Source organism: Eschrichtius robustus, chromosome 11, assembly GCF_028021215.1.
Source record: "Eschrichtius robustus isolate mEscRob2 chromosome 11, mEscRob2.pri, whole genome shotgun sequence".
NCBI lineage: Eukaryota > Metazoa > Chordata > Mammalia > Artiodactyla > Eschrichtiidae > Eschrichtius > Eschrichtius robustus.
The window spans coordinates 18,137,619-18,209,707 of NC_090834.1; the positions used below are offsets into that span (position 1 = coordinate 18,137,619).

At 41.9% G+C, this 72,089-nt stretch overlaps 1 protein-coding gene across 1 annotated transcript; it reads right to left on the reverse strand.

The window, feature by feature from the left end:
• Positions 1–37,940: 37,940 nt before the first annotated feature.
• LOC137771581 (nicotinamide N-methyltransferase) lies at positions 37,941–53,235 on the reverse strand. Its single transcript, XM_068555088.1, has 3 exons — positions 52,998–53,235; positions 51,789–51,996; positions 37,941–38,404 (listed from the first exon to the last, which is right to left on the reverse strand). The coding sequence occupies exons 1-3, from the start codon at positions 53,149–53,151 to the stop codon at positions 37,972–37,974; spliced, it is 795 nt and encodes a 264-aa protein (XP_068411189.1). The 5' UTR covers positions 53,152–53,235; the 3' UTR covers positions 37,941–37,971.
• Positions 53,236–72,089: the final 18,854 nt, after the last annotated feature.

Here is a 72,089-nt window from a genome sequence, read left to right on the forward strand (position 1 = left end):
CAATGATTTTTAATAGTAAATTTTCCAACAATAATACCCATCAGGGAAAAGAAAAGAGAGAAAAATCTGTGCACTGTAATATAAATATACATAATTCTGATGAGTTTAAAAGAGTAACCATGAATCCTCTCTTATTTTTTGTATTTATTTATTTTTTCAGATTCCAGACATTCTCTTTATTACGTGTTTGATCCAGAGGAGAAACTATGTGCAGGAAGCGGGGCTGAGCGGGGCGGGGCCCCCTTGTCTGGGAGCCCCCTGATCACCACCCTCTTTGGGAGCCAAGTCTTGCCCTCCCAGCCCCTCAGAGCACCCTGGCTGTAATCCTCTCTAATTTAGTTTTAAAACACATCTGCAGGGCTTCCCTGGTGGCGCAGTGGTTGAGAATCTGCCTGCCAATGCAGGGGACACGGGTTCGAGCCCTGGTCTGGGAAGATCCCACATGCCGCGGAGCGACTAGGCCCGTGAGCCACAGCTACTGAGCCTGCGCGTCTGGAGCCTGTGCTCCGCAGCAAGAGAGGCCGTGATAGTGAGAGGCCCGCGCACTGCGATGAAGAGTGGCCCCCGCTCGCCACAACTAGAGAAAGCCCTCGCACAGAAATGAAGACCCAACACAGCCAAAAAATAATAATAATAATAATAAATTAATTAATTAATTAAATTAAAAAAACAAAAACAAAAAAAACACATCTGCAATCTGAAAGACTTTATCATTAGTGTCAAATTTCTGGGGAACTCTCACTGAAAGAAAAGAACAAAAATGAGAGGAAAGACATAGCCTATCAACAGTATTTGAATCCACATTTCTAGTTCCTACGGTGTCTAGCATATCCTTGAATCCAAAGATTGTTCCTTGATTCTGTGAACTACCTCAGTATCCTTCCAATATATTCCATTTTGGGCTTCAGCTAGTTTTCATTGGGTTTCTTTTCTTTCTTTCAAATAAAAAATCCTGAATAACAACACATCTTTATAGATAAGCCTCTTAATTCTGGGCTGGGAGTTAAGACACTCTAATTCTAGTTCTCCTTCCAGTTGCAGATTATTGCAAGTCACCCAACCTCTCTGCCAAAGACTATTGGCTGAGGAGAAGTCCACTTGGTTTCTTACAGATCTATAATCCTGTCATCTGGGAAACCTTATCAACATACTCAGTTAAGAAATTCTGACATTCTAGGATGGACAATTTAGAGGCCTGTTTGCATAAGGACCTAATGTAGGAGCTTATAAATCTACATTATACTGGGAGAAATTATCAAGAGGACTTTGAGACAGATGGTTAGGCCTTAGAGCACCTGGATTAAGTCTTTAAACTATTGAGTTTCTGCTCCATGAACATGCTATATCTCTCCACTTGTTTGGGTCTTCTTTAATTTCTCATTCATGTTTTATAGTTTTCAACAGAGATATTTTGCATGCCTTTTACTACATTTATCCCTGAATATTTTATTTCTTTTTGACACTATTGTATATGAATTAAAAATTTTCTCAATTATTTGCTGCTAGTACATAGAAATATAATTCATTTTATGTGTTGACCTTGTTATCTTGAGACCTTGTTCAACTTAATGTTTTAGGTCTAGCAATTTTTAAATTTTGAATCCTTAGGACTTCCTACATAAACAATCACGTTGTCTGCAAATAGAGAATGTTTCACTTCTTCTTTTCCAATGTTTGTGTCATTTCTTTCTTCTTCTTGATTTTTTGCACTGGTTAGAACCTCTGGTACAACGTCAAATGGAAGTGGTGAGAGCAGCCATCCTTGCCTTGTTCCCAGTCTTAGTGGGAAAGCTCAGAATTCAGCTAATTTGATGTTAGCTGTAAGTTTTTCATAGATGCCTTTCATCAGATTGATGAATTTTCTTTCATTCCCAGTTTTCTAGGAATTTTTTAAATCATAAATGAATGTTGAATTTTGCTAATTGCTTTTTCCTCCATCTACTGAGATGATCATAGCATGTGTCTACTTTATTCTGTTATCATATTAACAGATTACACTGGATTACACTGATTGATTTCAAATGTTAAACTAACATCAGTATTCCTAGACTGAACCCCACTTTGTCATTATGTATTATCTTTTACATTTATTTCCAGATCTGATTTGTTAATATTTTTGAGGATTTTTGTAAGAGGAATTTTAGTCTTTAGTTTTCTTTTCTTGTAATAAGGGCTACATTTTTGTGAATAAGTAATACAGAAGTGCCTGGGCCTGTGGGGAGGTATATTGAGGTTGGTGTACTTTTTGGTGATTCTCAAATTATACCAGTAGACAATTAATCAGCCCCTCTACTCTGAGACACATTTTATTTGCTTAAACATTGCTATAAAAATACAGCTGGTGGGGGCTTCCCTGGTGGCACGGCACAGTGGTTGAGAATCTGCCTGCCCATGCAGGGAACACGGGTTCGAGCCCTGGTCTGGGAAGATCCCACATGCCTCGGAGCGATTAGGCCCGTGAGCCACAATTACTGAGCCTGCGCGTCCGGAGCCTGTGCTCCACAACAAGAGGCCGCGATAGTGAGAGGCCCGCGCACTGCGATGAAGAGAGGCCCCCACTTGCCGCAACTAGAGAAAGCCCTCGCACAGAAACGAAGACCCAACACAGCCATAAATAAAATTAATTAACTAATTAATTTTTTTAAAAAAATAGGGAAATTTTTAAAAAGTAAAAAAAAAAAAAAATATATATATATATAGCTGGTGAAGTGTCTTAGGTGATTTCAATGACTCAACCCAACTGACTGCACAGCAGTTTGATAAATCAGGCATACAAATGTCACTAAATTGGCAAAACAAAAGATTCAGCCAGATGGAAAGATGGATGGATAGATAGATAAATAGATAGATAAATGACCCCCCCCCCCATTTTATTATCATTTTCTTGCATTTAGATTTCTAAATGTCAAAATGAGGAAATTCAACTTATTGGGATGGGAAGAGAAAGTTTTTGGGTCATCTCAGTAATCCTTATGCAGAGAAGTATCTAAACCATTGGCAAATTCTGGCTGGCAGGTCCTTATTAGTGACAATTCTCGATGGGTTTTTTTGACAGTTCTTGGTTTAGTTTTCATTTGAGGACCTCCTTTTAAAGGCCACTATCCCACATCACTGTCTTAACTGGGAGGAAAAAAGATACTTACATCTGGCTAAGAACTATCAGTAGGATAAAAACAAATTGATGGAAAAGAGACAAGGTAAGTGTCTCACATTGTTTTCAGATGTGAAGACAGTGGGCAGAATATGGCACTAATGTGTTAAAAACACATATATTTTGACAAAACTGACACAAAGTCTTTGAAGAGGTCTGCCTCCTAAGACAAAAAGCGACCTCGTCCTTACTTAAGAGGAACAATTTTGAAATCAGAAATATGGACAGAGACATATGTACAAGGCTGGGCTTTGAGAATACCGTTATGATAGCAAATTTTCTAACAGTAGCAGAATTGTTAAATAAATAATTGTAGAGCCATATGATAGGATATAATGCAACCACTGAAATTCATATTCCTGAAGTATATGCAATGTTATAGGAAGCACCCATAACAAAATGTAACCAAATAATCCAGATACACATACATTCAAATATGGTGGCTCAATGAAAAATAATTAATTAAAAGTAGTCGAATGAACAACCCTCAGATACCAGATATATGCATAGAATAAATGCTGGAAGGGAATTACTAAACTGGTTATGGAGGTTATCTCCGTGTAGTAAGAAGAATATATGTGATTTGTTTTTCTTCTTAGAGTTTTCTGTACTTTTAAATTCCTTTTTAAAACCTATATTATTTTTCTAATAAGAGAAAATATTTTAAAATAGATTTTTTTAGACTTGGTTTGAGACATGTGTCACATGTCATATATACTACAAGAGAATAATTTTCCACTCAGATTTCGAGATATACTTGTGAAACAGCCAGGGATGTAAGATCAAGGGATAGCTGTGTTTCAGTACAGACAACTTACTTGGTCTCTTAGTATTTCGGTGGTAGTTCCCATGAACTAAGTTTGGTTTTTGAAGGAAGGTTCAAGTAGCCACATCCTAACAGCTTGACCACTCTCATTGCTGGCATGTAGGGCTGCCAACTTCCCCACTCCCAGGCCTCTGAACACTACACAGTTCCCCAGTAGCTCTGCACTGTTGGTAGGTTTGTAAGCAGGAAGCTGTGCATGAGACCTGCGCCCCTGATAAATACTGGATACTGTTTTGCACACAGGCCAGGCGTACTCTAGATAATCAGCTCATTTTGAAGCCAGTATATACACATGTTTGATCCTGCTATCTAGACAGTATCTATAAACAGTATCTATACAGGGGTGAGAAAAACACTGGGGGCTCGGCAGTGGAAGACCTGGATGTGAGCATCTGCATGACAATGGGCAAATTCCTAACCGCCCAGGGCCTCACCCAGCTCATCTAGGAGTGAGTAAATTAAATGATCTTTTCCATACCTCAGTGGCAGAATTGTTGTGAATTTCAAGTCTATGTGTGATATTGACAAACAGAGTCTAAATTTTATATGGAAAAGCAAAAAATCCAGAATAGCCAACACAACACTGAAGAAGAGCACAGTCAGAGGACTGACACTATGTAATTTCACAACTTACTATAAAGGTTAGTAATCAACACAGCGTGTATTGGAGAAAGAATAGACAAGTAGGTCAATGAAACAGAATAGACAGCCCAGAAATAGACTTGCACAAATAAAGGCAACTGATCTTTGACAAAGGAACAAAGTAAATGCCATGGAGAATGGATATCTTTTCAACAAACAGCCCTGGGACAAAATGGGTGTCCACATGCAAAAAAAAAAAAAAAAAAAAAAAGAATCCTCACACAGACCTCACACCCTACACAAAAATTAACTCAAAATGGACATAGACCTAAATGTAAAATGAAAAGTTATGAAACTACTAGAAAACAACATAGGAGATGGATTTCCCTGGCGGTCCAGTGGTTAAGGCTCCACGCTTCCACTGCAGGGGGCATGGGTTCGATCCCTCGTCAGGGAACTAAAATCCCATATGCTGTGTGGCCTAGCCAAAAAGAAAAAAATAAAGAAAACAACATAGGAGAAAACTTTAGTGACCTTGAGTTTGGCAACAACTTTTTAGGTACAACAACAGAAGCAGGATCCATAAAACAAAAAAAATGGATAATTTGGATTTCATTAAAACTAAAACTTCTGCTCTGTGAAAGGCACTGTTAAGAAAATGAAAGCCTCAAACTAGGATAAAGTATTTGCAAAATGCAGATCTGATAAAAGACTGTTATCCAAATTATACAAATAATTCTTAAAATACAACAATAAGAAAACAACTCAATTAAAAATGTGCAAAAGATCTGAATAGACATGTCACCAAAGAATACATACAAGTGGCAAATGGCATATGAAAAGATGCTCAACATCATATGTTATTAGGAAATGGCAAATTAAAAAGAACAATTTGATATCACTACACACTTATTAAGATGGCAGAAATCCAAAACACTGACAACAAATGCTGGAGCAGAAGTGGAGCAACAGGAACTTTCATTCATTGCTGGTGGGAGTACAAAATGGTACAGTCACTTTGGAAGACAGTTTGGCAGTTTTCTACAAAGCTAAACATACTCTTACCATACTATCCCACAGTCATGCTCCTTGGTATTTACCGAAAGGCGTTGAAAACTTACGTCCACATAAAAACCTGCACACAAATGTTTATAGCAACTTTATTCGTAATTGCCAAAACTTAGAGGCAACCAAGATGTCTTCCAACAGGTGTATAGATAAACAAATTTGTACATCAATAGACAATAGAATATTAGATAATAGAATATTATTATTAATATTATTAGACAATAGAATATTATGATATATAGACAATAGAATATTATTCAGCGATGAAAAGAAATGAGATATCAAGCCACAAAAAGACAGGGAGAGACTTAAATGCGTATTGCTAAGTGAAAGAAGACAATCTGAAAAGGCTACATACCTTGAGATTCCAACTGCATGATATCCTGGTTCAGGCAAAACTATGGAGACAGTACAAAGATCAGTGGTTGCCAGTGATTAGGAGGGAGGGATGAGTAGGTAGAACACAGGAGAACTTTAGGGCAGTGAAACTATTCTGTATGGTACTATAATGAACACATGCCATACATTGGTCAAAATCCATAGACTGTACAACACAAAAAGTGATGCTTAATGTAAACTTTGGACTTTAGTTAACAATAGTGTATCAATATTGGCTCATCAGTTGTAACAAATATATCACAATAATGCAAGATGTAATAATAAGGAAAACTGTGTGGGGTGGGGGACATAGGGTGCTGTATGGGAACTCTCTGTACTTTCTGCTCAATCTTTTGTAATTGTAGAACTGTTCTCAAAAGTAAAGTCTATTAATTTTTAAAAAGTGTATGTGAAAGCCATTTCGAAGTAAAGCACTATATGAGGATATTTTGGCTGCAAGTAACAGAAGACGTAATTAAAAGTAGCTTAAATCAGTGGTGGTTTATATATCTTTTGATTGTCCATTCCTAACGGTAAAAAAAGTATGAGAATGTACTCAATTTATACAATGAATATGTATTTATTTGTATATGAAGTATATACATTACCCATACCAATGTATTCTGCACATTTTATAAATGTATGCAAAGGTGGAAATTTTAACAATATAAGTAAAGATATAATAAATAATTTTTTTAAATAATTATATTTTATTACTAGTATTTTTAGCAGGAACACTGTGCTTTATTATTTTTGAAACTTGAAAATATTATTTTGAAATTTGTGAAAACTCAATTTGGATGTCTCATTTTAAGTTGTTTTTTTAATAATTTTTTAAAAATTTATTTATTTAATTTATTTATTTTTGGCTGCGTTGGGTCTTCGTTGCTTCGTGCAGGCTTTCTCTAGTTGCAGTGAGTGGGGGCTACTCTTCTTTGTGGCGTGCGGGTTTCTCATTGCGGTGGATTCTCTTGTTGTGGACCATGGGCTCTAGGCACGTGGACTTCAGTAGTTGTGGCTCGTGGGCTCTAGAGCACAGGTTCAGTAGTTGTGGCACACGAGCTTAGTTGCTCTGCGGCATGTGGGATCTTCCCAGACCAGGGCTCAAACCCGTGTCCCCTGCATTGGCAGGTGGATTCTTAACCACTGAGCCACCAGGGAAGCCCAAGTTGTTTGTTTTTATACTAGATTTTGGTGGCTATCAGTATAGAAAAAGATCCCTCACAGATGTTCATAGACGTTCATAACTGGCTGTGCTTTCTAAAGCATGATACCCTATGCCAGTCCGAGACCCAAACTGTGGAACTGGGCAATACATTACCAACTTCCCTAATGAAAGCTATTGTTCTTCTAAACCCACTGGAATTTTAGTTTTAATTTTTAACAAATGGGTTCAAAACCTATTGAAATGCTCCATTAAAGAAGTTTTTTTTTTTAAGATGGTTAACTATGTTCTTATTGGTGATAACACACTGACATAATTTTTATCAACAAAATACATAATAATTTAAACACTTCCAAACATCAATTTTAGAAAATTCTCTCCCAAGGTTTTGTAAAAGTTCTATTATTTAGGGTAATACAATCCTTGAATCCACTTAACAGGGTATGTATAAATTATAGTATGTCACAATATGCTGGAAGTAAACAAGCAAACAAAGAAAAAATGGGGAAATCACCGTTCTGTTTTGTCTAACTCCCACTCCTGTCTCCAGGGTCGGTCTGCAGACACAGCATCTGACAAATGATGGACTGAATAAAGCAACTGATTTCAAACTGTCTATTTTAAATACGTTTTTTAAAATGTGTGTGCCAAGATGTAAATAGAAATAGATGTCCTATTATTTTCTTCCTTCCATTTTGGAGATGACTAGCTCAAATTATAGGGGATTTATTAACTCCAGTAAGGTTAGAGAGATTCCAAGACGGTTAATTCAATGGCCAAAGGATATCACAAAGACTCAAATTCTTTTCATTTTAAGGCTCTGCCATTCTCTGTATGGTTTTATTTTTTGTCCTTAATCTGTCCTCTCACGTCTGCAGTATAGAAACTCGAAGCATCCCATCCTCATCCCATAATATTCAAAGGCAGGAAGAAAACGGGTTTCTCCTTGTCTACCTCATTTATGAATGAGAAAACCCTACCCAGAAGCCCCTACCCAGATTTCTCCTCATCTCTCATTGGCCAGATTACATCAAATATTCACGCCTAAACCAATCTCCGGCAAGGAGGATGAGATTATAGACTAATCACGATTCACCTTCTGGGTTCAGAAGAAACCACCCAAAGGAAATAACGATTCTGGTATCAAGAAAGAAAGGGATGCTGTTGAGTAGGGAACCAACAATGGCTGCCACAATGATGCAAATATGATATTATTACAAAGGGAATGCACGTGTTAACAAAGGTGAATAGCACTCAGGTATTGAAGGGAGACTCTTGCTGTATCTTCCATGAAATCATGGAATCATTCTTTTCTTTATTTTTTCTTTCCTTCCTTCCTTCCTTCCTTCCTTTCTTCCTTTCTTTCTGTGTGTTCATAAAATACATATACCATGTGAGATGTATGGCTATTTCAAGATAAGCATTTTCAAGGAAGACTCTCCAAACCCTGTCAAATTGCATTTAAAAACTCAAAATATTCTCTTGAAATTAAGTACTATGCTTCCTACATGTCACCAAAAAAACAAAACAAAACCCTAGCCTACTCATGAATTCTGCCGTATTTGTTTATGTGTTGTTGATAATCTCATTTATTGATTGCTGTTTGCTGCCAAAGAAAAAAATGTTTAACTAGAAAATACTCTTGTCAGATATTACCAAAGGAAACTGCATTTCTTTTCAACAAATGTGGTCCATGTATAGGTGACCTCAAACTGGGGAAAGTCACCCTCAAAAAGTGATCTCTAACATCATTCTGAAATGTCCTGACAAAAACCCAGATCCAAGGAGAGCCAACAGTATGTTTCCTGAATAATATAGAACACAAAATATAAGCTCCTTGAGTACAGGAATCTTTCTTATCTTTTCCAAAACCATATCAGCAGTGCCTAGAATAGTATCTGATACAAAGAAGCGGCTCAATAAATACTTGCTAAATGAATGGATGCATGAATATAAATGGAATGCAATTGTTAATAATATAAGCACGATTAATCCAATCAATTAATATTTCATAATTATTGGAATTGTTCTATCATTATCAGAAAAATGTAGTTAGTTTTTATAAGAAAGGCAGCTGAATAGTAAGAATGTGTTAGTGTTCATGTAGTACATTTCAAAGGAGAATGACCATACCCGGTGGGCACAAATTTTCCTACCACTCTTCTTCCTGCAGAGTGGGAATGGCTTCAGTAGGCCTTCGTGGCCTGAATGAAATCCCTCAAGACCATGCAAGCTGTAAACTCTGATTGACCATTGATATGGGTGTCCAGGTATTCAGTACTGTGAATGGGTTCCTTGGAATTTAGTCATTTTCAGTCACTAGAAAAGTATAGCCACCACTGTAAGTTAATAAATCAGTATTCTGTGGTAGATAAGAAAGAGTGTATGAATGCCTAAATCTCTCATTTTCAGGGGAGGGCCAGAAAAGTCCTTCCTGAGGTGCCAGTTAAGAAGGGGAAGGGAGCTATCATGCTCAGGGTTCTGAACTTGTTCACCTCTCAGAATCCTCTTGTGTCTGTCTCAGAACTATACTGTGCAGGTGAGATTTCCAGGACAGCTTCTAAGGCAGCATCCTCAAACTGGTGGCTCCGGTTACCTGGTCCCATCTCTGAGTGAGCTTCTGGGTGACAGTTCTCCTATGTAGGGCCCTCAGGCCAGATGAAGTCCAGAAGTCCTAAGTAACCCATAGACAGGGCATTGCTATATCCCAAGCACGAAATAACCCATTTCTTCACTTCCCTCCAAAATCATAGACCCTGGCTACAAATATTATGATCTGTAGCTGTATGAGGAAGATAGGGAATTGTTCTAAACTATCTTAAAGTGGTTTGGGAGTAACGATTACCCTGAAGTTTCCACAAATGATGTGAGGAGCAGAACCTGTGAGTGCAGAGGCCAGGTCCTCACTTCCACTAATTATCTAGTTATGGTGGCACCTGCCCACAGAGCTGGCTTTCTCTGCTGCACCCTGTTTATCAGGTACTGGGACTGCAGCACACCTAAATCTTTTACTGCTTCCATGTAGGAGTGGCTCTGGAATGGATATGTGTGATAAATATCTGCAACCTCCCAGAACTCTCCTGGGAAGACACCCAAGGCTTCTTCCTGTGTGCACTGCATCCCGAGGGACCATATGAACGTGAAATTCTGCCTGCGAAGGTGTAGAATGGGAAAGTCTGGGGTAGAGTCTGAGCCATTGTCTTTGAGGGGATTACAATAGCAGCAAGTTGGGAAAAGTGATGAGAAGCCTGAACCATTGCTTTGAAAAGCACTGAGATGTTCACAACTTAACTTCATCAGTTGCCTGAGGCATGGAATATGGATGTGCTTGTCCCACTTATGGATCCAAGTCTGGTTAAACATTCTCAAACACCCTCTGCCTGGCAAGGTTTTGAAACATCCCCAGGCTCTCCCAGTCAATGCTTGTGATGCACTGTGAGGTATCCTGAAGGCAGTTGCTGGTTCCCAGGATCACTCTTTGGATAAAGCCCTCTCCACTGCATGAGGTGATGGGGCTGGTGTTGGCTCTGGTAGGAATACAGTTCCTATTCCACTGAATCCATCTCAGACTGGAGGTCAGTTGAGTTATGAAGAGTGGCATCTGCTTAGGCCAAGTATAGCAGGAATGGTTGACTAATTAAGGCAAGTCTTCATAGATGGGGATAATTAGCAATGAAATACATCAGGAAAAGGAGGGTCCTAGAGACCGTCTCAAATAGTGTTGGTGGTTGGACACTCACTCTTATTGGCCAGCTTCTTGGGAGCCTGATCAACTCCAGATAAATTGATTGAATGTATTTTGTGAATATCTAGAACTAGGACCATACCTGAATTACTTCTTATGACACCATCAACATCCTGTCCTTTGAAAGTCCTCCTGTGCACCTAATGGCATTCCTGGTTAACAACATTGATATTTCCTATTTTCTTCCTGAAAAATTCTGAAATTTCCTTTGACATCTTAGAACAATATTTTAAGAATGTTATCTTTTGCCAATCTTACATTTATTATTGAAGGGTGCTTGAAAACTGACCTTGGGAGAAGGAAGAAGATCAGCAGTAAAGCCACTAGGCATGGACCCAGCAGAGCAGGAAATAATCAGAAAGCACAGCTGAGAAATTCTCCGTGAGCAAAGATAAAAATGCACATAGTATCTCAAAGCTAATAACCCAGGAGGGTAGCTGAGAGAACAGCTTCATGCAACCTTAAAAAGTATAAAGTAGTGATGGGGGTGTTGAGTGGAGGAGAGTTACAAGCAAAACCACAATGTGAAGGTTTGGGCATATAATTGGCTGTACTAATAAAGGGGGGAAGGTGGAGGGGACATTGTAGTTAGACATTTTGATAACCTGGAGACATGATGCTCTGCGGACTTCAAGAGAATTGACTAGCAAAGGCAGATGGTTTCCACTATCAATTAATTAAAAGTTAGAAGTGAGTGTAACTGGCTGCGCTGAGTTTGTACCCGACTTTTGTACCTAATGTAAAAATGCGTTAGGATTGAGTTAGAATAGAGAATAAGCAACACGTGGAGGACTTAGTAAAACACAGATTACCCCCAGAGTTTCTATTCAGTAGGTCGGGTTGGGGCCTGAGAATTTACATTTCTAACAAGTTCCTAGGTGATGTGATGCTGCTGGTCTGGGACCACTCGTTGAGAATGACTGATTTAGAAGAACAGCAAAAAGACTTATTATAACAACTCTGTTCTTGACTTACACCCTCACGTTCCACAAAAGTGAGGGATTTTTCATTTTGCGCATGTACAACAGAATTGAAAATCATATTACAAGAAAATGAAAACAGAATGCTTTTTCTAACTATTAGATTATTTCTTTTTATGATTTCAAACATGGAAGAAATTCAAAGTAAAAAATAATGATGGATAGAATTATGTATCTAAAAATGTAGAACTGCGAAGTAAGGGAATTTTTCAAAATTAAAGCAAAAAGAGGTGTAACAGAATAAGAAAAATGTTTGCTGTCAATGTTTCCCATAAATATGGCAGCATATGTAAAGTTTAAAATGTATCGAGTCATTCAAACGAGGTTCCCAGCGGAGACAAAGTCTGGGACACACACAGGAAGTACATACATCAGGAACACCAACATAAACCAGCACTGAAACACTAAACCTCAAAAGTAATTAAGGAAATCCAAATGAAAACAATTATAAGGGACAGTTTAACACATATTAGATTACAGTATAAGGATGAATGATAACATTTAGTACCTGGGAGACTAGTGGGAGATGGTTGTTGGCAGAAGTGTAAATTGGTTGTTTTTTTTTCAGTAAGAGCCATAAAAATGGTCATACCAGAAAATGTATCCCATATAAGTAATTCATAAGAAGAACAAACCTATAATTATAAAAATATTTATAGCAGAATTATTTATGATAGCTAACAAATGAAATTACCAAAATACTCAATAGTAGGGAAATAGTAAAACAAAGTTATATTAACCTAATATTAAGTCATTAGAAATGAAAATGCATGAAGATTCTGTAGACCAAGGGAGCTGTATGCTGTGTTGACAGGTAAGGGGGAAAAAGTACTGGATTTGGAGTCAGGAGGCCTGAAACCAAGTGACCTTCCGCTAAGGATTCAGACTTTCTAAACTTTGTTAGTTTTTTATCAGCGCAGTTTTCAAATGTTTTGACCACTATCAAACTTAAGAAATTTTACATTCTGATCTACTGTACTTCCCTCCCGACCCCCCCACTGTGATTAAAACACGGTGGTCTATTCTATTCCATGCTATTCTATACTTCATTCCTTTCCACCCCATTTTAAAATGCTGGTCACCAATTGTTTGAAAACCTACTAATCTATCACAACCAGCAGTTCATAAAACACCAGGCTGATTTATAGGTGTGCTCAAAGGTTACCGCCTCCCTTTCTCCCACCCTTCCCTCCAACATCCCCACTCTCCCCCAAGCACACACACACACAATATACCCAAAGGAAGCTCCAGTAAAGGTCATGGCCAGAATGCAACCATGCATGGCAGTAATTGTAGTAGGCATGCAACTCTTATACCCCATTAGGTATTGGACATACATGTCAGGAAGCAGAGTGATTTTTAATGCAACTGTACTGGGTAAATTGCTTCTCAGATGGTGTTAACAGCTATCTTGAACCGCTCTTAGGCCATTTCTTCCTTCCCTCTTCTCCCTTCTATAGCTCAAAACCCAGGAACCATACGACATACTTATACAAAGTCACATGGAACAAATGCATCTGTTTCTGCTGGGTTGGTTGCAGTTGGACAGGCCTGACAGATACTGATCAGACAAGGATCTGGCCGCTCATTCAGCCTCAAGTCAGGGCAAAATCTGTGCTTGTCTAGCCCAGCCCAGAAGCTCCAGTTGGGAGTGCTGAAATTTGTCTATGGGTCTTCTATGACTTAAGCTTTCCAAAACAGTGGTTCTCAAATTTTAATATACTTAAGAATCACCTAGGTATTTGCTACAGTTGCAAATGCTGTGTCCCATTGATGGAGAGTCTGATTCAGGGATGTGATAGGGGGACTTCCCCGGTGGTCCAGTGGTTAAGACTCCGTGCTTCCACTGCAGGGGGCACGAGTTAGATCCCTGCTCGGGGAACTAAAATCCTGCAGGCTGCGCAGCCAAAAAAAAAAAAAAAAATGTGGTAGGGTCCTGGAAATTACATTTTTTTAAAATAATTTATTTTATTTATTTATTTTTGGCTGTGTTGGGTCTTCCTTGCTGTGCGCGAGCTTTCTCTAGTTGTGGCGAGCAGGGGCTACTCTTCTTTGCGGTGCGTGGGCTTCTTATTGTGGTGGCTTGTTGCGGAGCACAGGGTCTAGGCACGCAGGCTTCGGTAGTTGTGGCACGTGGGCTCGGTAGTTGTGGCTCGCGGGCTCTAGAGCGCAGGCCCAGTAGTTGTGGTGCACGGGCTTGGTTGCTCTGCGGCACGTGGGATCTTCCCGGATCAGGGCTTGAACCCGTGTCCCCTGCATTGGCAGGTGGATTCTAAACCACTGTGCCACCAGGGAAGCCCCAGAAATTACATTTTTAACAAACACCCCCAGGTGCTTTCTCCATATTTGGAGAAGCCCTTCTGTGGGTCCTATTGCCAAGGTGGAGGGCTGACTGGGATCTGGGTACGGGTGCTCCTGGCCACAGCTTTCCATCAGGCATGCCCAAAGAACCTTAGTTTTCTCATCTGTGAAACATAGGGAATATGCCCTCTCTGTAGGCTTTTTCCAGCTTTCCTCTTGTATGATATGTCTATAAATAATATTAAATGAAAGAACAAATAATTCTTTGTATATGGTTTCCAACATTGTTTAGCAAACTATAAATATGGTTAAAGACTAGAAGAGATAAAAAATATATAAGTAGTTGCATTATGGTAAAATTGGGGATATGCTTTTAAAAATAAGTTATTGGAATATTAAATAATTTTGAAAGAAATGGTGAACAACAATGAAGGGATGTCAAGGAGGGTGAGAACTAAGAAAAAACTTATGAATTTTAAAAAATTTTTATTTTATACTGGAGCATAGTTGATTAACAATGTCATGTTAGTTTCAGGTGTACAGCAAAGTGGTTCAGTTATACATATACATGTATCTATTCTTTTTCAAATTCTTTTCCCATTTAGGTTATTACAGAATCTTGAGCAGTGTTCCCTGTGCTATACAGTATAGACTTTTGAATTTGAATGTGGTGATTGTGACATCATTGGTGACTTTAGACAGAGCAACTTAGCATAGCCATGGTCATGAAAATCATCCTTGGATGAAAGAATATGTGGGTGGGCAGTAAAGGGGAGTGAAAAGAAAAAGGGTGAGCAGTAACTCAAGGGAAAGGCAGAGTGAAGACAAAATATCTTTCAAGATGGAAGAGTTCTTTGTAGAGAAACCAAAGTCCCAGGAGACTCTAAAATTCAAAGCACATTGTAAGGAAATAGACTTAGCAAGAAGATGTGTTTTCTCATAGAGAAGGAAGAAGAAAAGATCTACTATGCATTGTTCATCCAAGTTGGGGACATCAGTCAACTTCTGAGCAGTGCCTATATCTTATGCCACAACGGTATATGCCCCCTTTCTATTTCCGTGGTTTCAATTACCCGTGTTCAACCGTGGTCCGAAAATATTACATGGACAGTTCCAGAAATAAACAATCCATAAGTTTTAAATTGAGCGCTGTTTTGAGTTGCATGATAATATCTCTCACTGTCCAGCTCTGTCCCACCCAGGAGGTGAATCCTCCCTTTGTCCAGCGTATTCCACCCATTAGTCACTTAGTAGCTGTCTAGTTGTCAGATCCACTGTCATGGTATTGCAGTGCTTGTGTTTAGGTACCCTTATTTTACTTAATAATGGCCCCAAAGTATAAGAGTAGTGATGCTGGTAATTCCAGTATTCTCTCTGTGCCTAATTTATACATAAACTTTATCATAAGTATGTATGTAGAAGAAAAACATAGTATATCTAGGATTTGGTACTATCCACAGTTTCAGGCAGCCACTGGGGGTCTTGGAACATATCCCCTGCAGATAAGAGGGGAGTACTATTATACATTTTTATTCAAGCACATCTGGAGGAGAAAAATCTCCCAGCTAACAATCAAGGTTCTGGTGCTTGGAGTAGAAATGTTTCTTACAGAACTGACATCTGTATAAGGCCAATTCCCAGGAGAGAGCATCATTCCTGACATTATCAACTGGGGCCTAGTGCTACCTTACATTTGTGCTTGGTTTAACTTCTCAGATACTTTCAAATATAGAATTTCATGTCATTGGTACGACTCCCCTAATAGGGCATTAGAGGAATAGGCTAGGCCTTGATACCTACTTCTATCTTCTCTCTTCCCTTCCCCATTATCCTCAAGTCTTCACCTGGGTTCCTGCCAAAGGAACCCATGCACAAAGGTCAATAGCCAACTGGGAAAGAGCACTAGTTTTTACAGTTGGCAGGACAAGAATCTAATATTCTAATGCAAAGGTCTGGTAAGTGCTGAATGGGGGGCCATGAGCTCACGTCAAAGTGGGGTCTCCTCTCTCCAAACTCATATCCAAATGCAAGAGCTGCACCCTCAGGGCACCTGAGGCTAGAGAGCTGACTGGATTCCCCCAAGGGCTCTGCTTACCAATTTCACTACAAGAAGTGATGGGGAAGGATGTCTGGGTGTGCCAGGACAGGTCCTGACTGGTCCACTCACCCACAGCAAGGGGCTGCACCAAGTATGCGAGCGGACCTTCACCACCTTCATACATAACCCCGCCCTCCAGTGTAACTTATGAGTGATAGATGGCTGACCAATCAAACGTGTGACTCCGCCTTCCTTTGGGAAGGGCTAGCACGGAGGAAGAAAGAGAAGCCAGCGGAGGTGGGTGTGGGGTGGAAGTTCCCACCGTTATGGGCCAAGACTAAAACATGGGACAAAGAGCAGAAACGTTCCCTCTTGAAATCCTCAACATAAAATACACAAGGCGGTTACCAGGATCCCATTATCCTCATTTTACAGATGAAGAAATGAAGGAACAGGGAAGTTCACTGATTGGGTTATTATCATAAAACTGGTGAATATTCGTATTGATCTGCTGATGCTTCTTTCACGGTTAGTGGTGATAAATGCGAGAAGGTGGCCGACATCCTGAATCTCCACACCCCCTGCCTACCAGCTGCCTACTGGGCTAATCCACATGACGCCCCATGGACGAGGAATCCTGGCCGATGCACACTGTTACTAGGGAGGGTCTTAACCAGGTGAGCTGGGAGGACACAGGTGAGCCTTTTTGTCTCTCCAACCCCGGGGCTAGACTAGAGGCTGGCCTACTCCGGGCTTCCTTTCCTGGGGCCTCATTCCTGTTCTGACTGAGCCCCCAGTTCTTTACCCTCCGAGCCCAGAGAAGGGAACGTGAAGACACTTCTCTCCTGAAGAAATATGCTGTTTGGGAGCACCTGCCATCCGGTCCCTCTGACTCAGTGCCTTGATTTCCATTTGAATGTCCGTCCCTCCCTCACGCACCTCATGTGCTTGAGGGGAAGCTGACCACACACTGATTCAAGGGATGGACCCTTACTGACTTAAAGCAATCCGTAGGTTCCACCCCTCCCCCACCACCGTGACTGGTTCAGGGATGAACATCTGACCTAATTAGGGTCAATCAAAACAAAGACACATTTTCTGAAGGATTCCGGGGGAAAATGGCTTCACTCTTCCTTTGAAACGTCCCTAAGATCCTTCTTTTTCTTTTGGATTTGAACAAGTCCTTAGTGCTCAAAGCTACTTACAGCCATCTTGTGGCCATTTAGGGAAGTACAAGTTGAGGAAGGCAAAGAGGAGGAAAAAAAAGCAACTGGGTCCTCAGTGTTAACCTGAGTTGCTGGGTAAAGCCTTGACTGAAGCCTGGTGTTTCCAGCCCTTTCAGCATGTGAACCAGTACCTTCCCTTTCATGTTTAAGCCAATTTGAGTTGCATTTTCAGCAACTGCAGATTTATAATTAATATGAACCGCAACACACAAGTCTATAAAGGGATCCTATTCCACTGTTTCCCCTAATCCTGCTAAAGTTTTCCAAGGGCAAGGTGATCGCCAGAGTAGAAAGTCAGATTTTCCTACATCGGTCAGGTGGGAGGGAAGAGAGAACCAAGCTTAAGAAAACAGAAAGATCTTTAATAACATTCTTCCAACACACACATGTCCAAATGAAATAGGATAAGTAAAGGGCCTGGTATATAAACTCATGATCAAAGCTAAATACTATTATTATTGTTAGTAGTAGTACGCTTGTAACACCCCTCACTGAATGTTCCATCCCCTAATATGGTGGCTCCATTGTGTGTCTTTGCAAATTCCATTTTAAACTAGTTATGGTGCTTGGGGGGAAAGGACAAACCTTCAACTACCTTCATAAGTTAGAAAACATGAACAGTAGACCCCCACTGATATTTTAGTTTCTTCATGGACAGGGCCAGTCACAAAAGATACAGAGCTTTGCCACGTAGGATCTTGTGTCATCCAAGAAACTGTTCATTTTCTGAATCTTTGAAAATGAAGCCGATGTGGAAAGCCTTATACTAGGAACCTCCAAATTCCAAAACCAATGAGGATGCCTCTTCAAGTTGCTTGGAAACAGAAGTAGCCACCCCAAGCCTGCTGGACAAGGGAAGGAGGTGATAGGAATAGATAAACATCCCGGTGATCCTTTGAAACATAGGTCTGGGGCCTCTCCCCTTGTAATCAGTGATTTTTCTTACTCTAATGAAACCCAGATGCTTCCAATAAAGAGAATGGCTGGTGTTGAAGCCATTTGCTAATTCTGCCTAGAGGTAGAGAGAGAGAGAGAGAAAAAAAAAGCTGTGCTCCACATCATTAATTTTAAATATCCTATTTTGTTTTATTTTTCAGAATGAAATGGTATGGAACAGTGTAATGAGCAATAGAAATATGGAACCAAGAAGCAATTATATCTTCAAAGGAGCAAAATGAGAGCAAATAAAAAGCCTTGCCCAAGTTAGCACACCAACAGGCAGATCAGAACATCATTTTCAGAGTCCAGATGCATGCCTTTTGGTTATGTCTGTAAATTGTCTTCCACAAACATCGTGTTATATCAATGGAGACTCATTTCTGGGTTACAGTAAAACATTGGGTTTCTTAAGAGGCCCTAAAACCCCTCAAATTCAGTTTCACTAATCTACAGCTGTTGTGCTAGACACTGGGGCAGCAAGACAAATAGGGCATAATTTCTACCTTCAATGTGCCTACGGTCTAGTTAAGGTGACAGGGCTATACATAAATAATCATAATATAATGTGTGCTGGGTAACACAGAAGAGGGCACATTTAATTCTGTTTGAGAAGATAGAGAAAGCCTTTATTAAAAAGTAGGCAGGAGCTGAAGCCATGCAGTACAAGCAAAACTGGGCCAGCTAGAAGGTGTGGAGGCCAGGGCTTCAGTCGTTCAGTGAGAAAGGTGCCAAGAGCATCCTGGGAGTGGAAGGGAGTCAGAATCCAGCTCCTGCCTGAATCCTGGGGCCAAGCCAAAGGTATCTACCAGTGAAATGGGACTAAGATAGTACAACTAAATTTTTAGAACCTTTCTGTTTGGAGTGACAGGAATGGGGCCTATGTATGGCATCCAAAAATGGTGCTATATATAATGGATCAAATATTGGATCAAGCTGATATACTATACATAATGGGTCAAAATGCTTAAATCTTTATACAAAAACTCAGGTCAGAGCTGTGCATCTCAGAGGATCAGGCTGAGGCTACAATGAAATCATTCAATAGGGAAGAGCAAGCGTGGGAAAAAATTCCCATGCACAATCAGCTTTCATACAAAAATTACAAAGCACATAATGACATCAATCGTAATAAGAGCTGGTTGGCAGATCCAACAAATAGGACAAATCACACCTAAGGAAATTAAAAAAAAAAAAAAGGAGTGACTAGCCCAGGTATTTAAAACAAGTTTGTTTAGAATCCTCAAAGAAATAAGTGAAGAAATAGCATACTTAAAATGACAACAGGTTATTAAATTGGAAAAGTTATATATAAAAATGAACCAAAAACTATTGAAAATTTAAAAATTGAGTCAAAAAATAGTAGTGTGATAATAATAGACTAGATAAGGTAAAAGAGAATCAGTATATTGGAAAGAGAACTAAATGAATGTGGCAGAGACTGGCTACATGCTCACCCATTCCATTTCCTCTTCCTGAGCACATAGGAAAACCGTATTTCCTGGATGCCCTTGCAGTGAGATCAGGGCCATGTGGTTGGAATGTGAATGAAAGTAAAGTGTGTCACTTTTGGCCTGGCCACAAAACAACCTGGATGACCATCTCCTCCCTTGGAGATCATAAGACCACATGTTGATGACAGCATCACAAGAAGAAAGTCATATCTTGGAGGATACCTGTCAAAAGAGACCACCAGCCTGCTTCAGATTGTGACATATGCAAGAAATAAACTTTTGTTCTGCCTTCTGAGTCTATTTGGTGTGCAGCATAGCGCAGCCTATCCTGAAAAGACAATAAATCACCCTGAATGCAATGAAACAAGATAAATACATAGAAAAATGAAAATGAAATTATAGAGGATAGACTGAGAAGGTGCAACATATGTATAATTGGTGCCCCAACTGGTGAGAATAGTTAAAATGGGGGAGAGAAAATACTATAAGATTATAAACTGACAATTTTCCAAAATTAAAGAATGACATTAATCCTTAGACTTGAAAAAGTCATTCATTGTACTGGTTTACTTGCAGTCATAATTTTCACTATAATGATTTTTTAAAAAATTTTGACCAAAGCTTAGAAATACACTGTTATGTATAGCACAGGGAACTCTACTCAGTATTCTTTGATAACTTATATGAGAAAACAATCGAAAAAAGAATGAATATATGTATAACTGAATCACTTTGCTGTACACCTGAAACTAACACCCTATAAATCAAATGTACTCCAATAAAATTAAAATATTAAAAAAAGAAATATACTATAGTCTTTTTATAACTCTTTATTCATTAATTCTTTCATTCATCCATACAAGAAATATCTTTAAGAACCCATTATCTGTCAGTTTCCTTAGGAACTGGGAGTTAACAATCTAGTGGGAAATCAGAGAAGTGACTGACAATTACCGTAGAGAGCATAGGATAGAGAAGGAGGGATTGAGGGCATTCTGACATAAGATGGCATGATGCATTAAGACAGTTGCTAGTAATCAAGCAAGGTTAGAGTGAAGGAAACATGTGGGCAAGTAGATAGAGGTAATACTAGAACAGAAGTCAGGAGCCAGATTCTGAACTGATCCATTTGCAAGATAGCTTGAAACCTTAGAAGCTGCATGCTCGCTGGATGGTTTTAAGAATGGTAGAAGATTTTCCTAAAATGAAGTCCCTGTTCTGTTCACTGATCTGAAATACTAGCACAGCTCAAAGGAGCCAAAGATTTTGAGTGGGCCAAAACACTTTGCATACCTCCCCCCAACACATGCATTAGAGAAGAAGCATCTTAGCCAGATAACGCCATGGCTGTGACCATTCCTCTTATTGCCTTCCTTACTACCTCAAAACATCTCTTTCTGTTGCTCTATTCCCAGGCTTTTATTGTGACAAGTGGGAAAAAGGATGAAAATGCAAAACTGAAGAAGCCCAGAAGATGCAGCAGATTACGGGGCTACAGAGGGAAGAATATCCAGGAGGCAGGAAAAGGTATCCCCACAGTGGGGTGGCTGGACCATGAGGCATAAGTGACAGCCAGGTGCTTGGGGCAGAAAAGTTTTGGGGAGAGGAGAGAAAATCTCCTCTTGTGAGGAATGGGACTAAAGAAAAAGATTCAAAAGGAGAATTTTTTGGCAGTCTTTCTCTATGTGGTACAATATCACACACAGCTGCTTCAGGACACCTCTGAACACGCCTGTGATACTTTTCAATGCTTTTGGAGTCAGATTGGTTTTTTTCATGTTAAGGTAATATTGGTGGAGGTTGGTCACTCATTTTATTTGGGTTATGTATTTGGGTTATGTATTCATACACTGTTTCCTAATCGTGAAAGCCCCGAGGGTCCAGCACCCAAAACAGTCAAAGGAACCTGCGTGGGAGAAAAATGAAGGCACAGGGAACAACATATCGGGAGCGGGAAGTGTCTGGAGAAGGAAGAGAACTGCATGGTCCAGGTTAATGGAGATAGATTTCACCCACTTCTTCATTTGGACCAGATCCACTTTCGTTGTACAAATGATCACAGGTCCATAGCCTAAGACCCTGGAGAAATTAGATTAGACCTAGCTAATATAAATTATGATCAAGGGAAAATTCATTAAAGGTAGAAACATCCCCTGCTGGGGGCAGTACCCACCCTGACCCTATCCTCACATGCCCCCCTTGAAGGAGGGAGAGAGAGAAGTGATGGTCCTTGAGAGGGTCAGTTCCTTGAGAAATGCTGGGGGTGGGGAGGAGGTTGGTTTTTCGCCAAGATGAAGTCATCAGAACGATGGCAGGTGGCAGGGGGCCATGAAGGAAAGGCTGGGCAGAGTTGGCGCTTTATGCATCTTGTGGGGGGGATTGAGACAAAGGCCAGGGCTCCCTTGGGCAGAAGGAGAATCTGCACAGGCAGTGGCCGTCCCTTCGTCCCTTCTCTAGAGATCTTGGCCTTTCTGTTCCTGGAAACAGCTGACAACTTGCTCTGAGGTATGTAAATTGCTCTCACTGGAGACATTCCAGAGTCTTCTTCCAGCCACAGACAGTCTAAGCTGGCTCCCTGGCTCCCGTGACCATTGGAAGGACTCACAGGAAGACCGTGAGCAGCTCAGCGTGTGAGTGGTACAAATGTGTGTTGAGAGCAGAGCGCAGTTATACCAGAATCAGAACATCCAGGCCACAAACAGGGCTTTGGGCGTTAGTTCCCTCCGAGAGGGAAGGAGTTATGGATGGCCCTGTACCCAACATGATATTTCTTTTTATACTCATTTATTCCCTGAGCCATTTCCTCAAGGCCCAGCAGCCTGGTCATACTGTCAGCCAGATCATGGCCAATGACCCAACAGCTAGGGCTCTGGCCTGGTCTGAGTACCCCACTCTGATCCTAGAGAGCATGGGAGATGATCGCTGAGGTGTCTGCCCTACAGAGGCTTCTCTCAGGCTAAACATGGCCTTCTAGACCTTGCGTAGTGGAAGCACCATCTTACCACTTCTGACATAACCAGGTACCAGGCTGCTACCTGAAAGACCCTCATACTCCAAAGTCATGCTCCCTCTGGGCCCCAAACTTTGCTGTCTGGGTACCAGCTTTATCATGCTAGTGCTGCCTTGTCGCCAGGAAGGCCCGTGCACTGCCTATGCCACTGCCTTCAGGCAAATAGGTCCAATCTGGACAATTCACTGTCACAGGTAAGTACAGACTTTTCACCCATAAGCAGAAACCGTTCTTTCCAGACAACAGCCTTGGCCACTTGTCTCCTCAAACTGAAACGGAGCAGGACCCTGTAGGGCTCCTGGGCACAGAAGCCTTTCTGTGTCCCCCATTTCTTGATTACAGGAAATAGGCTTCATTCAGCCTCCATGACCTTCCCTGAGTTCCAACAGGCAGGTTCAAACAGTTGTTAATTAGGGAAGGGAGGGGACACGGAGACATGGGAGGAACAGTCAAGAAACAATAGTGCAGCCTTGGGGCAGGGTCCTGGTTCCCCCTCAAGGAATATACATAACAATATCTTTGAGCTATTTTGCAGATATTCCCCCACCAGGTGGGAGGAATTAACAACATGCTGCCCACAAGCAGGTAGACTCCAGACCAGTTGGAACCAGAAGGCTGACGATGCCGACTCCCACTTACCTCACCACCAACCAATCAGAAGAATGTCCACGAGCTGATCACGCCCTCCTCTTTGAACCATTACTGTAAAACTCCTCGCCACCCCCTCCAGGTTGGGACACACAGTTTTGAGGGCATTAGCCCCCTGTGGCCTCCTTTGCCTGGCAAAACAATAAAGCTATTCTTTTCTACTTCACCCAAAACTCTGTCTCTGAGATTTAATTCGGTGTCAGCGTACAGAGGTCGGATTCCACATCAAAATCAATGAGTGAATTCAATCATCTGGGGGACCACCCATGAGTGCTCCTGCCATCGTCTCTGCTTCCTCCTAAAAGCCACTCCTTCCTCTCCTGATGGGTTGACTGCCACTCTCAGGGGCTGACCAGAAGATTATGCTGAAGGTTTCGTGTTTCCTTTTCAGGCAGTTCTCCACGAGGACTTAAATTCACAGGCAGGATAGCCCAGCAATTAAGCACATGGGCTCCCAAGTCAGATAGCCTGTGCGCAAATCCAGCCTTTACTACTTACTATGTTACCATAGGCAAATGTTACTATCACCACTAAGCCTTAGTTTCCCCATGTGTAAAGTGAGAATAATAATAGTACATAATTCAGGGAATTCTTTGAGAACTGAATGAGAAAATGCACACCTCATATTAAATTCTCCATGTTAGTTGTTGTCATTATTTCCTATTGTGTGCTAACTCCTCAAAAAACTCACGGTGTAGTCACTACACACTTTTGGAAGAAAAGAAGTGAATATCAGTTACTAACTTCAATTCAGAATAATAAAGATACAGTAAATTCTCAATATTCACAGATTCCACATTTGTGGATTCGCCTATTCCCTAAAATTTATTTGTGACCCTAAAATCAGGACTTGCAGTGCTTTTATGATCACTCCTAGACATGCACAGAGTAGTGAAAAATGTGAGTTGTCAACACACACATTCTTAGCTGGGGTTGAACAAGACAAACTCTCTCTACCTTCTTGCTTCAACAATCCTACTGTATGCAGTGTGCTTTTCATGATCTATTAAGTGTTACATTTTTCACATTTTTGTGCTTTTTGTTGGTGATTTTGAGGCAGGAGATAGATGGGCTCCAGGCTAGACATTTACAGCTGACCTCCTGTTCACACTTCCTGGGGTGAGAAGAAGATGGGCTCCAGGCCGGACATTCATTACCAGCCTCCTGTTTACATTTCCTGAAGCAAGAGAGAAACGGGCTTCAGGGCTACATATTTATGACCGGACTCCTGTCTATATTTCAAGATCTGCACCTCGATATAATACCAGCGACAGAAATAGGGTAAATAACCAGACATTGGACATTTTTATGGCAGGGACAGAGTGGGACTAAACCCTGTTAAAAGATCAAGAGGTCATACATTTCCCACCCTTGGGGCAAGGGAAACATTGCAGCTTGGGGATCAAAAAGGAGGGGGCACCACCCCATAATATGTGATGCTAAGGCCATGTGATGCAAAGGCCTCTGGGCTGTAATCCATCTTGGAGAAAAGTTGCTCACGCATGTTGAGGAGGGTCCTAGGGCAGGGCAGGTGTGGAAAAAGAAACCAGATAATTGGCCAAAAGTAAACAAAGACCCGGAAGAACTGCCCTATATAAATGACTTAACCCCCTCTTTACTGCGCTCCTCCTCATTAGGGGGGACGCCCACATCCTTGCTCTCCAGGTGTGCATCTCTGCCTTGCTTCTGTCTTCAGTAAACAAACTGTTTCTCTGTGTGCTCTCCCACTCGTTGTGTGCTGTGGCTCTAATAATAAACTTTGTACCTGTTTTTACAGTTCTGCCTGCGTGAGAAAGGCATTTTTCATTGGGGGCAAGAGCCAGGGGGTGTAGTGGCTAGGATTCCTGGTTTTCATCCAGGCTACCCAGGTTCAGTTCCTGGGCAGGGAATTAAGATCTCGCTTCACACCACCACTCACTGCTGCCTCTCTGAGATCAATTTTGCTGTTTAAAATGGTCCCCAAACGTGGCATTGAAGTACTACTGTTCTTTAAGCACAAGAAGGCTATGATATGCCTTAAGTGGAAAATACGTATGTTACACAAGCTTCATTCAAGCATGAGTTGTAGCGCTGTTGGCTGTGAGTTCAGTGTTAATGAATCAACAATATGGATTAAATAAGTTATCTTTAAATAGCAACACGTAAAACAAAGTTGTGCATTGATCGGTTGATGAAGATGTTGTGACCAGAGGCTCACAGAAAACTAACCCCGTATTTCCCCTGGGAGCCATGGTTGGGTGATCACTAATCCAGTGTTCGAGAAGACTTTATACAATCTACCTACTGCGAACAACAAGAATCAACTGTGTGTAGAAAGAGCCCGGAGAACCCAGAGGAGGATCTATCAGCTCTGCCAGAGGAAAAGGCTTCTTAGAGGAGAGATTTCTGAGCCCACTTGGCAAAAGAACAGTGACAGCTTCTGTGGGTCCGAGGGCTGGTGTGAAGAGAGAGGGGGCTCAACACACGCAAAGCTCGGAGGCCTGGAGGCACGTTTGTGAGCGGCTGAGATAGAAGCCCAGAGGCAATCCATCCTCCTTTCATTTGAAAATATTTATTGAGCACCTCTTGAGTGTCAGGCATGCAGGGCTGAGGGATGAGACTTGCGGGGTGGGAGTGGGTAGAGGTGTGGGGGGCAGAGGTAGAGAAAAGCCCTGGATGCCACACTAAGGGCTGGAATTAATCCCAGGCCTTTAAGGCAGGAGTGTGTATTGACCCAAGGTGGCCAAGAGCAAAAGTCCTGGGTAAAGCTAAACGCTTCCTTTTAGTTACACAGTAGACTAAACAACCCAAGGAAGCTACATTTCCTTCCCTGGAAATACTAGAGGACAGTAGAAGTCTCTACATTTCTCAAAGCCAGGTTTTGTTATTCGCTTAGGTAACACCATCCAGGATCTGTCATTGTGCTGAGATTTCAGTACAAATGCCATCAGCCTCTCTGACTCAGCCTCTGTTTCCCTCCTTAGTCCACCTCTGGCCACTTCCTTCTCACACCTTCCACACCAGCCACACAGAACTCCTCTTATCCTTCCATGAGCCGTGCTCTCTCTTGTCTCCAGGTTTTGCTGTGTTTTGCCTGGATTATAGTTTCCCTTCCCCTCAGCCCTCTGCCTGTAACACGCTTTGTTTACTCTCTTCACCCTCTAGGTCTCAGATTAAAAGTCACTTTCTCCAGGAAATCATAGCCACGCACATTCCCTATATGACACTTTCCACACTGACTTGTTTTGCTTGATTTATTGTCCATCCTTGCCAAATAGACCATAAGCTCTGAGAAGGCAGGAACAGTGTATGTCTGATTTACTGCCTGTAGCCCTCCTACCTAGTGCCTGGCACTTAGAAGGTGCCTGTGAGACCAAAGGCAAGGAAAGAACAGGTTTACCCCAGGGGACTTTGACATCCAGCTCACTATGAATTACTGGGGTTTTCCACTACGTTGAAGGTTGAATGTTCCATTCTCCACTATGGGGAACGCATGGTCTCCCGAGATCCAGATTTCCTGAAGCCCCATGCACTTCTAATGATTATCAAGTTACTGGAGGCGCTGAGTTTACCCTCCAGCCAGCAGGACCCTCTGTGAACTGTGAAACAATTGATTCTCCTCCAATGCATTACATGCACTTAAATGTCTATAATTACAGTCGCATTTTCTAGAAGGACACTAATTAACTTTAATTCATGGTTTATGCTTATTGCCTGGGAGCAAGAAACTAAAAAGTATATTGTATTGGTGGGGAGATATTCTGCTTCTTTGCTTTGAAGTGGGTCTTGTTGGAGTTCTTTCCACTCACCCTTCAAGATCCAGCTCCCATCCTGTTCTACTATGGTAGGTCATTTGCCCTGATCTCTAGGGGATGAAGGGAGAGAGGAAAACAGGAGACTATTCCAGGTTAGTCTCTGAGAGTGTCAGTGTCTTGATTTAGTGTCTGGTTTTGTATGTTCAGAAACTTCACTTGTCACTGCATCCATGGCTGGTCTCTTCACTGATTCACACTGATCAGACTCATACCAGAAAGCAGACTCTTCTCACTTGGTGGGAGGAGGGTGCATTGTCAGAATTGGGGATATTGGTGGTTGTCATCTAGGCATTCCTGTCCTCATATCCTGGAAGGTCAAAGGACATGAGATATTCTTGAGGTATGTTTTATTCCAGCTATACCCCGATCAAGCAGAGAGAGCGTGGATTATTATTCCCACTTTTCAAAGAGACTGAGGCTCAGAGGGATTTTACCCAAATGTCATGATTTGCTGAGTTTTTGGTGTTCTTAATTACAAGTTCAGAAAGTTGGATGAAGTCAGGGTCGAGTTTTATGAACTGTGACCCTAGTCATCAGAAATCTAAATGGATAGAACTCATGAGGATTTTTATTGAAAACAGCAATAACTGAAGTCAGGAGAGCCCTAACTTGCTAATGGGATGGGGCTCAAATGTGGACCAAATGCATCTGGAGATTTCAGTCCCAACCATTTCCCTTTGCCTCTGTCTTAGCTCAAGCACACAGCCACAATCCCCACCCCTCCCCACCCCCGACCCCCAGGCAGGAGGACCAGCCTTTGTAATCCCTGTATTAGTCATTCATTGGCTGTGGGCTGACCTGGGGTGCGGAAGGGGGCAGTGGCCTGTAACTTCCCAGATGAGGTGCCTCCTGTCAGCTAAGAGCAACTCCCCTGGGAAGGGGGCAGCTGGGCCCTTAGCAGCTAACACCACAGCAGCAGCAGCGAGGGCTGGATGTGCTGTCCTGGAGAAGGGGATCTGGGTGCCTCACGATGGCATCTGCTACAGTCCTTCATCCTATGTATCCTCCCTCTCACCTCAAGGCATCTTGCCCAGGCTCTTCTCTCTGCCTGGAACTCATTTCCCCTCTTTTTGCTCAGATAAATCTTACTTCCCCTTTAAGCCTCATCTTAAGCATCACTTCCTCCAGGAAGCCTTTGCCAACCCTTCAAGACTAGTCAAGGCTCTCCTGTGTTTTCCCATTTACACCACGTTATGCATCAAAGCTGACCTCCTGCTTACCCCTGCCCACCTCGACTGTAAGCTTAGGAGGCCAGGGACCATCTCTGTCTTGTGTTCTTCTCTATCCAGCATTTTGAACCACTATTCCTGGCACTCAGTAAAGGCTTTCAGTGTAGGGAATTAATAATGCTCTTCTAGAGGACTTAAACTTGAAAAAAAGTCACTAATTGAGCTAGGTATACCACAGTAGAGGCAGGTAAGGGGTAGTGATAGCTACACTATCCCCCCCATTATCATGAACTGCAGGAGAGTTTTCAGAGCCAGAAAAAGTTGTGCTTATGTTGAACAACTGCTGGTCTATTTTGAATTCATAAGCACAGTGAACCTTGTAATGGATATTTCCCCTCTTTGCTTTGGGTTCTAGGAAGCTCAGAGCCCAAGTCCCCAGTTAAGTAAAAAGAGTGAATTTTCTAATTCTAAATACAAGCAGCAAAGTTCCTTTTAAGGAACCTTGAAGGCTTGAGGGAAGTGAAGCCCCAGGGTGGGATCTGGACTTGAAGTAAGTGAAATGAAGAGATGGGTACAGGTGTTTGGGAAGGGAGGCAAGAAGCCAATGAGGAGGGGGCTGGAGACCAGAGGGAGGACAGCAGAACTGTCCTGGGAGGGGAGACAGCAGGACAGCATAGTGAGGGACAATTAGAGAAAGTGAGTCGCTGAGAAATCCCGCATAAGGTTAAAAGCAAGGGTTTCGAATATCTTAGGTTGCTGTAGTCCTAGGGCATGAACCACTTCCATTGTCTTGAACCTTCAGCCACTCATATATTTTAGGGCCAGTGGAATTTCAGAGAATGAAGGGATCAGGAAGAGTCTGGTCAGGGGTCATGTGATAAGAAAAGAATCAGCATATGCTTGAAGTGAGATGATTCACAAACTGAAACTCAGTGCCAGCAGGAGCTCAGATCCAGGGGGAATATAAGTCACTGCCCCTCCAAATTCCCTGACACATTAGAGGAAGCACGGGTTCACTTGAATCTTAAAGTGATTACCACATTAGAGGTAATCACTTGATTACCTCAGATGGCACCTATATTAAAATTCTATTTTAACAACTCTTGTTCTCTAATTCAGAAATCATAAACTGTTGGCCCTCGTAGCCACCTGATTCAACCCCTCACGTCACAGCAGAGACCGAGGCGTGGAAAGGTGAAGTTCCTTATCCCGGATCACCGTCTCAGTTTCTTCACCTATAAAATAGGAGGTTTGGACTTCAGATTTTGTAAATCTTAACTCACAAGTAAGATCATAAATTCCACTAGGGCAAGGGTCACATCAAATAACTGGGATTTCCGTAGCATTTAATGAATAGTGGAAGGTGGTGGAATAGGCGACAGAAATTGACCCTTGAGAAGAAAGGGAGGGATAAACTAACAGCTTACCCTCCTCCTTCTAGAAACATCTTCCTCCTCTTGCTGCACATGGAGTGCTTAACTCTCCGCTCTTAAGGAGACTACCAGTCAATAGGGTGGTAAGCTGAAGATAAGTGAGTTGTTCCTACTATTACTGATGTTTCTGAAGAGCAACCTAACTAGTGTTTACGATTCTTTAACTCCGGGGCTTCCCTGGTGGCGCAGTGCTTGGGAGTCCGCCTGCCAATGCAAGGCACACGGGTTCGAGCCCTGGTCTGGGAGGATCCCACATGCTGCGGAGCAACTAAGCCTGTGTGCCACAACTACCAAGCCTGTGCTCTAGAGCCTGCGAGACACAACTACTGAGCCCATGTGCTGCAACTACTGAAGCCCGTGCTCCTAGAGCCCGTGCTCCGCAACGGGTGAGGCCACTGCCATGAGAGGCCCGTGCACCGCGATGAAGAGTAGCCCTCGTTTACCACAACTAGAGAGAAAGCCCGCGCGCAGCAACAAAAACCCAATGCAGCCAAAAATAAGTAAATGAATAAATAAATAAATAAATTTATATTAAAAAAAAACTTACTTGAAACTCAACAATAACAAATAATAATAATAATTTTAAAAAAACCAATTCTTTAACTCCACTTCTGTTTAAATGTTCAAGAGCTTTTCTCTGAGATGGGAGAGACAATAACCTACCAGGGAAGAAAATACTTCCTGGTCCTCAACATTGAAGTTGGAACAAAGGCAATATTAACTCATAACTATTTGTGGAGGGTTTGAAACTCAACCCCAATTCTTCCCGTGAATTCATCAGACACTATTAAATAAACATTAAAGTTTTAAGTATCATGATTTGGCCAGCAACCATAGGAAGACTTCTCCATTTTTTAAAAAACTGGGTTTTGAAAAAGCACAAAAACTTCTTTTTCCTACTTTGAATAAACAGGAAATAGAAGGTAATGGTGAGTTAACAGCATAATCTAATATTTAACATTTCATATGCTAATCTGGCCAAGAGCCTCTGTGTGGTTTATTAAAATTTGCATTTTGTGTATAGACCTAAGAGGGAAAAATTTTAATGTATGTATCTATAAAAATAATTATACGTACTTTTTGTTAAAGAAAAGTAGGCTGAATTCCCCTTCCTTTTTCTCTAGCAACCTGAGAAGTGGAGTGTACAAAAGGCAATGCTGGGGAGAAGCTTCTTGTTTTGGAGAATTTAACTCAATTTAAATTCCTTGCTGTGTAAATGGGTAATTTCAGGAATGAAGTTCTCCAACAAGAGCTGTGTGCGCCCTCTGCTGGCGATCAGAGGGCTAAGGAAAGCATTTCCAATTCAGTGATTCTGGGCAGAAGTGCTGCCAGCAAGGGAGAGAGAAAGGGAGACTCCAAAAGGTTAAATCACTGCTTCCGCTGGAAAATAGGAACACAGCACAGTGGGGTTTTTCTTTGTGATAATCTTCCTTAAACACCTTATCTGTAGCTCAAAAAGTTTTTTTTTGAGCAAAGCTGATCTATAAATGGACAGGTACGGCTTTAAGAAAGGCTTGGTTTGTCTCATTTTGGTGAGCTCTGTCAGAAAGGGCAAAGGTTCCTGACAGGCTTGACCTGAGAATCAAACAATCTAGTATTTATTCTAAGGTTCTGTACAAATGCATTACTTTCTGGTCTCCTTCTCAGGGAAATAAGTCCCATGAGGCCAGAGGCTGTATCACCTTCAGTATAGCATCTTCAGCCCCTGTAACAGGGGTGTAATAAATATCTGCCAAATGAATGACTAGCTGTGAGGAAGACTCTGGATTCAAGGTGCCTGTGCTGCTGACTTAGATATTGAGCACAGGCAAGACAGGTTTCCCTAGTCATGGCTGGAACCTCTCCATGACAAGACTGAGAGCTCTTTAAAGAGCTTATGAAGGCCATCCTTACTCAGTTTGTGAAGGGAACCTTCATGAATGTAGCACCATGTGGCTCAGTGGCTGCCCTAGAAGGGGTTAATAATATCCAAGTCATCTAAGAGCTATGAATCACTTCACAGGTTACACTGTGCCTTCACAGGAATCTCAGTTGATCTCAATACTCCTTCGAAATGATCATTCCTCCTCTTTTACAGAGGTAGTCCTGAGCCTGACAAAGGTGGACTGCTGCTTTCATGGCAATCAAGTCATAAGACAAAAATCCACACATGGCTTCTGTCCCCCAATCCAGAGCTTTTCCCCACCTCCTCCTAGTCTCCGTGAGATTTAATGGTCCCTTCCCATTCTCCGAGTGGGCTGAGGCTAAAATTAGAGGGGGCAGTCACAGCTTTTAAAGACCAGCCTAGTAAGTCATATCACGGGCATCTTCTCTTATTACTGGTGACAGCCAGGTGATGGGAATTACAAAGGCTGGGCTGGCCGGGCTGCCTGCACCAACTGGGTGAACAACCCTGTAAATGGCGTTCTCTTCCCTGGTGGTTGTCCAGGACATTACACACCGACTTGCGTCGTCATGCAAGTTTGCTCAGGGCGAGACTGTGGAACACTTCCCCAGAAAGCAGACTGAAAAACACCTGCGCTGGGTCAGCGGTCAAAGAGATTTATACGTTAGGACCGGAGTGACCCCTAGTCAGTGTTTGCTAGTGACTTGGTTGGTCTGTTTGATTTCGGGGAAAGCAAACAAAAGCCCAGCAGCCAAATGTTTGCTTAGGTCCTGGCTTCACTGAGAGAACAAACCCGTAAGGAGGGTGACGGTAAGAGGAGTTGCTTCGTGCCTTTGTACAGGACGTTCCTCATGTTGCCCTTTTATTCCTCAACTGCCAAACAACACCTCTAGGCAGCCAGCAAGACCCAGAGCCAATGCCAGCTTTCCTGACATCCGCCTTCCAAAGCACCCCGGGCTTACTCATCTCAGAGCCCTTATCACCCTGAATTTTAACTGTTTACATGTCAATTCCCCCCAGTGACTCAGTTCTTTAAGAACAGGGACCATGACCTTCATCTCTGTATGAAAGAAAAACGTTGGCTATTACATTGAGTCCCAGAAGCCCAGAGTACAGTCCAGTGGCTTTTAAAGTTTTTGACACAATCTACAGTAATAAATACATTTTATATCTTGATCCAGGAGTAAATATATGTGTTTATATATATAAAAGTGTATTTATATATCTATGCATATACATGTAGTATTTTTGTTTGTTTGTTTGTTTTCGACTGCATTGGGTCTTCGTTGCTGCACGCAGGCTTCCTTTAGTTGCGGCGAGCGGGGGCTACTCTTTGTTGCGGTGCGCAGGCTTCTCATTGCGGTGGCTTCTCTTGTTGCAGAGCATGGGCTCTAGGTGCGCGGGCTTCAGTAGTTGTGGCACGCGGGCTCAGTAATTGTGGCTCGTGGGCTCTAGAAGGCAGGCTCAGTAGTTGTGGCGCACAGGCTTAGTTGCTCCGCGACATCTGGGATCTTCCCGGACCAGGGCTCGAACCTGTGTCCCCAGCAATGGCAGGTGGATTCGTAACCACTGTGCCACCGGGGAAGCCCCTACATGTAGTTTTTAATAAAACTAAAACAAAACTTCACAAAATAAGACTATACGGAGTGCTAATATCTGGGATTTTTTTTTCTAGTTCATTCTGTATTATTTTTCCAAATGTTTATTGTGATGCACTAATTTGATTTTAATGAATGAATGTCAACTTGCAGTTTGAGAACTATTAATGTAGTTGATTTCACCTGACCCCCCATCCCTGCCCCCACCTCCATCTTCTGTCATTATTTATTGAATGCTTCACCCTGGGGGAGGAGTAAGGAGTTCTGACTGCGGGATGCAGCAGGAAAGAGAGAGATGGAGCACAGATGGAGCATGGAGGAAACAGTGTTCTCTGTATTTCCCTTTCAGCCCCTCGGATTTGGGTTTGAGCTCCTATAAGTAAAACGGAGTATTTGAAATTAAGTAGAGAAACCTTATAAAACTTCAGGCACAAGTAAGGCTGCTTCAGGGTCTAGATCAGGAATCTGTACACTACAAACTTTGGGCCAAATCAACCTGTTCACCTGTTTTTGTAAATAAAGTTTTATTGGAACAGAGCCACACACATTAATTTGCATATTGTCTAGGGCTGCTTTCCCTATAACTGCAGACTTGAATAGATCAAGATCCTATGACCAGGACTTCCCTGGTGGTCCAGTGGTAAAGAATCTGCCTTCCAATGCAGGGGACTTGGGTTCGATCCCTGGTCAGGGAACTCAGATCCCACATGCCGCGTGGCAACTAAGCCCGTGCACCACAACTATTGAGCTCCGCGGCTCAATGAGAGAGCCCACGTGTCGCAAACTACAGAGCCCACACGCTCTGGAGCCCGTGCGCCACAACTAGAAAAGAGACAACCTGCATGCCACAACTAGAGAGAAGCCCGTGCGCCACCACAAAAGATCCTGCATGCCACATCTAAGACCCGACGCAGCCAAAAAAATAAAGACAATAAATTTTTAAAATAAATAAATATTTTTTTAAAAAAGATCCTATGACCTACAACGTCAAAAATATTTACCATCTGGTCCTTTTGCAGGAAACGTTTGCTGACCCCGGGTGTAGATGGAAAGTGTTTTCTACTTCTCCTGGAGGAAACTGGCATGGCTCTGAGGCATCCAAGGCAGAACCCTGGGCATACCCTGGAGTACCTTTCTCAAGACAGGCCACGTCATTCTCCCCCCAGCATTTGCCGGCTGTGGACGTGGACCACCAGCAGCACAGCCTGAGCAGGAGAAGCTGAACAGCGTGGATTCTGGGTGGGGACCACTGCTGCGGGCTGCAGTACTGCCTTTGGAAGCACCGGGAAGCACTAGGTGTATCACTGTGACTGCAGAGATGAGGACCTGCGAGCCAGCTGACACAGGGCTTCATTTGCATTCTCAGTGCCTGGAGTAGGAAAGGTACTTGGAGGGTGCTAAACAAACGTTTGCTGAATATTTCTTAAATGAGAAAGGAATTGGTGGCATGCAGTGTAGAAACTGAGTTTTATCACAGCCCCTCTGGAAGGCAATGCCAGTAGTAAAGAGCCTGGATGCCTGCAGCCCAGAACTGCAATCCTCTCTCTTACTTAGAGCTCAAGACATCTTTTCTCAGCTGCTTTGGCAACTAATATCAAAGATAATAATATTATAGCTAACAATAAATAAATATTGCGGGCTTATCAAGTGCCAAGCATTTATTCTAGGTCCTTTATATGTAGCGATTCATTTGTATTCTTTTGATAGGAAATTCTATTTTAATCTCATTTTACAAATAAGGAGGCAGACACAGAGAGGTTATGTAACTTGCCCAAGGAGAAACAGCTAGTAAGCAGCAGAGCCAGATGTTGAAAATGGGATGATCTTTGTAGAAAAAAAAATTGGATGCTGAGATTATCAGAGCTGCTGGCTTGTTCACTGAATCCAGTGAGTTTTCTTTTTTCTTTTTGCTGTCACCTAAGAATTTATTCATTCATTTAACAAATCTTTAGAAGTGTGCCCTGTGTCTTTTCTGTTTTGTCTGCAATTGGTCTAGAGGTGGGCATGTTAGTCTGGTCAGCAAGAGGTAGGAAGCCTGCTGGGGCTTCTGAAACAGATTTCCTCCCATGAAAACTCCACTCGCAGGCACAGGCGGAGTAGAAAGATGGATATGACCGGGATGTCTGATCATGCTGTAGACCCCCCACTTTCTCCTGCAAGTGCCTACCTCTGAGTTTCTTCCTTGTGAGATTAATAAACCCCTATTTTTTAAACCATTTTTTAGTCAGATGTTCTGTCAATCAGACAGTCTCCAGCCCATTATCCTGTTATAGTGCCTTCATAGCTCTGATCGCTATCAGAAAGTATCTCATTCATTGATTGATTAGTTTCCTTATCTTCCTGTCCCCCCACTTCCTCTTCTAGAACATAAACTCCCAGAACAGGGTTCTAACCTCCGCTATTCACTGCTCTGTGCCCAGAGCCTAGACCATGTCTGGCCAAAGGGTTGGGGAATCCAAATATAAACCCAAGAGGCTCACAGTTCAGTGGGGAAACAAAAAGTGTTACCATAAATGTCATCTTAGAGGTGAAATCACAGAAGACTAATCTGCTCAGGGACTGTGCCTTACAAAGCTGTTGTGGGCAATCTGGTCTCAGCTTCTTCCCCTGGCATCCACCCCGCTCCTCCCCCCCACCCAGTCAAAATTGCATAGGTCAAAGTAGAAAACCTATCATCAGTTGAAAGCTTGTTTTAAAAAGAAATTGCTGTTTTTAAAAGAGGTTGAAACCAGGAAATCCTGTTTTAAAAGTAGGCTTATGTTTTTCTTTGCTGTTATGCAAATGTAAGCAAGGGCCATTGCCTTGGGTGGGCTAGGGGGGTAACCAAATGCAGACGTTTTCAGACGCTGTGACCTTCATTCTGGGTGGAGGTAGATGGCACAGTTTTGGGAGAGCCCATTCTCCACAGACTTTGTAGCTTCCTTCGGGCCTGGGTGATTGGTGCTGGCTCCTGGGGAGCTAAGTGTGCTGCCTTCTGGGAACAGTTATTTGGAGAAAGGATGCACAGGTCTGACCCTCCCCACCTGCTTACAGGAACAGAGTTGGACTTGGCCTTCTTGATGCAGCCTGGACTGGCCTGTTAGTGGCCTTCAGGACAGAATCTCTAGAACTCGTAAGCAGGTTAGAATGTTGTGATGTGAATGTCCTATGATAATTGAACAATTGGAAATGTCTGGGAAATGGACCAATACTGGGTTATTTACAACCAAGTAAACAAAAATGTACTGGTGTTGGAATCTCATGCCCTAATGTGACTGTCATTGCATGTCGGGGGAGTGGGGAGGAAGGACTCTCCCTTGTGAGAAGCAGAAATGTCCACTGTCAGTAATCCTAGGAAGAGAGAAATCTTGGGATGAGAACTGAAGACTAGAGAAAGGGGCCTCAGACCGGGGTGAGGAGGAAACTCCTTCTCTCTCTCGGGTAGGGGGAGGCAAACTTTTTTTTACAAAGATCCAATAATAGATATTTCAGGCTTTTCAGGCTATACATACAGTTGCTCTCGTAATTACTCAGTTCTGCCATCACAGCAGGAAAACAACCATAGACAGTATGCAAATGAATGGCCATGACTATGTTCCAATAAAACTTTACAAAATGGGCAGCAGGCTGGATTTGGCTCCTGGGTCGTAGTTTGTCAACTTCTGTTTTAGAGCCTCAGGGTGATGGGCATAGGACCCAGAAAGGGTGGCCGTGCCATATGGAGGTATGCTAACTCCAAGTAGATAAGTAGATGCTTGGCCAAAAGCTATGCCAACAGGCTACCTTCCAGGACCCTCTACGGATGTGGGCTCTGAGATACTTGTTTCTTTCTTTTTTTTCTTTTTTGGCCACTCAGCGTGCCTTGTGGGATCTTAGTTCCCTGACCATGGATTGAATCCAGGCCCTCAGCAGTGAAAGCGTGGAGTCCTCACCACTGGACCACCAGGGAATTCCCAAAGATACTCGTTTCTAATAGCACCTGTAAGACAGGGTCTCTTTTCTCTCTTGCTAACTCCTAAACTTCTATTCAGGTATAAAAGTCACAGCCTTGGCTCAGGTGTGTTGAGGGAAGTAAAAGAAAGGCCTACCCCATTCTTGAGACCAAGAGGCAAAAGTGACAGCTGTTCTCTGACCCTGGGTGGTGGTAGCACCAGTAGACCCCAGAGGAGGACATGGTCCCCAGAGAAGGCAAGAAGTGAAGAACAGGAGAAGCCTGTTCCTGGGAGAGAAGAAGGCATCAGGGCCCCCAGGAAATGAGGAGTGAATAACTGCAGACACTTCTCTGTAGGCATGTGTGGGCTTAAGCCATCATAGCTGGGATATTCAAGGAAAATGAGGTATTCTTTTGTAATCATAGGCAGTGAAGACTAGACATGCCCATTTGTCATGTTGGAGTCCTTGTAACACCAGCACACATGGGGAGCACAGAGTAGGTGGTCAACTAATGGTTCCTAGGCAGACTGACCACTCCAACCCTGCCCTAGATGAACCACTAGGCCCCAGCCTTTAGCCTCTACTCAGAACAATGACCATGGCAGTTGGAACCAAGGATTGAAGTCAACTGGGCAAGCCAGAGGAATTGCTTTAATTGGCGACCCCAACGTATCATACAGATGTGCTCAGCTTCCTCCCCACCAGGGAGAAAAGCCCTTCGTTGTTGGCCATGTTGGAAGAATAACTTTGGGAGATCACTTCAAACTGTTCAATGGTGTAGCCGGCCTCCCTCACGGCAGCCTCCACTGCCTCCCGGCCCAGGCAGAGGCTGGAGAACCTCTGCTCGCCGATCATGTAGTAGCTGCTTTTCAGAGCATCCACGAGCACCAGGAAGCCCCCTGGCTTCAGCAGGCTGCCGAGGTTCCTGAGGGCCGTGCGGTAGGCAGGCAGGTCCGGGCAGGCGGCGTCCAGGCACAGCGTGCTGAGCAGGCAGTCGGCCGGGGGCAGTGGGACAGCCCCCAGCGGCCAGCTCTGAGTCACGTCACACTTCAGGACCTGCTTGACCGCCCGCCTCAACTTCTCCTCCTTCTCTGGCCCCTTGACTCTGAAACACACAAACCGACAAAGATCGCTGGCTACCCCACTCATGGGAACCCCAGATCTCTTAGGTCAGGAATGAAAACGGCAGTGTTGTCCCAAACGTTATAACCTTAGGGCCATCCCTGTTGTAAAAACAGAGAAAGAAGAAATGAGGGACCATTTTGGTATCTGAATGTGACCATATTACCTTGTGCTGGGTTAAATCTTTTTTACAAAGTAATTAATAATATGGAAATGATAATAAAAATACCTAGTTGCCTGTTTCTACAGTGGACTGCCCCCATGAAATTCTTCTTCTTCTACTGCTTAGAATAGTGCCTAGATCATTTATTATTGTTATTATTATTATTATTACCCTTGTTCCCTCTGCCAAACTGTAAGGTAGTGACTGTTTGGCCACATATATCAAGCAATAATGGGTTTAAATGCAGAAATGGTATCTTTGTAGTAGCTGCTGATCAATAGGAGGTCATCCATAGACATTCGTAGAAACTGTTGATCATGTCACACAATTGTGGCCAGGGCCTTTCTAGAAAGATGAAAACTCCTTGTTTCCATTCTCAGGCTCCAAAAGATATTGCAGGTAGGGAGTATGTTTCCTGATGGAGATAGTTTTCTTGGTAGCCTTGCTAGGAATCCTATCCTTTTCTGCCAAATCAATGGGGTTTCTTGAGAGAAAATTCGTTAATGACAGAAGGAGAAAAGGCAAGGGCAGGAGATGGAATCCAGTGCCTCAGATCCTTTCGGAATTTATTAGTGGAGGAATAAAGGAAGAAATTAACCAATGAACGAAATTAAATAAACACATAGAGTGAACAAGAGAAACTGGAGAAAGGGAACAGACAAAGGAAAAGAAGTAGCAGAAAATCAGAGAGGTAAGACAAAGAGAGGAATTGCTGAGTGTATAAAGTGCCCAGAAGGCCACTGAGCCCAAATTGTATGAGTGATGATTGAGTATCCAACACTTTGAGGAAGTTAATCAACAAAGCACCAGGGGTGCAAATCCAGGCTTATGTGCAAAGAACACACAGTCGCTGGCTCCAGAAGAAAACAGCCACTCAGGCAACAGTGCTTGATAGAGAGAACAGAGGATGGCCCAACATCAGAGCAAGTGAGAGAGATTTATACTGGGACCATTTCTGTTCATGAGGAAAAGTTGATGGTTTAAAGAAAACTTGGAGATTTACCTCCAGGTAGAATGATTTGAGATAATAGCAATTAGCTGTGGACATCCTATTTAAATATTTAGTTAAAATCTTAAGCCTAGTGTGTATAATCAGTTATTTACAAACATCTTTTAATTGTGTTATAATTTTCCATTTAAGAAGCTTAATAAGCATATGAAAAGATGCTCAATATCGCTGACATCAGAGAAATGAAAATCAAACCATGAGATACCACTTCGCACCAACTAGGATGATTATAATAAAAAAGACAGATAATAACTAAGTGTTGGCAAGGACATGGAGAAACTGGAACCTACGTACACTGCTGGTGAGATGGTAAAATGGTCCAGCTACTTTGGAAAACAGTCTGGAAGTACCCAAAAAAAAAAAAAAAAAAAGGTTTAACATAGAAATTTAACATGACCCAGGAATTCTGTTTTTTTTTTTTTTTAACATCTTTATTGGTGTATAATTGCTTTACACTGGTGTGTTAGTTTCTGCTTTATAACAAAGTGAATCAGCTATACATACACATATATCCCCATATCTCCTCCCTCTTGCGTCTCCCTCCCACCCTCCCTATCCCACCCCTCTAGGTGGTCACAAAGCACCAAGCTGATCTCCCTGTGCTGTGCGGTTGCTTCCCACTAGCTATCTATTTTACATTTGGTAGTGTATATATGTCCATGCCACTCTCTCACTTTGTCCCAGCTTACCCTTCCCCCTCCCTGTGTCCTCAAGACTATTCTCTACGTCTGTGTCTTTATTCCTGTCTTACCCCTAGGTTCTTTATAACCATTTTTTTTCTTAGATTCCATATATATGTGTTAGCATACGGTATTTGTTTTTCTCTTTCTGACTTACTTCACTCTGTATGGCAGACTCTATGACTCAGGAATTCTAATCATAGGATTATACCCAAGAGAAATGAAAACATGTGTCCACACAAAAACTTGTCCATGAGTATTTATAGCAGCATTATTCATAATAGCCAAAAGATGGGAACAACCCAAATGTCCATCAAATTATGAATAGATAAATAAAATGTGGTCTATCTGTACAATGGAATATTATTCAGTAATAAAAAGGAACGAACAACTGACACAGGCTACAACATGGAAGAACCTTGAAAACATGATGTTCAGTGACAGAAGCCAGACACAAAAGGCCACATATTGTATGATTCCATTTATATGAAATATCTAGAAAAGACAAATCTGTAGAGACTGAAAGCAGACCAGTGGTTGCTAGGGGCTGAGAGGACTGGGGGAAAGGAGAATGACCACTGGTGGGTATAGGGTTTCTTTGGGGAGTTATGAAATGTTCTAAAATCGTGCTGAGGATCACGCAATTCTGTGAACATACTAAGAGCTACTGAATGGCACACTTTACATGGGTGAATCATATGTTATGTGAATTTTATCTTAATAAAGCTGTTCTATTAAAAGAGAGAGAGAGGGAGAGAGGGAGAGAGAGAGAGGGAGAGAGAGAAAGAGAGAGAGAGAGAGGACTTCCCTGGTGGCACAGTGGTTAAGATCCGCCTGCCAATGCAGGGGACACGGGTGTGAGCCCTGGTCCGGGAAGATCCCACATGCTGCGAAGAAACTAAGCCCGTGCGCCACAACTACTGAGCCTGCGCTCTAGAGTCCGTGAGCCACAACTACTGAAGTCCGCACGCCTAGAGCCTGTGCTCTGCAACAAGAGAAGCCACTGCAATGAGAAGCCCATGCACCACAACAAAGAGTAGCCCCTGCTCGCCGCAATTGGAGAAAGCCCACACACAGCAACAAAGACCCAGTGCAACCAATAAATAAATAAAATTTTTTTAAAATGCCAACCAAAATATTAAAAAAAGAGAGAGAGAGAAAAAAGCTTTGCAAGATATTACTTTCAGGGAATGCCTAACAACCAGTAAACTGGGAGATACAGGGAATGATAATTGCCTTTGACTGGGTCTACCTGTTCCTCTTATTGGGGTAGAAATGGTAGCAGGGTGACAAATTTGCCCCAGTGGTCTGGACTTTTCTGGTTTTTGCACTGAAAATCCCATGTCCTGGGAACCCGTCTCCGTCCTGGACAAACCGGGAGGGTTAGTCGTTCTAAAAATAGGGAAATCAGTTACAGAGATTCCACCCCACCTGACAGAACGTGCATAATTTGACAGATCATTTTAAGAATAAAAAATAATAATTCAACATTATGAAAGTCTGTGTGAAACATGGCTTTGAAGAGGTAAATTAATCTAGAATAGAAAAAATTCAAATAACTTGTCTTCACCTATGGATAACTTAAGTGTATACAAAAAGCTAAACAAGTGACAACGTAGTGTTCTTTTGAACGTGTCCAAAGACGATGCTGTCTCTTGGGAACATTACGGTAATGTGTATTTAAGTGATTACGTCAGAGGCAGTTTGGACCTCTGGACCCTACTGTGTATGAAGCTATTTTAAAAACACAAGTTGCCACAGAACTAGTACTTGCCAGTCAGATGATGATGGAAATTGTTCCCAAACTGTGAGACACGCTGTGAAGTCTGGAAAGCTGGCAGAGAAGGTGCCAATTTGAGAGGGAAATTTGTTAGAAACACCCACTGTCATGGATACCTGCTTGTCCTCGGGTGCACTACAAACATTGGTGAACTCAGTTGCCAAGGCAGCCGTGTAAAGATTACACCTCAGGGCTCCTCGGGGCCTGTGATACACCTGCAATGAAATGGCCTTGCCTGGAGACACAGGCAATTACCACTCAGCCTCATGTTTAGCTCAAGGGGTAGGGAATAAATACACACCAGAAAAACGTTATGCAGTTTTACAGAAAGCTAACCACCGTGTGGCCGTTTCTCTAGCTCTAAAGATCTAGCCTTTCAAAGGAATCAATATGCAAAAAAAAAAGAGCCACATCCCCTGCAAATATGCTGTCTATAAAAGCCTGAAGGAACTGGGGAGGGAGAGGGGGAGGAAAGGATAGAGTGAGACTCCTGGGAAGAACACTTGGTAAGATTGTCTTTCCAGACCCCAGGTAGTTATCCTGAGATTTAAAGCAGGATCTTCCTGCCCTGACGCTGCAAGGCGGGTGGTGAATCAGAATCCTCTGGACAAGCTTTTTTCCATTACACTTACCTCCCCAAGCCCCATCCCCAGAGGTTCCAGCAGGCCCTCCTGAGGGAAAACCATCAAGATGTGTAAAGGAAATGAAAAGCTGAATAAGCTTGGATGTCAACGTGAGAATTGTAAGAGCGAAAGGACTCATCACTGGTGAACCTTCGATACAGGCCACAGCTGAGTGACACTAGGAGGCAGCGGTCTGGAAAGCAAAATGCATGCAGTCACTTCTTTTATAAATATTTTTTGACCTTCTATTGTGTGCCAGGAAGAGCACCGGGCAGTGGAGACCTAAGGTGGGACGAATGAGAAACAAATCCTATCCTCATGGAGATTACAGTCTGGTGGGGGAGGAAGACATAATCCAATGATCATCCACAAAACTGAAACATTAAAGCTGTGATGAATGCCAGGCAGGAGGGGCACATGGCACTAAGAGAAGAATACTGGGAGCTTGACTCAGTGTAGAAGCATGAGGGAAAGCTCCTCCGGAAAGGAGTCAGGTGAGCAGAGAAACAGAGGATAAATAAGTAGGAGTGAACTGGACCAAAGAGAGGAGGGAGGGAGGAGGATACTCCAGTAAGAGGAAGTAGCAAGAGCAAAGGCCCTTTGGTGGGAAGAAACATGGAGAGGAGAAAGCCAGTGTGGCTGAACCTCAGGAAACGAAGCAGCGCATGGCTGAACGGGAGGCAAAAAGGTAAGCGCCCACCAGTTGACATGGAAGCTGCTAGTCTGGGGACCACAAGGCAGGTGCCAGACTAGACAGGGCTTCGTGGACCATGTTAAGAATTTTGCTTTTTATCCTAAAAGCCGTGGGGAGATATTAAGGGGGTGCTAAGGAAAGGAGTGATATGATCAGATTTATACTTTGAGGCAATCAATTTGGGACAAGAATGGAGGTGGAGGCCAGTTAGGAAGGAGAGGATGGTAGCTTGGACCAAGAAAACAGCTTGCATGGAAAATACTGGAAGAAATATACTGGTTTAAGAGGAACTCAGGAAGTGAAGTGGACAGAACTTGCTGCTGGTCATGAAACATGACTGACAGGGAGATGACAGGACTGACTTCCAGGTTTCTGGCTTCTCCAATTAATTATATGATGGTGCCATTCAAGGAGATAAGAATACCGGAAATAAAGCAGATTTGGGGAAGATCATAGCTCTATTTTGGGCACGTTAAGTTTGAGATGCTTTGACACACAGGAATAGAAATGTTTACCATTTGAAGAAATGGACAGTTGAAGGTTTTGCAACCTGTCCTGTTAATTTCCCCCAAGAGATAATGCAGTGAGAGCCCGTGTTCAAGAGAAAGACATCCTTGTAAAAGGCAGAAGTCTTTCCTAGGCATCCCTGAGGCAATCATCATGACCACCAAGATCGCGAGTTTGAGAAAGAATATCAATCTTTTACAAGACTTGGGAATACAGAGATGCTTTGGGATAGAAGCAGTTCACTAGTTCACAGAACAAATTTGGCACAGTTATGGCTATTTGGGGCCCTAGACAAACATCTTTTTCAATAGATACGAACATCTTTGTATGGAAAGCATTTATTTCAGAGAACCGCCACCTCTACAGGTGCTCAAGCTTTCTCCTGTCAGGTACACGGAGGTAAGTGGAGGAGCTGCCATCTGTAGAGGCAACCAGGAGGGGCTCCAACATCCCCAGACCCCTCCCTGCTGGCCCAAGGGCCGAGGGCTGAGGAGAACCTGCAGAGCACACCTCTAACTCATCCCCACTAGCATGTCCTGACATACCTGTTGGGGAGCTCCATTCCAGACACCAGTGCTTCTCAAACTGTAAAATGCATACAGTCCCCTGCAGATCTTGTTAAAATGCAGATTCTGAAGGTAGGCCTGAGAATCTGCATTCCTAATAAGTTTCCAGATGATATGGAAGCTGCTCATCTGTGGACCACAAGGCAATGTGTTCCAGGTTCCAGGTGCCAGAGGTAAATTAATGCTGCTTCTAGGATTTCTTAAGGTAACGCTCATTTTCCTTGGTTCGTGCTTGAGTAGTTAGTTATATCTTAGTATTTGACTTGCTGACTTGATGAATATGTATAGTGTGAGACAAGAATTTGGTACCAGTGTCTTACAACTTTTCAGATAATTGTAAAAATGAATGGTATCTAAATGTCTGAGTCACACTCCAGAGGAACAGGAGGAAAAGGAGACAGCTCAAATTGTCTTTTGCAGCAGTCAACATAAGAAATAGCTTCAGATAAAGAAGAAATAATCTCAGGGGAAATAGGTTGTGGGTTGATAGAGGAACTTGAAGATGCAAGAAAGACATTAGTTGAATGGGATCACAATCATTCTCAAAACAGTTGAAGCCACAAGATCTAGCAGAAGGATAAGGGTGAGAATGCAGAATTTTACTGCCAAAAATACAGTTCCTTAGTCTGACAGAGTGATTGGGAAGGGACAGTGTCTCAGGAACAATTGCTACGAGCTGATGATTCTGGCTTGAGATAAGTAATGCTTTCAGTATCCTGCTAGATGTTAAGGGTTCATTTCTGAATAAGATGCAAAGGCTTGTGATAGCTAGAGAAATTGAGAACAAAGTTCTAAAAGCCTCTTGAAGCATGATTTGGACCTTGGAAAGATGTGCTGTCTGACAACGACTAAGAACTTTTTGATAAACTTTCCCTGATATTCTATAAGTCCTGGGAAATTCCTTATTTAATAATTTTGAATATTGTCTAAATCCTCATCACTGCAGTTTTCTTCTAGTTAATGTCAATTTCATTCTGTGAAATAACATAGTCCATTTAAAAAGTTTGAAATTACTGTTATCTTGAAGAACATATCTGAAGTTTGAAGGCTCTAGCCAGCATAAAATTCTAAGTAAGGGGTTTACAGGTTAAAATGGCATGTGAAAATAGCCTCTCTTGATTTCTTACTTAATGCGGGGGAAAAACATGGAGCAATGTTTAAGCAATATTAAACAATTTTACAATGTTGCTCATGAGTAAGGGCACCAAAAATACCTTCCCAATATTCATGGGCGTAGAAAATATGTCATCTTTGTGTTCTTCTTGAAAAAGGTCCAAAGACCTATTCAGTTGACTATGACATGAATCGGAATTAAAAACTCAACAACTAAAAAAATCATATAAAATGAGCATAAAATACATCCACATAATTGCAAATATGATTACAAACTGAGAGCATATGATGTTGAAAGAAAATATAAAAATAATACTTTAAATTACAATATTTGGATTTAAAATCTCAAAGTCTAACAATAAACACTGGGAAGGAAGATGCCAGAAGGACTTTGGGTGTCAAAAATTGTTAAATTCCTCATATTACGAGGAAGAAAAGAATTATTGATTCTTACCTGATATTGATAAGCTGAGAGAATTTGTCTCCAGCAGAAATGCATTATACAAAAACACTAAAAGAAGTCCTCCAGGTGAAGGGAAATGATGTCAGATAGAAGCCTAGATCTGCAGAAAGGAGTGAAGAATACTAGACAGGACAGATTTGTGGATAAACACAGGAGACTTTATATATATTTATTGAAAATACTACTGACTGATGTGAATATACTTAAAACTACAAAACTGTACACTTAAAGAATTAAGGTGATAAATTTTATGATGTGTGTTTTCTTAACCAAAATTAAAAATAAAACAATAAAGAAAATAAAAGCACTACTGACTGCTTAAAGCAAAAATTATAACAGTGTATTATAGTGTTATAGTTTATACAGAATAAATATATGACAACAAGTGTATAAGGGGCAGGAGAGTGGGTTAAAGGAATTACACTGTTGTAATATCTTACATTGTTCATGAGACGTTGCAAATATATTATGTAATTTCTAGAAAAGTCATGCGCACGCGTGCACATACACACACACAAAACACAAAAGAGGTCAATAGAGGAGAAAAAAGTCAATAGAGGAGATAAAGGCATACTAAAAATGTGTATAATTATACTATATAAATGGAAAAACAAAAATTATTTCATTCACCAACAAGAAGCAGTACAAAGGTACAAATGAACACCAGACAGATGGGACAAATAGAAAATATATACCAAGATGGTAGATTTAGACTCAGCCATACAATATCACTAATTACATTAAATGTAAATTGAGTAAACAATCCAGTTAAAATGTAGAAATTGTCAGGTTGGATTGAAAAGCAAGACCTACTACATGTTATTTGAAAAAAAGTCATTTTAAATAAAAAAACACGGACAGGTTGAAAACAAAAGGGTAGAAAAAGCTATACCATGTATGTTATTTATCTATTGTTACATAATAAATTACCCCCAAACTTAGCAATTTAAAATGACAAACATTCATCTCACAGTTTCTGCAGGTCAGATACTTGGGTACAGATTAGCTGAGTGTCTCTGGTGCAAGATGCCTCATGAGACTGTAGTGTTGGCCACTCTCAGAGTTGTCCAGTGTCATCTGAAGGCCCACCTGGGGGTAAATTTGCTTCCAAACTCACTCCTTAGGACAAGTGAGTGACTGTAAGAGAGAGCACCCAATAGGGAAGCTGTAGTCTCTTTGTATCCTAATCTCAGAATTGATGTCCCATCACTCTACAGCACCATATTTGTTAGAATCCAGTCATTAAATCCAATGGACACTCATGGGGAGAGAATTAAGCAAGAGCGTGAATACCTGAAGTGAAGATTAGTGGGGACCATCTTAGAGGTCCCTACCACCTTATGCCATCACCAAGAATAAGAAGGCTGGTGTGGCTATATTAATATCAAAGTCGACCTCAAAACAAAGTGTATTACTGGATGTAAAGGGAGATATAATGATAAAATAGTCAATTCATCAAGAAGACATAACAACCCTAAAAGTATATGCTGCTAATAACAAAGCTTCAAAATGCATGAAGAAAATGTTGGCAGAACTATGAGGAGTAAGGGATGAATCCACAATCATAATTTGAGATTTTTAACATCTCTCTCTCCCAGTAATTGATAGAATAAGTAAACAAAAAATCATGTAGAGAATTTGAACAATATTATCAATCTAACTGACTGAATTAATATTTATAGAAACGACACCAACAACTGGACAATATACATTCTTTTCAATGTAGAACACATAGAATGTTCACCAAATAGATCATATGCTGGGTCACAAAATAAACCTCTGACTACAATGAAATTTAATTAGAAACCAGTAACAATAGCTAGAAAAAAAATCCCAACAATTTTGGAAATTAAGCAACACAATTACAAATAATTTATGGTCAAAGAAGAAATCACAAAGAAAATTAGAATATATGCTGAATTGGATAATAACAAAAATATGACACATCAAAAGTCATGGGATGCAGCTAAAAGAGTGCTGAAGGAAAGTGTGAGAATAAATGACCTAAGCTTCCATCTCAAGAAGCTAGAAAAAGAAGAGCACATTAAAACTAAAGTAAGTGGAAGACAGAAAATAAGAAAAATAAGAGCAGAAATCAATGGAATACACAATGGACAACTGAGAAAATCAACAAAGCCAAAAGCTGGTTCTTTGAAAAGATTAATAAAATGTATCAATCTCTAACAAGATCAATCAAGATTAAAAGAAAAAGACAAATTGCCAATTTTAAGAATGAAAGAGGGACAATCACCAAAGATCCTACAGACATTAAAAGAGTAATAAAGGGATATTGTAAAAAAAACTTTATGACAATAAAGTTGACAACCAAGATGTAAAGGACAAATTCCTTGAAAAATAGTACTTATCAAAACAGACAAAAGAAGAAATAGACAATCCAAACAGTCATAAAAGGAATAATTCTTCTTAATAAAAAACCTCCTCACCCAGGAAGAAACCTTCAGGTTCAGATAGCTTCACTGGTGAATTCTATCAATCATGTAAGGAAGAAATAATACAAACACCTTCAAAAAATAGGGGAGGAAGAAACACTTCCAAATTATTATATGAATTAGCATCATGCTGATATCAAAATCTGCCAAGCATATAACAAGAAAATAAATTTATAGCTCAATATCCCTCATAAATATAGATGCAAAAATCCTTAGCAAAATATTGGCAAATCACATCCAGGGATACATAAAAAGATTACTACTTCATGACCAAGGGGTTTATGCCAGTTTGGTTTAAATACCAAAAATCATCCAACATAATTCATGTTCTCAGAATATGCAGAAACATCACATGACCATTTCAGTAAATGCAAAAAAAATTTTTGACGAGTTTTAACATTTGATTAAAACCCCCCAAGAAACTAGAAATACAAGGGAACTTAGTCTGATAAAGAATTTCTATGAAAAACCTATAAATAATGTCATTCTTAATGATGAATCATTGAACATTTTTTCCTAAGATATGGAAAAAGGTACAAATGTCTGTTCTTATCATTTTTGTTCAACATTGTTTTGGTGGTCCTAGTCAATGTAATAGGGCATAAAAAATAAATAAAGGCATAAAGTTGAAATAGAAGAAGTAAAAGTATTTTTATTTGTAGATGATATAAGAATGTACATAGAAAATACTATGGAATCTACCAAAAATGATTAAAATTAATTAGTGCAATATTTTGTAATAAACTATAATGGAAAAGAATAGAAAAAAGAATATAGATATATACATATATATGTTAAATGAATCACTTTGCTGTACACCTGAAACCAACAGAAGTATCGTAAATCAACTATATTTCAATATAAAAAATAAAATAAAAAATGAAATTAGTGAAGTCAGCAAGATCTAATATACAAAAAATCAATTGTACATCTATATACTAGCAAATGAAACTAATAAAATGAAATAGAAATGAAATTTGAAAGATACAATCAACAGTAGCATTAAAAAACATGAAACACAGGGACATTTTAACAAAATATATGCAAAATATGAGAACTGAGAGAAACTGAAGTCCTAACTAAATGTAGAGATAAACCATGTTCATGGACTGGAGATGCAATATATCCATTCTCCTAAACTGATTTGTAAATTCAAAGAAATTACAATAAAATCTCAGTAAACTTTTTTTGAAGAAATTTACAAGTTTATTCTAAAAGTAATGGCACTAAATTTACCAAAATAATCTTGCAAAGAACAAAGTTGAAGGACTCAAACTATCTGATTTCAATACTTACTATCCCTGGTAAAGGGAATAAAAGACCAACAAAACCCAGCGGAAGTTTAGTGACTCCACATGATACCAAAAAGTTTAATTGGGAACACAAGATAAAACTTCTAGTTTATTCATACTTCTGTACCATAAGGAATTGTACCACCAATGAGTCATATTGATAACTTACATTTGAAAATCCACATTTACAACCATTAAGACAATGTAGCAACAGTATGTAAGAAAATGAATATACAGTTTAGAATACTCCTAATAAGCTAAAGTCAGCAGACCTTTAAAAGAAAATGGGAGGGTTAAAGAAATAGAAGCAGACTTTAGAGAAATTTTCAGAAGAGAACTTGACTCAGGAATAAACAAAAGTTGGTAAATAGATGGGAATCAAATATAAGTGCAAGTATAGAAAAATGAATTGACCATCAATCACTCCAGAAGAATATGGAGGTAGGCATACTCCTGAGGGATGTGTTGAGACCACATGATTTTATATTTATACTTGGGATTCAGGAATGTTACCTCAATCCCCCTGTTTTGAGTTCAGAAACATGGGAGTCATCCTTGATACCTCCCTTTCCTCATTCCCACTAACCAATTGCTACCAACTCTTAATCATTCTCTCTAAAAAATTCATCTTAAAATCTTCTCTCTCTCTCCATCACCTAGTCCAAGCCACCAACATCTCTTCCTTCTGCATCTCTTGTTCTCTAAACCTCCAATCCATTCTCTACACAATAGCCAGAGAGATCTTTGTAAATGTAAATTGGGTCACATCACGCTCCTAGTTATACCTCTGATGTCTTCTTGTTACACTTGAAGTCCACAAGCATTAACTTGGCCTTGAAGGCCCTAAATGATTTGGCATGTGCCTGCCTTCCCTGATGTGAGCTCTAGGAGACAAGGGACCTCCTCTGATAAACGCTAGAACACCAAAGTGGTCTTTTTGTGCCATTTACAAAGGAGTCTCTGGGGTCTTGGCAATATTCATAGCAGCAAAGCCATGATGCTCCAGGCACTGATGGTCGGCTGGGCTGTAGAATGGGAGGCACATCAGGACAAGGGAATAACAAAGTGAAGTGCTCGACTCTTCACCTCTGGCTGGTAGTCTATTGCCAATTTCTTGCGTGGGGAGAAATTAGTAATTTAAACAAACTTTGTTTGCATAAATTTACTTATAGATAGGGTACTATAAGATTTTGATCATTAGTTGTCGATATGTAAAGCCCTAATTTTATGAATGGTGAGTAACAAATTCTTTTCGAATAATTCCTTTATGCTGCTAATCTCAGTTTAAAAACCTAGTCAGCGGGACTTCCCTGGCGGTCCAGTGGTTGGGACTTTGCCTTCCAATGCAGGGGGTGCGGGTTCGATCCCTGGTTGGGGAGCTAGGATCCCGCATGCCTCGCGGCCAAGAAACCAAAACATAAAAAACAGAGGCAATGTTGTAACGGATTTGGTGAAGACTTTGAAAATGGTCCACATCAAGAATTAAAAAAAAAAAAAAAAAAAACCTAGTCAGCTTTTTGTTGTATCTGGTGGTGTCAGCATTAGCCACTTTCACAGCAGAGATCTATGCATTTGGATGGCTAGCAACGAGTGTCACTAGGGCGGCAAGCCCCGACCTGAAACCTTCTAGCGAGGAGCTGGTTTGGCCTCTTACTTGAAGTTTTCCTAAAACAAGGTCCTACAGTATCTGGCCTGCACAATGCATCCATACACAGGCCTGGAAAGGTTTTGTGACCACTCATCTTGGCTCAGTAACCAACTCTTCAGTTTTTTCAGCTATGTCTTCTGCTGTTCTGGTGCACATACACACACACAGGCGCGCACGCGCGCACAACACGCGTGTGCTTCACTCTCGTTCTCTCTCTCTAGCTCTCTCTTCCTCCATTTGGATTTCTCTTTGGTCCCTCCCTCTCTCTCTGTTTCCTTTGCCTTTCAACTTGGACTCTAAGGATAATTTTTGGTTCTGAAAAATGAACTGGCACCCAGGTACCCTAAGAAAGCCAGGAAGCGGACCCGAGTTTCTCTACCTGTTCCCTTCAAGCTCACACACATAGGTCACCACTGGGGACCAGTCGAAGGCCCCGGGCTCCTTCTTCAGCCACTTCTCCAGCTCCTGCAGGTTCCGATCAGTATAGTCAGTGGCGATGATCTCCTTGAAGGATTCACAAGCAGAGAGGAGCTGATAGATGGTGGGGCCAGAGCCAATGTCGATCAGGAGGTCTCCCTTCACACCATCTGGTTTAGAGGAGGGAATGAGGAAGGGGGTCAGGCATCATAGGGTGGCAGATAGAGCTGATTTGCACTCTGTTTGCCAGGACTATGCTGGGGAGCCCCAAGGAGAGCCCCAAAGACAGACCATCTCTCTAGTCACCCCTCTTCCCTCAATGTCTCTTTTTAAAACATTTTTTACTTTCCATTCCCCATTCAAGGGTGGAGCATGTGGCTGGTATATTTTTAGGTCTAGGAGGAGGGAAAAAAAGATCTGCATCTGGTGTACAGACCCCTGATCCAGAAAGACTGCTACACAGATAATGTAAAAACTATTAAGGAATGCTTTGAGAGAAAGTTAACATTTTTTTAAAATTGAGTTTTTATAATGTCTCTCTCCAAAAAGCATCCAGTTCTTCAAAAAGCATCCTCCCTTCATGGGAGGTCTTTATCTCATGCACATTCACAACATTCCTTTGAGTTAGGAATAGAATAATTACTAGAATCTCCATTTCTTTTTTTTTTTTCTTAAGATTTTTTTTTTTTTTTGATGTGGACCATTTTTAAAGTCTTTATTGAATTAGTTACAATATTGCTTCTGTTTTATGTTTTGGTTTTTTAGCCATGAGGCATGTGGGATCTTAGCTCTCCAATCAGGGATCGAACCCGCACCCTCTGCTTTGGAAGGCAAAGTCTTAAACCACTGGACCACCAGGGAAGTCTCTAGAATCTCCATTTCTTAAGTGAAATGTCTGGCTAGTGACCTAGCAAATCAATGTAGAATCAAGGACAGAACTCCAGTTTTTGGATTACCCTCTTGCAGGGCCAAAGGAGATAATGGATATAAAAGCACTCTGTAAACTGTAAAATATCCACCCCAATGTTAGTTTTTATCCTAGTTAAATGAATGGGTGATGCCTAAAGGGCTGTCAAATAACTATCATTAGACACAAAAGAGTCATGCCCTGAGACTCTCTCTATATGACTCACATTTGGAGGGGAGACACACAGACAACAGATAAACTTACCTAGGCAAAATATCTTGAAAAGATTTTTCAGAAGATGCCTAAGAATCTGTTTTTCTGCAGAGTGTCTGGATCCAAAGTTATAATATTTTTCTAGATAAGCCTGAGGGTTAAAATGGCTCAGATAAGTGTCCTTGGAGGTGAAGCCAGATTCCATTGTGTCTCACTCCTGTGCCAACGGTCCACTGCCCTCCTTCTCTCCCCTCCAGAAGCCAGGGAGGCACCCTGCAGAAATTGTCTTCCTGAGTCTCTGGCTATCAATATTTCTTCCATCAGTTCAGCCCATCCCTTAGAGGTAGATGTTTAGTTAAACACTAACTGAGAGAAATATACCAAAAATGTTTTGGCAGTTCTAGGAAGTGATGAAATTCCTGGGGAAGGGAGCCTAAAAGAAGGGGGAAGGGGAAGGGGGAGGGCTGTGAGCTGTATGCAACGCTGGGCCAAGGGGTGAAGTTCAGCTGCAAGGGATTAGAGACAAGATGACTCGCCTGGGCTCACCAGGGAAGTTATTTAACTCATAGAAGAACCTCTAGGTTCAGACAGACGGGTCACCTTCCCGTGGCACCATCATTCTTCTTGCAGTGATTCTCCCAGGAAAGAGAGTCACAAATAATGGTTTAAATTTAAACAACTTAAAAAGAAAAGAAAAAGAAAAAAGGGAAAGATGAGGAGAGGAAATGTGCTCAGGGTTGAAGTATGTTGGCTAAAGAAGGAATCTCAGATGAAGTCTGGAAAGAGAGCAAAAGAGCAATTTTTTAAAACTAGATCAATTAACTCTCTCCTTGTACTCCACACACCCCTTCATCCCCTCTCTGTTGTCTGCAGCTTCACCATCCCCCCCAGTGCCATTTCTCAGCAACTGGCAAGCACCTCCTCCCCAACCCCCCACTCTTTCATGTCAATCCATATCCTGACAGTTCTTTCAAAGTGAACTTTAAGCCCCGTACTTCCTTTAATAATTCCTTAAATTCCCGATTCTGAACTCATACTGCCCTTAGAATTAGTTCAACTAGCCAAGCACTTGATTTTGTGGTGTCATGTATTTGTTCCTGGTTTTGTCTGTGTCAATTTTACTTCCCAAACTAAATTTTACATGTATGATGCACTAAAAAAAACACCTCCTTTAGATCAAGGACCATGGCTCAGTTCTCTTTATAACCCCTACTGCAAATCACTGGGGGGGGGGGGTCTACCTAATAGGTGTTCAAAACACTGAGCGATTAGTTGACTGTTGTCATATTGTACCAAATGCAATTGCAGCAAATGCACGGTATTCCATGGGTGATGACTTAGTAAGAGCCCATTTGGTTACAAGGCAAAGAGACTCACACAAAGAAGCTCAGGGAATTAAAAGGGAATTATTAATAGGAGACTATAATGGAAATAAATTGCAGGGTATCTAACTGGGTCTCATGGACCAAAAAAATCATTAGGCAGCTAATCTCTCTTTCTTCCCCTTCATTTTCTTCATCATCTTCTTCTTCTTCCTCCTCCTCTTCTTTCCTTCTTCTGCTTCTTCCCCTTCTTCTCCTTATTCTTCTCCTTCTTCTACTTCTTCTTCTTCCTCTTCTTCTTCTTCTTCCTCTTCTTCTTCTTCTTCTTCTCCTTCTTCTTCTTCCCCTTCTTCTTCTTCCTCTTCTTCTTCTTCTTCTTCTCCTTCTCCTTCTTCTCCTTCTTCTTCTTCTTCTCCTTCTTCTTCTCCTTCTCCTTCTCCTTCTTCTTCTTCTTCTTCCTCCTCCTCTTCTCTCTCTCTCCCCCACTCCCTTCTGTGGAAACTGGCTTCTTCTTTTGAGCATCCACTATACACATGGCTCCGTTCTGGCCATTCCATATGGTGGCCCTGCCCCTGAGCTTAGAGAACCTTCTGACTCATCTCTTCACAGCTGGCTGACGAAGTCTGCATGGTGGTGGGGGGAGTAAAGGATCTTTTCGCCGCCCATTGCAGCAACTGAGATGGGACAGACAAATTGTCTCAGGTTATTGCAACTGCTGGATCTTCAAAAGTCAAATCACAGACTTGAAGGATGTAGAATCAAAACAAGGTGTCTTTGGGAGTGGTTCTGAGGGGCTGTTGCACCACTGGTACTTCCTGCTTCTCCTGACTGCCCTGGGGATGGAATACAGCAGGAAGCATCCAGAACTCAGCCAAAAGACAGAAATTGCCATCCTGATTTGCTACCAACAACTTGTATGAAAATGGCAGTTAGAAAAACTAACTTTTGAGATTCTTAAGCCTCAGTTTGGGTGTGTAAAATGGGGATAATAAGGGAGGAAAAAATTCTCCTCTACCCCCTTAGGGTCTCTTTCTGGACCTAAGAATTAAATGGACATAAGACAGGTTAACAGGAGAAAAGAATATACATTTAATTAATTTTTTTACATGTACAAGGGTGTCTTCACAAGAGAATGAAGACCTGAAGATGTGACCAGAGCAGGGAGCTTTTAGAACTTTTAGACAAAGAAATAATAAATTTGTGAAAAATTGACAAGACAAAGCTGTTTGGGGTGGGATACTAAATGGTAAAGAAGTAACTAAGAAGGTAAATGTTGGTTCAACAAAGTTTGTTTGTACAGATTTCTCAGCCCCAAATTCCCTGTCTCTGGTGATTGAAATGTCTTCTTTCCTCCTGGTATAGGGAGGGTATCTTTCATATGGGAGTTTTATCTCCTGCTTTCAGGAAGAAAAAGAAGGGTCAGAGTATCCTTGTACCTGCTGTTTCTTTTTTTAAAAAATAAATTTATTTATTTTATTTATGGCTGTGTTGCGTTTTTGTTGCTGTGTGCGGGCTTTCTCTAGTTGTGGCGAGCTGGGGCTACTCTTCGTTGCGGTGCGTGGGCTTCTCATTGCGGTGGCTTCTCTTGTTGTGGAGCATGGGCTCTAGGCGTGTGGGCTTCAGTAGTTGTGGCACAAGGGCTCAGTAGTTGTGGCTAGCGGCTCTCGAGCGCAGGCTCAGTGTTTGTGGAGCACGGCTTAGTTGCTTCGTGGCATGTGGGATCTTCCCAGACCAGGGCTTAAACCTGTGTCCCCTGCATTGGCAGGCAGATTCTTAACCACTGCGCCACCAGGGAAGTCCTGTACCTGCTGTTTCTTAAGTGCTTTTAATTCAAAATAATGAATATGCCAAAGTGGTATATTTTAGGGTGATATATTTTGGTTTCCTTCAATAGTATCTGTCCTATTCACAGTTCCCTGTTCAAGGTATTGAGAAATTTAAATCATAGCTTCCCTTACATTGGGAAATGTACCCTATGCCCACTGATGGATCAATTTACCAGGGAGCTTTAAAAATAATGGTTCTATAGGGGCTTCCCTGGTGGCGCAGTGGTTGAGAATCTGCCTGCCAATGCAGGGGACACGGGTTCGAGCCCTGGTCTGGCAAGATCCCACATGCCGTGGAGCAACTAGGCCCGTGAGCCACAATTACTGAGCCTGCGCGTCTGGAGCTTGTGCTCCGCAACAGGAAAGGCCGCGATAATGAGAGGCCCGCGCGCCGCGATGAAGAGTGGCCCCCGCTCGCCGCAGCTAGAGGAAGCCCTCGCACAGAAACAAAGATCCAACACAACCATAAATAAATAAATAAATAAATAAGTAAATAAACCCAAAGTTTAAAAAAAAATTAATAATAATGGTTCTATAGCTTATATGTGGCCTTGATACTGTTGTACCGCTTTCCTCTTCACCTCATAATTCATTTTTCCCATCCTTTTCAGAAGCCACCAAGGTTGATAGTCAGAATCAGATTTCACTATAGACTGAAATCTGTTTCCTCATAATGGCTCTCTACCCACTCTTACATGAATGTTTGTTATAATTATGAATGTTTGAATGCACGTATACAGGAAGAAACAACGATCAAGAAGGAAAGAGGAAGAGAAGAAAGAAGGGAGAGTGAAAGGGTGGGAAGGAAGGAGAAATGACAGAAATGCCATTCCTGTCTAATCTGGGAGCTTGGTCCACTGGTAGCTTCTCTTCGCATGTGGTCAGCTGATAAAGTATTTGGTTCATTATCTCAGGTCATGACCTCATGAGAAAATAGTTCTATAATATTTAGTGCACAAAAAAATCAAAGTAGTGGGGCACTCTTTCCCAAAATACCATACCCTAGACTCCAGAGGCTAGATCAACTCTCTTCCTAGAATATACTATACAAACCCAAAACATAAACATTGCTTACATTTTTTTTTAGAAAAAAGATTCTACATATTGACATATCAGTTTCCAGTAATAGGTTTGACTATCTCTCAAGACATACCCTCTTTCTGAAAACCACTAAAAGTATTATTGTAGATACAGATATATCATATTTTTATACATTTTATTATATATATGTGTGTGTGTGTGTATATATATATATATATATATATATATATATATATAACAGTAGAGAAGTTTAACCAACTACAAGATATAATTTTTTAAATTAATTAATTAATTTATTTATTTTTGGCTGTGTTGGGTCTTTGTTGCTATGTGAGGGCTTTCTTTAGTTTCAGCAAGTGGGCGGCTACTCTTCGTTGCAGTGTGCAGTCTTCTCATTGTAGTGGCTTCTCTTGTTGCAGAGCATGGGCTCTAGGCACGCGGGCTTCAGTAGTTGTGGCTCACGGGCTCTAGAGCGCAGGCTCAGTAGTTGTGGTGCACGGGCTTAGTTGCTCTGCGGCATGTGGGATCTTCCCGGACCAGGGCTCGAACCTGTGTCCCCTGCATTGGCAGGCGGATTCTTAATCACAGTGCCACCAGGGAAACCCCCAAGATATAACTGAAGAGAGAATTTGTAAATTGAAAGATAGGCTAAAAGATATTATCCAAAATGTATACAAGAGAGAGAAAGAGAAATGGAAAATATGAAAAAGAAAGAGTATGAAGTGAAAAGGTCTAACACGTTAAATTAGAGTCCCTGATGGAAAAGAGATATACAATGAATCAGAGTAACATTTGAAGAGGTAAAGACAGAGAATTTTCCAGAACTGATGTAAGCACTATATCAGAGTCTAGTCAAGAGACAGAAATTTGAACTGGAAAAATTTAATATAAGTTTAATATAAAGAATTATTAACTAAGTTTAAAAATGGTTAACTACTAAGAGGGTAAAAAAGAACTCTAATGTATACCTTAGAGTTACAGAGGTGGCAAATGTAAAAAGCCACTGGGGATGAAGGGAACCAGGGACAAAGTTGGAAATTTAGAGTACAGGCCGTAGAACTGAGAGTCACAGCTCTGATGAGAAAGCACAGCTGCTGCACTGATGGTGTCCAGCTCAGGAATCCAAGAAATGCCTCTATAAGGCCCCGACATGCACTGGGCCTCTAGCTCAGTGAAGATAGTCATTGCTAGAGACTGTTCTTTGGATCACAAGCCCACAACCAGACCTCAGGAAATAAACCCCAGGAAATAGCAAGTCTCTTCCTCCTTCTCAAGCCTTGTGTGTCTCTCCAGCATCCCCCACTGGCAGAACATAACAAAGAGGCAGTTGGCAAAGGACAACTGTGTTTGCAGAATCTAGCTCTCACATCACAAATACAGAAGGGTGGGATGGAGCTGTGAAGCAATGAATTTATAACAGGCACAGCTATCAATACACAGAAACAATTATAGGTAACATTTATGGAGCAACTTATTTTGTGCAGCTACTGTTCTACGTACTTTACAAATATTAACTCATTTAATCCTTGTAACAGTTCTATGAAAAACTGCATTTAGAAGTCCAGTAACTCCCAAGCAAGATATGTAAAAGTAACCTGCTGCTAGACATTTTATTGCTGTAACTGCAGAACACCAAAGACTATAAGAAGATGTTGAAAACATCCAGATAATAAAACACAGATTATCTTCAAAGAGTGACAGTTACACTAAGAACTGATGTTGCAGGGCAAAGAAGGGAAGCCAGAAGACAGGAGAACAATCTTGTCGATAGGCTGAAAAGAGTCCCTGTCAGATTAGAATTCTATAACAAGAAAAAAATCTTTCAAGAATTTGAAAAAAATAAAGACATTTTGAGACAAAAAAGAAAGTTTGATTCCATATACACATATATATGGAATCTAAAAAAAAAAAGAAAAAAATGGTGAGAAGAACCTAGGGGCAAGACGGGAATAAAGATGCAGACCTACTAGAGAATGGACTTGAGGATATGGGGAGGAGGAAGGGTAAGCTGGGACAAAGTGAAAGAGTGGCATGGACATATATACACTACAAAATGTAAAATAGATAGCTAGTGGGAAGCAGTCGCATAGCACAGGGAGATCAGCTTGGTGCTTTGTGACCACCTAGAGCGGTGGGATAGGGAGGGGGGGAGGGAGGGAGATGCAAGAGGGAAGAGATATGGGGACATATGTATATGTATAACTGATTCACTTTGTTATAAAGCAGAAACTAACACACCATTGTAAAGCTATTATACTCCAATAAAGATGTTAAAAAAAAGAAATCTCAAAAAAAAAAAGTTTGCCACAAGTAGGTCCTCTCTAATGGAAATCCTAATAATATCTTTCAGACAGAAGGAATGTGAAGATGGAAGGTCTGAGACACAAGTAAGAATGAACTGGTGGGTAATTGGTGGGTAAATCTAGCAAACATATTAAAAATAATGTCATATGTGGTTATAAATAAGCAATGAAAAAGAGAACCTCATGGCAGATGCTACAGACCTTTAAAAGATAACAACAAGATACTATGAATAACTTTATGCCAATATTTTAAAAATTTAGATTTACAAATTCCTAAGTAAATGTAAAGCACATACAAAACCTGAACGGACCTATAACCAACATAGACTTAAATTGAAAAATTTTCCCACACAAAACCTTCAGAGTAGATGGCTTCACAGGTGAGTTCTACCATATATTCAAGGAATCAATCATTGTAATATTACACAAACTCAGAGGAAAGAAAAAGAGAAAAACACTCCTCAACTCATTTGATAAGTTTAGCCAAACCATAATACCAAGGTTATTTATGAGAAAGAAAGATTACAAGCTAAACTCACTCATGAACACAAGTACAAAAATCCTAAACAAATTATTGTCTAGTCAATAAAATAGCAAACACTTTTAGGATGCTTACTATGTTCTAGGCATTGGTTTAAGCATTCTGGACATATTACTAAACTTTACAATAGTTCTGTGATTTAGGTACTTTTTTAAAAAAAATATTTATTTGTTTTTATTTTTGGCTGTGCGGACTCTCTAGTTGCGACGTGAGGGCTTAGTTGCCCCATGGCATGTGGAATCTTAGTTCCCTGACCAGGGATCAGACCTGCGTCCTCTGCATTGGAAGGCAGATTCTTAACCACTGGACCACCAGGGAAGTTCCTAAGTACTATTACTATTCTCATTTCAGCATATGAGAAAATGGAGACACAGAGAGGTTAAGTAACTTGCCCAGGTCACTCCCACATTGTGATATGGCTGGGTTTCAGACCTAAGCAGTCTAACTCATACATCCATTCTTTTAGTAGTTACACTGTAACTGAGGTGGGCTTATCACCCAAACACAAGGCGATTTAACATTCAAATATTAATTAGTGTAAATCATTACATTTACACATTAAAGGAAAAATAGATCTGGTCAATAGACATAGAGAGGAAAAAAAGCTCAAATTCAACATCCATTCACAATAAAAACAGCTCTTGGCAAACTGGGAATAAAACGCAACTTCCTTAATGTGATAAGGATTATCTACAAAAACTTCAACAAACAACATACTTAATAATGACACATTTAAAATCTTTCCCTTTGACTTGAGAACCGAGAAAAGAATGCTACCAATTACTAATTTTATTCAGCATTCTACTAGGGGATCTTGGACAGCACAGTAGATAAGAAAAATAAATAAAATGTACAAGGATTGGAAAGGAAAAAGATAAAACTATTATTATGAACATATAATGATGATATATATAGAAAATGAAAAATACAAATGAATTACTAGAATTAATACAAGAGCTTAGCAAAGTTTCTGGATACAAAATCAATATAAAAAAAGTTAGGTTTGTTTCTCACCAGCAGCAGTTATAAAATGAAATTTAAAACAGTCTTCATTCACAATGGCATTAAAAAATGCAAACTACCTGGGAATAAATCCAGCAAAGTATGTACAAGACATTAATGGAAAAAATTATAAAATTTTATTAAGAGACATTAAAGAAGACCTAAATAAATGGAGAAATATACCAGTTCATGTATTGAAGGACTCAACATTGTAAAGGTGTCATTTCTCTCCAAATTGATTTACAGACTCAGTAAATCCCAATTAAAATCCCAATAGGTTTTTGTTCGAACTTGACAAGCCAGCTCTAAAATTTATATGACAGCGCCAAGGGCCAAGAGTAGCTACTCCTGAAGAAGAAAAATAAAGTAGGAGGACTTGCTCTATCAGATATAATACTTACTATAAAGCTATAGTAATTAAGACCGTGTGGTATTGGGACAAGGATTGACAAATAGACCAATGAAACAGAGTAGAGAACCCATAAAGAGACCTACACCTCTATGAACATTTGCTATACAACAGAGGTGACATCCCAGGTCAATGGCAAAACAGATAGTCTTTTCAATAAATAGTGCTGGCATAATTGAGTATCCGTAGGGGAGAAAATGGAATTAGAAAATTGCCTCTCTTGGCAATATAGTACAGAGAAATTAATTCAGGTGGATTCAAAAACTATATATGAAGACTATGTATATATTCTATATTAGAAGATAATATAGAAGAATATCTTCATGACCTTGGGAGTAGAGAAGGATTTCTTAAACTGGGTAAAAAACATTCACAGTAAGTGAAAGATTTGTAAATTTGAGTATGTTACAATTAAGAATGTCTGTCCAACCAAGGCACATTAAGAGAGTAAAGGGACAAGTCAGAGAGGGAAATGATACTAACTACAATATATAAAAGTGACAAAGGACTAGGATCCGGAATTTATAAAGAACTTCTGTGAATCAAAATATAAAATAAAGAACAACACAGAGGATTTGAACAGATCTTTTATAAGAAAGGAAATCCAAATGGCCAATAAACCTATGAAAAGATGTTTAATCTCATCAGTAAAATGCAAATTAAACCACAGTAAGATACTATTACACAGCCATCAAATGGCAAAAATAACATCTGACCAGCACCAAAGACACTGACCAACAGATATTCTCTAGTGAGCATATAAATTGGCATACCATTCTGGAAAACAGTAGAATAGTATTAACTAGTAAAGTTGAGTTTGTGCATACTCCATGCGCAGCAATTGCATGCCCAGGGACATACGTAGAGAAAAATCTGCACATACACAGAATGTTTTTAGCAGCACTGTCTGAAATAGCCCCCAACTAGAAACAACCTAAATGTCCAGCCGCACAGAATAAATAAATAAATTGAAGTGTACAGCAATGAAAATGGACCAATTACAGCTATAAGCATCAATAAGGATGTGTTTCCAAATGATACAGAGTGAAAGAAGCAAGTCATAAAGAAGACCTATGTTTTTACCCCATTATATAAAGTTCAAAACATGCAACAGTAAACAATATCATTTAGTGCTGCCTAAACGTGTGGTGAACTGTAAAGAAAAACAGTGAAATGATTACTTTAGATGCCAAGATAATGGTTGTCTCTGGAGGGAAAGAAAGGGACTGTGCTCAGGTGGAAGAAGATTCTGTAGTGTTCTGTTTCTTGACTTGGGGGTGGTCACCTGGTGTTCATTTTATACTAATCATTACACCGTATGTAAATATTTTATGAACATTTTTCTATGTATGCTGTATCTCACGATTTTTAAACACATCCTGCACATCTAGATGCAGAGTCACTTTCAAAACAAGCACAGATTTAGAGATCAAGAGTACTTGATCATATAGGTTTTCCCAAGTTTCTGCTGTGAGGCAGGCCTCAGCGAGTCTCTTTTTACTCAATTTAATCTAATGTGGTTAAATCACTCAAGGGCACTAAAGGATAAACGACTATCGCAACAAAATAGGGCAAGAATGGCGGGGGACATTGCAGAAACTGCCACTCAAGTTTCCCCCCAAGCTTGTCTTTCCAATTCTGGAAGAAGTCCTTCTGTGCTTCAGACATCAAGGCTTACTTTAGATCAGAGGCCCAGGATGCTGCAGAGATGATTCAGACCCCAGTCAGCAGTGATCTCTCCTTTTACACTTCACGGCTTCTGCTTATATCCAAGAAAGCAGTGGAAGCCCAGGTATGCCGCAGCAATTAGGAGCCTGCTCCCATCACCTCCGCCTGCTGCAGTGGGGGACAGGTCTCGCTTATGTGGCAGAGAAGCACGTCTACTGAGCCTCTTCCTGGTTCTCTGCTAAACCAGACCTGAGGCCGGGTGTGAGCTCCCAGGTCAGAATCCCAGGCAGAGCCGAATGAAGCAACTCCTGCCGTCAGAGGAACCGGCAACTTGGGAGCCTTTCATGTGCTTGGTAATTAATAAGAAATAAACAAAATTACAAGCAGAATGATAACTCATCAAATTTAATTTGGTCCCACAGGGCCTGCTTGAGATTCTAATGAATACATACGGTGAGGCCAGGGATGATTAATGGGCGCCTCAATTACAGGGACGCGGGGAGGTTATTCTTTTTCTATTTATTTACTTATTTATTTACTTATTTTGGCTGCACCAGGCCTTAGTTGCGGCACACGGGATCTTCGTTGCGGTGTGCAGGATCTTTAGTTGTGGCATGTGGGATCTTTAGTTGCGGCATGAGGGATCTTCAGTTGTGGCATGCAAACTCTTTAGTTGCGGCATGCATGCGGGATCTTAGTTCCCGGACCAGGGATCGAACCTGGGCCCCCTGCATTGGGAGCGTGGAGTCTTACCCACTGGACCACCAGGGAAGCCCCGGGAGGTTTTTCTTTTTTTAAATAATTTATTTATTAATTTATTTAGTTTTGGCTGCATTGGGTCTTTACTGCTGTGTGCAAGCTTTCTCTAGTTGCAGTGAGCGGGGGCTGCTCTTCGTTGCGGTGTGCGAGCTTCTCACTGCGGTGGCCTCTCTTGTTGTGGAGCACGGGCTCTAGGCATGCAGGCTTCAGTAGTTGTGGCACGTGGGCTCAGTAGTTGTGGCTCGTAGGCTCTAGAGCACAGGCTCAGTAGCTGTGGCACACGGGCTTAGTTGCTCCGCGGCATGTGGGATCTTCCCAGACCAGGGCTCGAACCCGTGTCCCCTGCATTGGCAGGCAGATTCTCAACCACTGCGCCACCAGGAAAGCCCCCAGGAGGTTTTTCTTAAAGCCCACCACCTCTCGACTTCCCTCTTTTGTTGAGAGTCCTCCTACCTGTGGGGAAGAAAGGAGGCTGTTCCCTCAGACCACGAGAGGGACAGTGTGAGTGTAGAGAGCTGCATTTCGTTTCCTGTGGCTCTAACACCGCATCCTCCCACAGAGCTTTGAGTTGAAAACCCACAGCCACAGACACTGATTCGGTTAGAAACTCTGGTTACCCGGTTATCTCTCTGGTTATCTATATTCATGAGTGTCCAAATTTTAAACTGGCCACTGAATCCATTGCCCAGCTTGCAGAAGGCTTTGCGAAGGATGTCAAGGAGGGGAAGGAGAGGAAGATGTGAGTGGCGAGCTGCTTGGCTACAGGAAGGAGAGTGAGGGGAGACAAAAGATATTGGAGACGGGGCAGGGAGGGCTGCTCAGAAAAGAACAAGATTCCTGAGCCTCAGCCTCAGCCAACTTCATCATCCAGCCAAGAGGCGTCCAGCCCCTACCCATCCCCATTACACGGCTTGTGAACTGCAGGGAGATGGCATTCGGGGCTTCTGGCAGAGCCCAGGACCAGTGGCTTTGCTGTTATCAGGGGGCCAGCTTGCTGGAGATCAGCGTGCGCCCAGCAAATGTCATGCCGATCAAAGTGCAGTGAGGCTGGAAATCAGGGTGGAGCTCCCACGACACCCACCTGGCAAAAGCTGACAACTTTAGTGGCTTCTGCGCTCTTTGGATTCTTTTGCTTTGTTTCCTTTCCTCCTCGGAGTGATGCTCCTTCGGCACATGCTTCCTTATGATACTTACTAAGACCTGATTAGGGCTATCTTCTCTGTTCCACTGATCTTTCTCTTGTTTCCTACTAATTACTGTAATGTTATAATATATATATATTTAGGACACCCGTCCTGTCACTAATAATGCTATACAAATATGAGCACAATGTATTTCATTCTTTTCTCCCTCTGTTTATTACATATGTAAAAAGCAAATCGTTTCATGTTCTGAGTAAGAGCTCTTTGGACTAAGATTGGATCTTATAATTCTGTTCCTCTTTATTGTTTAGTTTTTTAAAAAGCAAGAGGTCGGGAGATTAAAAGAGAATGCTTGTGAAATTGGAAAAAAGCACAGTGAAGGCTGAACGTGGGCTTTTTAAAAAATTGAAGAGACTTGTAATAACCTCATGGAAATCAGACTTCGTAAAGGAAACCAAGCCTCAGAAGTCAAAAGCCGTGACTGTCAGTCTTCAATCTCTTGTCAGAAAGCTTTTGAAAGGAAGAATCTGTGTAGTGCAAATGAATTCACACATTCAATTCTATTTTCTTTTTTCCCTCCCATTTTCCACTCTCATTCTCCCCATAGGCAACCATTCCCAGGTGTTTAATGTATATTCTTTATGTGTATTTTTGTAAAATATGTACTGTTGTTCCATATGCATTTTTTTGATTTTTATTTTATATTGGAGCATAGCTGATTAACAATGTTGTGTTAGTTTCAGGTGTACAGCAAAGTGATTCAGTTATACATACACATGTATACACATGTCTTTGTTGGTTGTCTATTTTAAATATAGCATTGTGTACATGTCAATCCCAAATCCCAGTCTATCCCTCCCCCTTCCCCTTCCCCACTGGTAACCATAAATTCGTTCTCTAAGTCTGTGAGTCTGTTTCTGTTTTGTAAATAAGTTCATTCGTATCTTTTTTTTTTTAGATTCCACGTGCAAGTTTTATCATATGATATTTGTCTTTCTCTGCCTGACTTACTTCACTTAGCATGATAATCTCTAGGTCCATCCATGTTGCTGCAAATGGCATTATTTCATTCTTTTTAATGGCTGAGTAATATTCTGTTGTTTATATGTACCACATCTTCTTTATCCATTCATCTGTCAATGGACATTTAGGTTGTTTCCATGTCTTGGCTATTGTAAACAGTGCCATATGCATCTATTTTTATTTACACCATTTCCACTATGCTTTGAAGGCCCATTCTCATCGCTATGTGCCCATGGGGTCCATTACTTCTGACCACTGCACTCTCCATGACTTGCATCCCCTTCGCTTATTATCTATTCCCCCAGTGATGGACACCCAAATTGCCCCCAACTCCCCAGCACAACTTTCTGTAGATATCTATGTCTCCTCTATGTAGACCCGTGTAAGCCTTTTCACAGGATATATCCCCAGGAGTAGGAATGCTGAGCCACAAGATAGCCACACATTTAATTTTACTAAGAACCACCCGATTGCCCCCAGCAAGGCTTCACCAGTCTACCTCCCTACCAGCAGTGCATGGGAGTTCCTGGGTTACCATATGCACATGCACACCTTCAAGCCCTAGCACACTTCTTGGAATGATCTACTTTACCAATTTTTGCCAGTCTCATTAGAACAAGTGAAGTGGTACATACACCTTTTTTAATTTTGCCTTTCTCTGGTGAGCTTGAGCACATCTAAATATGCGTATCAGTGAGTAAGCTAAGTGATATAACAAACCCCAAATCTCAGTGGCTTAACAAAACAAATGTTTATTTTTGGTTCACATCACATTTCAGTGTAGTGGGGGTCAAGGGCGGAGTACTACTCCAGAGGGTCAGGCTTCTACTGTGTAGCTCTGTCATTTCTTAGGGCCTCAGGGTCCTCCGCTGGATTCTCTGCACCCAGCCAGCAGGGGAGGGAAGAGAGAGCCCTCAGAGAATGGCACGGGAGGTTTGTAGTGCCACACACAGATGCAGTCACATTCCTTGGGCCAGAGAAATGCCTGGTGCCCCTGTGTGCCAAAGAAAAGAGGATATGGAAATTGGTGAAGAATTAGACAATCTCTGCCCCAAGCTGTTTGTGACTTTTGCGGTTTCCCTTTCTATAAATTTCCTCGTCATATCCTTGTTCCTTTTTTTTTTTTCAGACTTCCTCCTGTCATTGTTATTCATTTGTGTATTCATTGTGTATTCTAGAAGGTATCGATTCCCTGTTGGGATTTTTAAAAAAATATTTATTTATTTTCTTTCTTTCTTTTTTTGGCTGCGTTGGGTCTTCATTGCAGCACACGGATTTCTCTCTAGTTGCAGCACGCGGGCTTCTCTCTAGTTATGGCGTACAGGTTTTCTCTCTCTAGTTGTGGAGCGAGGGCTCCAGGGTGCATGGTTTGTGGTACACGGGCTCTCTCGTTGAGGCGCACAAGCTCAGTAGTTGTGGCGTGCAGGCTTAGTTGCCCCACGACATGTGGGATCTTAGTTCCCTGACCAGGGATCAAACCCAGGACCTCTGCATTGGAAGGTGGATTCTTTACCACTGGACCACCAGGGAAGTCCCTCCCCATTGATGTTTGTTTGTTTGTTTGTTTGTTTTAAAGGAGTTTTTTATTTTTAAAATAAATTTATTTATTTATTTATTTTTGGCTGCATTGGGTCTTCGTTGCTTTGTGTGGGCTTTCTCTAGTTGTGGTGAGAGGGGGCTACTCTTGGTTGCAGTGCTTGGGCTTCTCACTGCAGTGGCTTCTCTTGCTGCGGAGCATGGGCTCTAGGTGCATGGGTTTCAGTAGTTGTGGCACGTGGGCTCAGTAGTTGTGGCTCACAGGCTTAGTTGCTCTGTGACATGTGGGATCTTCCCGGACCAGGGCTCGAACCCATCTCTCCTGCATTGGCAGGAGGATTCTTAACCACTGTGCCACCAGGGAAGCCCCCCCACCCCCGCATTGGTTTTATCATTGCAAGTAATTCTACCAATCTGTCTGCCTGATCACTTTGGCTATGGGGGTCTTTCACCAATCAGGAAACTAATTTTTATGTGAACTAGTCAATCAATTTTTAGTCTTACATTTTTTATTTTTAAGATTGTGTTTGTTGTTTGTTTACAGTCTTAACCTCTGGATTCCTCTTGAAAGCACTCTGTCACTACTTCCTTTGTCAGTTTCCCCATCAGTCCCCAATTTGCAAGGAGGTCACTTGTTAAGGACAGGGATGTGGAAGGTCCCCAGAGGGAAAGGCTCACCCAGAGGCTAATTACCCAGCCCCCAAGTCTCCCTTCCAGCATCCATTTCCCCCTAATCCTGTAGGCTCTGGCCTAGAAAAACTCAGTTCTCCAAAGCTCCTACGCAAATGTACAGAAATGCTCAGGAAACCGTTTCAGCTGGCAGGAGAGGTGGGCAAGAGCCAGATCACAGAGCCTGAGCCTGATAAGATGGTTGCAGCATTAAAGGGTATTAGGGTGGAACTTTCTCAGACACATTAGAGTTTCTTTGAACCTCTCTCCCATGTTGTTTCTTCAATCTCTTGCTTACACTTTTCCCTTGCCTGAAAAGCCCTCTCTACCTTTGCTTGGTTAAACCTTCTTATCCTTAAGCCTTAACCTGGGCATTACTTCCAGGAAGCCTTCTCTGACCTCGCTCCACCCCACGCCCACATCTAGGTGAATGCACTTCTGAGCCTTGCACAACTCTCACTGAACTTACCACACTACATTGCAATGGCCATTTGCCTACCTGATCGTGAACTTTTGGGAAGAATCTGAATCCAATTCCCCTTTGTACTCCTAGCACTAGCTCGGGACCTTAACACATGCATAACAGCTGTTGGATGGATCTGATGGGCTTACTATGCCCTGTCCACGGTACTTGGCCTTCCTGCCCCAGCTTCATGGGCTTTGGGGAGGTTTTCATTACAGCAGAGAGGCCCCAGAAGGACGCCCTTCCAGAGGTCAGGTGGGGTGTCTCTCCCTTGGTCTGCGTGTCCAGGCTGCTTATGGGCCAGTCTCTAGCCGGGCCCTGGAGAGGGCAGATCTGAGTTAGCTTTCCTGGGCCTTAGCCTGTATTGTGGATGGGGCAGGGCCTGTGCAAATTATATGTGGTTAAGCGAAGGTCAGTGGAGATCAGGACTCTCTGTCCTGGCAGTGGCCCTCCTCTTCCTGATTCTTGCATTCATTGGTCAGGTTGGACGGGAGAGCGGGCCTCAGACGATGAGCAGTCCGTGGACAAGCAAGATGGAGGCAAGAGGGGATTCCCTGGTGGTCCAGTGGTTAGGACTCCACACTTTCACTGCCGAGGGCGTGGGTTTGATCCCTGGTCGGGGAACTAAGATCCCAGAAGCCATGCAGCGCAGCCAAAAATAAAGACTGAAAAAAAAAAAAATTGAGGGAAGAGAGTCCTCCCACCCCATTGGCCCTGCAGCCTGCCAAGCTCAAGGCTCGGCTGCCCCCTTGTGTCCACAGAGTGAAGGACAAGGGAAACTTAATCCTAAACTGGGCTAGGACTGGTCCCCTAGGAGCCACCCAGCAGTCTTGCCTCCTTCTCCCCAAGGGCACCCACACACGGGGACTCACATTCAGCAGGGCCACCTACGCTGTCCCCCAGCAGTGCACTGCCCACCCCACTCACTGCTGGTTTTTGTCCTGGAGGCCTGAGGGCCTGGGATCTTCCTCTGGAAGGGAAGGCCTTGAACATTTTAAAGGGGGCTTTTCGGGACTTCCCTGGGGGGCGAGTGGTTTAAAATCCACCTTCCAATGCAGGGCACGCGGGTTCGATCCCTGGTCGGGGAACTAAGATCCCACGTGCCGCAGGGCAACTAAGCCTGTGCACCGCACCTACCAAGCCCACATGCTCTGTAACCCGCACGCCACAACTAGATAGGAGCCTGCACACCGCAACGAAGAGCCCGTGTGCCGCAGCTAGGACCCAACGCAGCCATAAATCAATCAATCAATTAATTAATAAAGAGGGCTTTTCCACCACAATAAGCCCACGCACTGCAACGAAGAGTAGCCCCCGCTCGCCACAACTAGAGAAAGCCCGCGTACAGCAACGAAGTCCCAACGCAGCCAAAAATAAATAAATTTTTTTAAAAAAGAAATGGAAAATTTTATTTGAGCCAAATTTGAGGATTATAACCCCGGAAGAGCATCTCAGGACGCTCTGAGAACTGTCCGGCCCGTTAGAACTCAAGGCACAGTTATATAAATTTTTGAGACAGAGGGCTGTCCAACAAATGAAGTATTGTTGAGTTTACATAATCCAGATCTAAGGGTCACCGTGGTAGGTCATGTGACCCCTTACGAGATCCAGAAGGAATGTTATCATCTGAGTTGTCTTGTTGGTGCTAGGAGAACGTTGCTCTTTATGGCTGGGGAAGGTATTCCTGCTGATGGGGGAGGGTTGGTCAATGGGTAATGCAGATACACCATGCACAGTGGGGGGAGAGGGGAGGCCAAAGTGCAGAGGAGAATTTTTTGCATTTAAACTTTTCTTGTCTTGCCATAAAATATGAACTTTATTTCACTATCATAAACATCATTTCATGATGTTTAGAAACTCTCTGAAAATGTGCCAAAGAGCTCCTATAGGTCCTCAATCCCTGGAAATAAAACAAAGACTGTCCTACAACATCCTTTGTAATGGCATCCCTCTGCTTGATACCAATGGCACGGAAATCAATGTCCTTAAATGTAACAAATCATTGCCTTGGGCAATACTATGCAAGGAACAGATTGTACAAAGTTTTATTTCTATACAATGAAGTTAGCGGTGGAGCAACAAATTGCTTTCAATTTTCTGGGTAGTGGGAATTCCCTGGTGGTCCAGTGGTTAGGACTCTGTGCTTCCACTGCAGGGGGCATGGGTTCGATCCCTGGTCGGGGGAGCTAAGATCTTGCATAACACGTGGCCAAAAAAAAAAAAAATTATGGGTAGTATGGAAACATAGATTAATTTTTAAATTGTCTCTTGACTCAAAAGCCATTTTTTAGAAATCTACCTTGTAATATTAAAGCATTTATATGTGGGGAAATAGAATGGAAAATAATTCCTTGAAACATTGTTTGTACCAGGGGAAAAAAAATAAAACCGGGCTTCCCTGGCGGCGCAGTGGTTGAAAATCTGCCTGCCAATGCAGGGGACACGGGTTCGAGCCCTGGTCTGGGAAGATCCCCACATGCCGCGGAGCAACTAGGCCCGTGAGCCACAACTACTGAGCCTGCGCGTCTGGAGCCTGTCCTCCGCAACAAGAGAGGCCGCGATAGTGAGAGGGCCGCGCACCGCGATGAAGAGTGGCCCCCGCTCGCGGCAACTAGAGAAAGCCCTCGCACAGAGACGAAGACCCAACACAACCAAAAATAAATTAAACAAAAAAAAGACCTTTTAAAAAATAAATAAATAAATAAATAAAATAAAAACAACTGAATGCCTAAAACACTAAATAAAGATCTTTGATTTATCTTTTAAAAATACATACATACATACATACATACATAAATAAAGGGGGCTTCTCTGTGGGAGGGCTGCAGACAAGATACCCAACAGGCAGGCTGGCAGTTTCTGTCTGCCTGTTGGTTTTGCTTCCAGAGACCTTCTCCCCACTAGTTTTGGGGAGCTCCGTCATAAAGAAAGGGGGCTGCTGGGCTTGGCACCCTTCCCCCAGGAGCTCCTGCTCTCACACCACCGGCTGTGCGGGGCCCCAGGTAGGTCTGCTCATCCCAGGCATCTCCTCCCACCCCCTCTGCCCATTACAGCATCGCCCTGGTTGTTTCCTTCTTGGGGCTCCTCACACTCTTGTTTTGGTCTACTCTACTATTGCCTGCCTTCCCTGCCCCTCCCAAGTAGAATGAGGGCAGGGCCTTGTTGGACTCACTCACTGCATCCCCAGAATACAGAACAGGCCCCGCAGGGAGCAGCCACTTAGCACGTGTTTCCCAATCGAAGTTCCCCACACATGCCCGATGTCCACCCACGGTTGCCATCTGGGCCAAGCTGCTTCCTCCTCCTGAAACGCCTTCATCACCCCATCCCACCCCCACCCCCACCTCACTCTCTGCCCGGCAACCTGGTATTTACAGTTAGTTCAAGGCTCACTTTAAACATTACCTCTTTGTGATGCCTCCCTGACCTCTCCCAAATT

Excerpts from the sequence above, each read along its gene's own strand:
- LOC137771581 (XM_068555088.1), bottom strand. The coding sequence starts at position 53,151 with ATGGAATCTGGCTTCACCTCCAAGGACACTTATCTGAGCCATTTTAAC. Across the intron at positions 51,997-52,997 it reads TTTCAAGATATTTTGCCTAG|ATGGTGTGAAGGGAGACCTC; the intron begins GTAAGTTTATCT and ends CCTCTAAACCAG. Across the intron at positions 38,405-51,788 it reads TGTGAGCTTGAAGGGAACAG|AGTCAAGGGGCCAGAGAAGG; the intron begins GTAGAGAAACTC and ends TGTGTGTTTCAG.